The sequence below is a fragment of the Mya arenaria genome, chromosome 15, assembly GCF_026914265.1.
Source record: "Mya arenaria isolate MELC-2E11 chromosome 15, ASM2691426v1".
NCBI classification, from domain to species: domain Eukaryota; kingdom Metazoa; phylum Mollusca; class Bivalvia; order Myida; family Myidae; genus Mya; species Mya arenaria.
The window spans coordinates 34,298,082-34,370,170 of record NC_069136.1 but is presented as its reverse complement, the minus strand read 5'-3'; the positions used below and the strand labels follow the sequence as shown (position 1 = coordinate 34,370,170).

The 72,089-nt window shown below is 36.1% G+C and overlaps 5 protein-coding genes across 5 annotated transcripts; all 5 read left to right on the top strand.

The window, feature by feature from the left end:
• The first annotated feature begins 12,282 nt into the window (after positions 1–12,282).
• Positions 12,283–13,233, top strand: LOC128219999 (uncharacterized). The gene has a single exon (XM_052928226.1). It carries the CDS (start codon positions 12,472–12,474, stop codon positions 13,159–13,161), a length of 690 nt encoding a protein of 229 aa, XP_052784186.1. The 5' UTR covers positions 12,283–12,471; the 3' UTR covers positions 13,162–13,233.
• On the top strand, positions 13,165–14,907 carry LOC128219315 (uncharacterized; the record flags this gene model as incomplete). The annotated part of the gene is made up of 1 exon (XM_052927125.1): positions 13,165–14,907. A coding segment is annotated over one exon (912 nt), but the record flags the coding sequence as incomplete, so codon positions are not given.
• A 6,505-nt stretch (positions 14,908–21,412) lies between these two features.
• LOC128219314 (uncharacterized) lies at positions 21,413–39,872 on the top strand. Its single transcript, XM_052927124.1, has 2 exons — positions 21,413–23,134; positions 39,780–39,872. Exons 1-2 carry the CDS (start codon positions 21,413–21,415, stop codon positions 39,870–39,872), a joined length of 1,815 nt encoding a protein of 604 aa, XP_052783084.1.
• A 5,516-nt stretch (positions 39,873–45,388) lies between these two features.
• On the top strand, positions 45,389–58,369 carry LOC128219313 (uncharacterized). The gene is made up of 2 exons (XM_052927123.1): positions 45,389–47,134; positions 58,088–58,369. Exons 1-2 carry the CDS (start codon positions 45,389–45,391, stop codon positions 58,367–58,369), a joined length of 2,028 nt encoding a protein of 675 aa, XP_052783083.1.
• A 3,210-nt stretch (positions 58,370–61,579) lies between these two features.
• On the top strand, positions 61,580–63,054 carry LOC128219312 (uncharacterized). The gene is made up of 2 exons (XM_052927122.1): positions 61,580–61,838; positions 62,027–63,054. The coding sequence occupies exons 1-2, from the start codon at positions 61,580–61,582 to the stop codon at positions 63,052–63,054; spliced, it is 1,287 nt and encodes a 428-aa protein (XP_052783082.1).
• The last annotated feature ends 9,035 nt before the right edge of the window (positions 63,055–72,089 follow it).

Sequence of the window (72,089 nt, the reverse complement as noted above, 5' to 3'; positions counted from 1 at the left end):
GGGCGGTGATTTTAGCCGGGGTTGGCTGGACCAAAAGTCAAAGTCCCTGCTATTCCCTAGACCGGGGGGGGGGGCTGTTATTACAATTGAATGGTGCATTATATTAAGGTGGAAAGCAACGCTGAACATATTTTCGAGTTAATGTCTTAAAATTGGTATACAATCAAAACAGTATAGGTCTAATTAGAGACTGTTTTTACATTTTCAATATTCGAAAAACTGTTTTGAAGCTACGAGTCATCAAAATATACCATTGACGTCCATATTGAGACATCTTTAATTTTTTTGCGTTCCAACTAAAATAACTGATACTTGCATACTTGATAAAACCGCTATGAAATTTCATCCTCAAGAGTGTCCTGTGAAACTCTCGTTGTTTTTATGCCCCCGAAGGTGGGCATATTAAAATCGCACCGTCCGTCCGTCCGTCTGTCCGTCTGTCCGTCCGTCCTTCCGTCCGTCCGTCCGTCCGTCCGTCCGTGTGTCCGGCTCAATAACTCATGTCCGGGCTGTAACTTTCCCTTGTATGGACAGATTTTAAAATAACTTGCCACATGTGTTCGACATAACAAGACGACGTGTCGCGTGCAAGAACCGTGTCCCTACCTCTAAGGTCAAGGTCACACTTAGGTGTTTATTCACAATAAAATGCTGCATATAAGGACATAGAGTATAGGTTGTCGTGTCCGGGCTGTAACTTTCCCTTGTATGGACAGATTTTAAAATAACTTGCCACATGTGTTCGGCATACCAAAACGACGTGTCGCGTGCAAAACCCGTGTCCCTACCTCTTAGTTCAAGGTCACACTTAGTGTTTATTCACAATGGAATGCTGCATATCAGGATATAGAGTATAGATTGTCGTGTGCTGGCTGTAACTTTCTATTGTATGGACAGATTTTAAAATAACTTGCCACATGTGTTCGGGCATACCAAGACGACGTGTCGCGTGCAAGACCCGTGTCCCTATTTCTTAGGTCAAGGTCACACTTAGTATTTATTCACAATGGAATGCTGCATATAACGACATACAGTATAGGTTGTCGTGTCCGGGCTGTAATTTTCCCTTGTATGGACAGATAAAATAACTTGCCACATGTGTTTGACATACCAAGACGACGTGTCGGGTGCAAGACCCGTGTCCCTGCCTCTAAGGTCAAGGTCACACTTAGGTGTTTATCCACAATGGATTACTGCATAAAAGGATACAGAGTATTGGTTGTTATGTCCGGACTGTAACTTTTTCTTGTATGGACAGATTTTAAAATAACTTGCCACATGTGTTCGACATACCAAGACGAATTGTCACGTGCAAGACCCATGTCCTTACCTCTAAGGTGAAAGATACACTTAGTGTTTATTCACAATGGAATGCTGAATATAAGGACATAAGAATGTAGGTTGTCAAGTATGTGTGGTATTTTTTTATCTCCAGAGGCAATTTAAAATAACTTGCCATATGTATTTCTTTGATCTTTAAGTTTTCATGTACTGACCTTGTTCATAGGTCAATGTCACATTCGGGGGCATTTGTCACACACTGTGACAGCTCTTGTTCTTTTCTTGGTTTACGTATTTTAATTTAAATGTGTCTAAATTTTAATTCTTTAGTGAATTCAAACAACGTCCAATGACTCTGAAGTGGCTGTTTATATGTGGACCCTTTATATGGACAACATTATTTAGTGCATATTGTTTGACAACATTAAGATACTAAGTAGTAACAATACTTGACCATAGTGCTTAAAATATAGCTCACGCTTGTAATAAGGTGAACTTATACGTTCATTTGGCCAGTAGTAGATAATCGTTGTCTAAATCTGATTTCATACCAAGGCATCTGGCTCATTGTTTGTGTCTAAAATGTTGATTAATATCATTTTGGGTACATATAATGAGATAAACAACACATCTGAAGATAATTATTGTCTTTGATATACAAGAAAGAAACAAGGTATGTAACTTAAAATAATTTCATGGTAGATTCCGGTTTTATTTAAATTGCTTAATCAACATAGAAATAATCCATTTTTCAAAAAGTGACATGAAAAGAGGACCTTTTATAATGGTATGCAATATGTTGGTATAGCTATATTGGTTTTAGACAAACAAGCCAAATTTAATCATCCCATTCTGTAGTCGGAGACTGTATGTAGCAAATTCCAATTTTCAATGTGTCCCTGTGTAAACAACTACAAAAATATTGATGTGATTTTATGCTTCTGTAAATAGATAATACATTTTAATTTGGAAATATCAGAAAATGACAAATGGCACGATTTTAGGAACAACCTACATGTATTTTAGCAATCGAAACAACTCTGCCTTCTCTGGCAAGCTTCGAGATTGACCACGTAAATAGTATTAGGGATATACGAAATTACTGTACGGCGATTAACACCATTTTCAATCCGGCCCATTGTAACAACAAGGAAATGGATAGTGTTAAATTAAATGTGCTTGTTTAATAGAAGAGATTTATTGTAACATCAAAGAATGTTGAATATTTAGATGTTTTTTATACCTGAAGTACACTTTTCCCTCTAGAAAAATGGTGAACACACAGAAAATGTACTTGACAATAATCAAAATGGTCATATTGTTCATGGCATGCATTAACCAATATAGCAGATTAAATGCATGTATGGACTAAACGTCATAGATTGCGTGTGTGTTGTCAGCTCTCCTTGCCATTCAAAAAAACACATTACTATTCTGTTTAAAAAAACAACATTGATTGCATTGTCCAGACCTCTGTGGGTTGTAATAGAGTGGGTGTGAGCTCCCCCCCCCCCCAGTCAGCTTTATCAGTTGATACCCATGCATGCCTTTGATGCAGCATTATTGGGTTCGGGCTGCAAACTGAACATTTTTGTGTAATAAGTTATGTTGGGTTGGGATAGGGTGGTGACTTGCCGCTCAATGCTCATTGAATAATATACCATACAAGTGCGTGGGAGTTCGTCCAAATCTTTGTGTTGGCTAAGTTGGCAGAACTTGATTTGTCTTCAAATAGTATTTGATCACGGTGGATCATGCTTCAGATAGAGCTCACTTTTTCTTTTAGGCTTTGAATAAACACTCTCATTAAAAGTTTCCATACACAAAATATTTATCTAAATCAATAACTATTAGTCTTAATATATATGAGTAAATTGTCCTTTTTTATTAAAATATAACAACCAAAACAGTAACTGATAAGATACTCAAGTGAACATTTATTTCTGGTAAATAAAAGCCTAAAGCAAACTATATAGCTAGGTTACTAAGCTTTTCATCAATGTTCACCAGACCTTTTTTCAATAACACTTAACAACCTTTTTTTAATAATTAGCCTTTTTAATAGATCACTGTTCACATAATGACTTTTTAATGTCCAGCTCCATAAAATGCAAGCAAGTATACTGGTAGTTCCAGTAACTCTCAGATTTGATCAACATGCATATGTCCCTTAATTTTATTTCAAATATTAGACAAGCAATGATGGAGCCATCAGTATGCAATCCAATATAATATTGATTATGATTAAGGTTTTGCTCCTATTTTTAATTTCATTTCTGTGCAAAGCCCTTTTAAGTGCATTGGGTATTTTGGGAGACTACACAATCTTTCTGGGTTTTTTTACCCCTTATTCATGGATTTAAGTTGCCAATACCAAATTAAATCTTAAATTATAAAAAAATACTGAATGTCCCAGTCTTCACCATAAACTAACAAGAAGAGAACTAAAGCATAACTATGCAACTGAGTTATAGATTTTATTTGTCTAAATAAATTACCAGTCACATTTTCTTCAAACAAGAACAAGGAAATTCAGAATAACTTTTATTACATCATTTAATGATTTTAGAAAATACACCCATACAATCAATGAAATAACAAGAGGGCCATGATGGCCCTTAAATCGCTCACCTGAGTAAAAGAGTGTAACCGTTGTAATCAATAAAGCTTGATATTTGTTCTAATTTTCTTCTCTATATTGTTTCGAATATTGAAAAATATACTGATCTAACATGTTGCCTGGATAATCAATGACAGGACTTGTCACAGTTGCCTGCACACTGACAGGACTTGGTGGTTGACTTCACACTGACAGGATTTCATTCAGTTGCCTGCACACTGACAGGACTTGGTGATTGACTTCACACTGATAGGATTTCATTCAGTTGCCTACACACTAACATAATTTTATTCTCATATATGCATACTGACAGGATTTTGTTCAGTTGCATACACACTGACAGGACTTGATAATTGACTGCACACTGACAGCACTTGGTACAGATACCTGCACATTGACAGGACTTTTTTCAGTTGCCTGCACACTGACAGGACTTTGTTCAATTGCCTGCACACACACAGAACTTCTTTCAATTGCCTGCACACTAACAAAACTATGTTAAATTGCTTGCACACTGAAAGAGTTTTTAGTATAGATACACAAACAACAAACAATGCACCATCCAATAAAATCAATAAAGTGCCTTAAGCTTTAATAAACAAATATAAGAACACATTAAGCACCTTCCACTTATATCATTGCTTCTTCCATCTATGTCAACATCACCTTCCTTTACATGTTCAAAACCAATTTTCTTTCAATCCATAAAGGCTTATTCACTATCCACACATAAGATAAGATTGTAGCTTAGAATAATCTACATGAAGTTCAATGGTAAAGTCTGATTATTAAATCTATTATTTAGTAAAAATGAAATTCCTTCTAGAGAATAAAGTTTTAATAATTATTTGAATCTATGAACATAAAAAATGAGCAATAATTTTAACTGACTATGTTGAAGACTTAATAAAATTTAAAATCTACTCCTTTGTTATTAAAATAGAAAGAAGTGGAATCTCCATCAAAAAGGGAGACCATATAGCAAGACTTGCTGCCCTTGCTTCAAGAGTAAACTTTACATAACTATCAGTTTTAACATTTTGTCCATTTTGTTGTTGTTGGTCAATCATGATCTTTGGTGTATTTTTATAGAGGGTCACTTAAGGAAGCTTTCTGTAAAGTTTAATAGAATTTGAACTGGAAGGTTTAGAGGAGATATTTTTTCAAAGCAAAATAGGAAGTAAGCCATTTTGTTGTTGTTGCTGTAATTGTTGTTGTTGTTGATTAATCGTGAACCCTTGTTGTATTTTTGTAAAACTTCACACAAGGAAGCTGCCTGTAAATTTTCATTGAATTTAGAACTGAAGTTTAAGAGGAGATGATTTTTAAAGCTAAAAAAGTCAGCCATTTTGTTGTTGGTGCTGTCGTTGTTGTTGTTGAACAATCGTGACTCCTTGTTGTATTTTTATAGAGGGTCACCCAAGAAAGCTTCTTGTAAAGTTTCATTGAATTTAGAGCGGTAGTTTCAGAGGAGATGCTTTTTAAGCAAAACAGGAAGTCAGCCGTTTTGTTGTTGTTGATCAATCGTTATCCCATGTTGTGTTTTAGTAGAACCTTGCTTGAACCGTCAACCCACAACCTTGGATTTGAGGCTGACACCTAGGCTTATCCTCTGGACCACATTCACTTTCTCACATTTTAAAGAGCCCAATTTACAATATGGCATGTGCCCTATTAAGACCTAAGTATTTTAAATTGAACTAAACAAAATCGTTTTCTTTATTTGGTCTGCCAATTCCATCTGTTTCTGTTTCTGTTATCTTCTCTCCTTGTTATGAAAACTGTTTTAAGCGTAGATGAATCCTTTACCACACAGTTGCATGAATATATATAAATATGCACTTTCAATTGTTAAAATGATCCACAGTGAAGAAATATACTGTCCCGTTTAAATGTAAAGTTCACTCAAATACTCTGAAAATTATATTTAACTATTTAAAATTGACTGCAAGAGGGTTACCACTGAGTAGCACTACCAAGCATGATTAAGGAGTCTGGCTCTATCTAGGTTGTAAAGTAAATGTCCAGCGTCTGATTGTATTGCTTCAGGCATCGAGGGTTTAATGATACTTTTTATATTTACTAACTTTTTGTATTTACTAATCAGTGGCCAACAGTTGACTATTATCTGCAACTTCACATCAGTATGTAAGTCATCAAATATCAAGTTGTTCCACTGAACATGTTGTTCCACTTTGTTTCCATCTTGTACTTATTTTCCCTTCCAGGTTGGCTTTGCAGTTGGGTTACATGTTTTCCATGTATTGCAGGTCAATCCTCAGTACAATGGCATATTTGATTACATTCCAGTGCCTGAAATAAAAATCATAAAATATAACAGAACTAATAGGAATGAAATTTGGCATAAATTCATCAATTTAGTCATATAAGATCAAACATAATATCACAGATTTCAATTGTTTGGAAAACTGCTGAAAAAATCATTTTTCCATATTGCTTTAAGCCATCTATTTGTATACATTTAATTTAAATATTCACCTCCCTTACTACTTTGATATCAATTGAAAGGCTTTTGAGATACGACCAAGAAGAACTGTCAATCTGTGAGAGAGTAGCTTTAAGCTTTGGACCAAATTTAAGATTTGATATAAAAATGAAATTGTTATCATGTTGAAATTCCAATACAATGTTGATATAACCATCATACTTTGTTGATTAATTGTACAAACATGCAAGTACATTCTGGTTAAAACCAGTAGGGTACTTAATTGTTGAATAATTGTCCGAATTTTGAAAAAAACAGAACCATTACCCCTTCTGTCATTTTTCATCAGAACAAGCTAGGAATTCAGAGCCGGTCACACCACTGGTACCATACAGCCCTTTGAAAATAACGATAAAATTGAAATTTAAATGTCCGCAATATTCATTGACACAGTAAAAATGTCAGCATCTTGCAATGTTTCTGCATCACCACCAACAGTTGATATTATAGAATTTAACCTTGTGTGCTGGTTTTTGTGTTCAACCCCATTTTGCTAGACCACTAGCATGATGATCTTATTTATTTTGAGAGCTAAATTAGTGAACAGGCATCCAATTGTGCCATTACATTGAGCTCTCAGTTATCAAAACACTCTACAACTTTGATAAATAAATGTATTTAACTATGTCACTAACAGTCAAAGATTATATTTGGAGAAGAGGTATGCTTTTAGCACGGACATATAAACCAAACGTCTATGGTTAAACTTAAAGAAAAGTAAATTTTAATTATAAAAAATGAAGTTTGTAAAAACGCTGTGTTTTTGCACCAGTCAATTGTAACCAATATATATATAATATTTGTGTTCTTAATTTTACCACTGGTCACTGGAGCCCAAAACATATTATTTACTATCTCAGGATCTGTCAGTTGGAAGCAGACTTAACCCCAACCACTAAAAATAAAAGACATTTCCATTACGTTTCTCATATGGGCACTTTTTATATTTTACTAAAATATATATCAGATATATAAATAATATAACATTTACACACACATAGGTGGTAATAGTTCTCCCCTCCTTCTGTCTTTGGTCTAACATATCGCTTGGGTGTTTGAACATCTCCTTGGTAGGCCAAGATGGACCTTATTATTTCCGAGGCCAATTCCTGTTTGATACTGGCCGAGGTATTTTAGGAACTCAATGCTCCAGATGCCTGTGATTTCCACCATAGTACTAATGGCAATTTCAAACTAAGGGGAAGTAACTTTTCGGTGTTTAGTTGGAGCTAGCATTGATAAGCTCATCTTCAGTTTCGTAATCAAATTCTAGTAATATCGAATCGCGGTTCGAACTTAAGCATTAGACACATTCCGATTTGCAATTTAAGAAGACAATTTGAAATCAAACAAAGTAACATTTCAGTGATAAGTTGACATTTACATTTTTAGTTTCGTAATCGAAATCGAATTAGGCGTATTGCGGTTAGGCGTTTAGCGTTAGACATATAGCGGTTTGGCGATTAGCATAAGACACATAGCGGTTTGTAACATCATGAAATTTGCTAGCCAGTTACAGAAATGTAAATTACGATTTAACACTTTATTACAACGAATTAAACAATACATGAATGGAATGTATTGAAACAGATTATTAATAAAGCATATAAATGTTAACAAATTGCCAATTTCATTTTTGAACCGAATACCGCTCCATACGTATGAACCAACGATTTGCTACTTTATATTATACTTTGTGAATAAAATACCAGCGGAGGGTTAATCCTTGCACCTGAGGCGTTTATCAGTAGATATAGGAAGAAAATGGCTTGAACGACTTGCGGCTTATCCACGGCAGGAATGAGAGTAACAGCGACATATGAACGACTATCAATATATCTGGCCCCGTTCCATTCTACGACGAGAGTTCAAGTCCCTAAAATACACAATACGTCTAGTCAACGCCCATGTCCGTGGAGTAACAGAGCCATGCTAGGCGGATCAGAGGCGTAATAAACCGTATAGTATTCGTTAATATTTGTACTCTTTTCGTAAAAGGGGACATTATCGTCGACATTGCTATTCATACGGTCACGAGTCAAAATCTGTCCTCGGTTCAAAATATCTTGGTGAAATGTAGATTACTCACTCAATAAGTGAGTAAACTAATTATTCACTAATCTCAAAATACAACAACACAAACAGTTTAGGAATTGGTAATGTATTTGGTGAACATGTACACAGGAAAAGACAGTATTCCGATGCTGGAAGATTGGTAATAGCGTCTAAGCACATCTGAATCGTAACCTTGGTCAATCGTGGACACGTCGCCTTTAGAGTCAGCAACAACTGTAATGGAATCTTGGAAAACATCATGAAGCAACTGGAACGAAACTGAATATACGGTGAATCTCAAATCATAAGCGTTACAAATAAGATACTAACTTATGTAAGACACTCACAGTTGAACTCTGTAAATGAAATAAATATACATATTAATAGAACACATGATACAGCAAATTCAACCTGAAAATAGGGATGTGATGGGCGGGAAATATGATCAAATTTATATTTTCACTTTCAGACATCGTAAAATACCTTCTAATGTCACCAAATACAAAACATCGAGTGACGAAAACAGAATAGTTTTCCCCATATAACCAACAAAAACACGAGGAAATCATGTTGCTAGTGTCCCGCCAAACTAATCCACCTTAATACTGAAATACCTGAAATCAATAATGTATATATTTTTAAAAACGTGAATAACTGTATATATCGAGGACACATAGTTGACATTATTTGCATAAATCTTGACCACTTCTGTATTCGAGCTATTAAACATTAGGACGGGCCACAGAATTGTACAATGTTCAATTGTGACTGTGACAGGATCAGTTTTGCTCAAACTTAAATCACTTCTAAACGTAACATCGAAATGCTAATGACAACAATTCATTTAACCTATCATATATTAACAACATGTGAATTCAAGCTCTCGTTGCCTGCTGACACAATACAAACAATAACAAGATCAACGATTTTCAATTTACATCTAAGCAACGTTTCGCGATCCGAACATATCCAAAGATGTTGCGTTCGTCGAAAATATTCGTAATTGCCGAAAGTTCATTAAAGGAGTGGAAGTTGACGTGTAAATATTCTAATGTGAATCATGAAAGTGAGAGGGTAAGTATTGATCAACTAATCAATACCCATACAGGATTCCCTTTTCACTGATTGTTCCAAGGCGATGACCATCATTATGCTAATAAATATGTTCCGATTCATTTCTGAGATGGCAGTGTTGTTTTGTATGTGGTAAGGCTGGGTTGTTTTGTATGTGGTATGACTGTGTTGTTCTGTGTGTGGCATGACTGTGTTGTTCTATATGTGGTATGACTGTGTTGTTTTGTATGTTGTATGACTGTGTTGTTCTGTATGTGGTATGACTGTGTTGTTTTGTATGTGGTATGACTGTGTTGTTTTGTATGTGGTATGACTGTGTTGTTTTGTATGTGGTATGACTGTGTTGTTCTGTATGTGGTATGACTGTGTTGTTTTGTATGTGGTATGACTGTGTTGTTTGTATGTGGTATGACTGTGTTGTTTTGTATGTGGTATGACTGTGTTGTTTTGTATGTGGTATGACTGTGTTGTTTTGTATGTGGTATGACTGTGTTGTTTTGTATGTGGTATGACTGTGTTGTTTTGTATGTGGTATGACTGTGTTGTTTTGTATGTGGTATGACTGTGTTGTTTTGTATGTGGTATGACTGTGTTGTTTTGTATGTGGTATGACTGTGTTGTTTTGTATGTGGTATGACTGTGTTGTATTGTATGTGGTATGACTGTGTTGTTCTGTGTGTGGCATGACTGTGTTGTTTGGTTTGTGGTATGGCTGTGATGTTCTGTGTGTGGCATGATTGTGTTGTTTGGTTTGTGGTATGGCTGTGATGTTCTGTGTGTGGCATGACTGTGCTGTTCTGTATGTGGTATGACCGTGTTGTTTTGTATGTGGTATGACTGTGTTGTTCTGTGTGTGGCATGATTGTGTTGTTTGCTTTGTGGTATGACTGTGCTGTTCTGTATGTGGCATGATTGTGTTGTTTTGTATGTGGTATGACTGTGTTGTTCTGTGTGTGGCATGACTGTGTTGTTTTGTATGTGGCATAACTGTTTTGTTTAGTGAGTGGAAATAACTGTGTTGTTCTGTATATGGCATGACTGTATTGTTCTGTATTTTGTATGGCTGTGCTGTTTGTATGTGGTATGACCGTGTTGTTTGGTTTGTGGTATGACTGTGTTGTTCTGTATGTGGTATGGCTGTGTTGTTTTGTATGTGATATGACAGTGTTGTTTTGTATGTGGTATGCCTGTGTTGTTTTGTATGTTGTATGACAGTGTTGTTTTGTGTGTGTATCATGATTGTGTTGTTTTGTATGTGGTAAAGCTGTGTTGTTTTGTATGTGGTATGCCTGTGTCATTTTGTATGTCGTATAAATGTCCTGTTTTGCATGTGGTATGACTGTGTTGTTATGTATGTCGTATGACTGTGTTGTTTTGTTTGTGATATGACAGTGTTGTTCTGTATGTGGTATGCCTGTGTTGTTTTGTTTGCAATTTAACAGTGTTGTTTTGTATGTGACATGACTGTTGTTTTGTATGTGGTATAGCTGTGTTGTTATGTATGTGGTATGGCTATGTTGTTTTGTATGTCGTTTAGCTGTGCTGTTTTGTATCTGGCATGACTGTGTTGTTCTGGATGTGGTATGGCTATGTTTTCTTGTATGAGGCATAACTGTGTTGTTCTGTATGCGGCATAATTGTATTGGTCTGTATGTGGTATGGCTATCTTGTCTTGTAGTGATATTATTGTATGGTTTTGTACATGCCATGCTTGTGTTGTTTTATATGTGGAACAAATGAACTGTTTTGTACGTTGTATCTCAAGCTTGCGATCTCCCTTGGGCATTGAAGTTTGGCCTTTTAGGAGGTTCAATGTTATTGTTAGGCTACGGGGGTTCTCCCTTTAGATTACATTGTAATCATGATAATTCGTTTAGTTCAAATTGCATAAACATACACTTTTATATAGATTAATATGTTGTAAAACACAATGTACAGTCGTGATTTGAAAGTGATGATCTAGCTTTGAATGTTTTGAGTGTTCCTCGAGTGAGATACTAAGGCGTGACCTACTAATGTACAGTTAGCTTTAAAAGCTTTGAGTGTTCCAGGAGTGAGTTTCCAATTTGTGATTCGATAATAATGAGATATGTTTAAAAGATTTCAGTATTTCTGGAGTGAGATTCCAAGGCGTGATTCCATAGAAATTAAAGGTTTTTTTAATGTTGAGAGTACACCCGGAGCGCGATTACCGGCCGTGATTTGATAGTGATAATAAAGCTTTGCATGTTTTGAGTACCAGCCATGATTCGATAGTGACCCCCCCACACACACACAACCTTCAAACCTTGATCTACCCCTGCTTAAGAGTCTGATAAAACAATGTCATAGTTTTTACCCGTTTTTAAAATACTTGTCTAAAGTTTAGCTTCACATTTCCCTGAAAACATTTTCATAAACTATGCTTATAATTGTGTAGGTTTTTTGAAACTTATACAACACATAATACACGAGATTTACATGTTTAATTTGTCACAATTCTACGTCAGATTGATCCTTTTATTGATCATATCATTATATAAAGGTACATGATAGGTAACGCTAGCTGGCAACCGACCTTTATAAACACTGTAAATGTAAATGAAACGTCATTGCACAGAGGACATATCTGAATAGAAAGTAGATATATTTCGATTAATAATATTTTACCTGGAAGCGAATGCACAGTGAACTATACTAAAACGAAAGTAGATTGATATTTGTAGAGTCACAGCTGATAAACATGTTCGGAAGAATTTTTACAAGTTTTATACATAAGTGAATAACTAACAAGCATGAAAACATTCAGGAATGTGGTAGTGACGCCGTCGGTGGAAGAATCGGGAGCAAGTGTGAACCTTGTCGTCGTCGGGACAGGTCAGAGGTGGCTTCGTTGTTCTGTAATACATGCAAGGTATATCTATGCGATGACTGCTGTGATGTACACAAGGGACACATGACTAACGCAGATGAACATCATATTGTGGCTGCCCATGAAGCCTGTGTCAAGCCAGATGTCGATATGACGGGACTAGATCAGTGTTTAGAACATAAACGCGTGTTCATGTTTCACTGTGAAGACCACGATTTGTGCTGTGAAATCTGTGCCTTTTTTCGTCATCGAAGATGCAATAATATCCACGAAATAGCAAAGGTGGCTAAGAATGTGAAATGTAATGAAAGGGATAATATACGTGCATCCATTATCACTGCCTCAGAAGTTATAATGAAATGCGAGGAGGATCAATTGAACAACGTTTCGAGAGTCGAAGAAATCTTTAACGAAATTGATTTTTACAAAGAAGATTTATTAAAGAAAATTAAGAAAGCAAAGGCGCGAATTGTCATCGAAATGACTAACTATAATACACAGGAAGATGAGCGTCTAAATACGAGAAGAAATGCGGCTGAAAACCTAAAGAAAGAACTTGAAACGCACTTGGCAATGTCGGATAGCGTTCGCGAGAACGGAACGGAAACGGAAATGTTCATTCTTAACCACATTCTTAAAAGGATGCAAAACAAAGCATCACAAATTCTGAACACTTTGTTGAAGAATGATTACACCGTCAAAGTGGGACTAGAAATCAACGAAAACATTTTGAAAATAAAAACTACTGATGTGGAATTATTCTCATTAAATTAAATACAAGAGCAAAAACCACAATCATTAAATGGATACGATTTAATCAAGCCAGAAAATAGCTCTAAAAATGTGAACAAGATTCAACAACGGGCGGTGAGTCTGGAGCTGTTGAAAACTATGAACATCTTCAAGAGGGGAGACGACGAGATGCAGCCGTTGTTTACTGGGCTGGACTTCCTACGGGACGGGAGAATGGTCGCCGTGGATAACAAAAACTGTAAATGTTTTATTTTGAGAGACACACTGAAGAGGTTCGACACATTTTATAAATTTAAGACATATCCTCGTGACGTAACTTCTTACTGTGATAACAATATTGCAGTAAGCGTTAGTGACGGAGATATCCGAGCCATCTGCCTGCTGACAGTGGGCAGTGACAACACGATCACGCTGATGAATACGCTGACCACGTCCACCAAATGCTTCTCCATCTGTCCCCTGAACGACCGCACGTTCTTAGTGAGCACTTATGACGACCCGAGCCCTGCACGAATGATTGACGTAGACGGCAATGAAAGCGAATTTGATAACGTGAAGTTTCCTGGAAAGATGTATAAAAATTGGGAAAGTCTCTGTACCTACGTACCATCCAGGGTTACTCTTGTCCTTACAGACAGGTATGCTCACACAGTTTACATGTACGACACCGTGACCGGCAACAACACCGAGGTAAAAAATGACCAGATACGAGAACCCAGAGGCACCTGTGTATGTCCCGATGACTCCGTGTTTGTCTGCATTAAGAACACGAACTCCATCATCCAGATATCGTCCGACGGGGAGATATTGGCGTCATGTGACGTCGACATGGAATATCCGTTCGCCGTTTCCGTCTCCAGTGATGGCTCGAAAATGGCCGTGACCAACTGTTTGATAGGCGGTATGAAACTGAAACTGTTTAAAATAAAACAATAAAAGAAAATTTGTCAAGATTGGTAATAAATACAAGTGTAATGTATTATTTATTATGAAAGTAAATAAATATAACTTTCTGTTTTAAAATAATATGTGAATAGTTTGCAAATCAGAGGGGATGAGAGGGCTGACGGGTCAAATTCCAACTTCCTCCATGAGAACCCAAAACTGTTCGCCGATCTCGAGTATGTTGAAAGGCCACGATGACGTCATCATTCATCACTCCAGCATATCCTGTTCGAGATTTGCCAGTCTTGACGTGTCAACTGACATTCAATCTTTGGGATCAGGTGGCTTTATTTCATTTGACCGAAGTTAGAACGACGTAGTTAGTTAAATGTCCAAAGAAGGGAATGCATAGCACCCGTGGTAAAAAGTTGATTTGTATTTAGTCAATGTATGTTTGTATGTATACAAGCTGTTCATGGTTATTTTTATAGAAATGTTTAATGATACATTCATGTAGGTGATTGGCAGCCATATAAAATGAAGGAAACTTGCCATTTGCCAGAGGGTTTAAAATCCTTCCCCTCACATATCCCGTTGTGTACCAAATGTACTTCAGCTGCTATTCGAATCATGCGCAACAACTGCCATAAATTTATATCACGAGACTGCGTACTAAATATAGCGTGTATTTCTAGGTTCCGCGTACCACGTAGCACCCTCTAGGGCCCCGAATACTTACTACAAGCCCCTGAATATAACGTACTTAAAAGGGGGTTTCTGCCTCATAGCAGTCCCCATCAGTATTTAGGTACCATCGTAAACAACCTCATTAAAACCTAAAAACATGCATCGACAGCGGTTTCTCAGTATCACTTGTTTATAAAAGTAATCATTGAAACAGTATATACATATACATACATAGAATCCTTTGTTATGACATTTCCATATATTTGGCCTTTGTCATAACATTTCCATATTGAAACCTTTTCTATGACATTTCCATATTGAATCCTTTGTCATAACATTTCCATATTGAAACCTTTCCTATGAAATTTCCATATTGAAACTTTTGCTAAGACATTTCCATATTGAAACTTTTGTTATGACATTTCCATATTGAAACCTTTGCTATGACATTTCCATATTGAAACTTTTGTTATGACATTTCGATATTGAATCCTTTGTTATGACATTTCGATATTGAAATCTTTGTTATCACATTTCGATATTGAAACCTTTGTTATGACATTTCGATATTGAAACCTTTGCTATGATATTTCCATATTAAAACCTTTGTTATGACATTTCGATATTGAAACCTTTGCTATGATATTTCCATATTAAAACCTTTGTTTTGACATTCCCATATTGGATCCTTTGAAATGACATTTCCATATTGAATCCTTTAATATGACATTTCCATATTGAAACCTTTGTTATGACATTTCCATATTGAAACCTTTGTTATGACATTTCTTTATTGAATCCTTTGAAATGACATTTCCATATCGAATCCTTTAATATGACATTTCCATACTGAAACCTTTGTTATGACATTTCGATATTGAATGCTTTGCTATAACATTTCCATGTTGAAATCTTTGTTATGATATTTCCATTTTAAAATCATTGTTATGCATTTCCATATTAAAACATTTGATATGACATTTCGATATTGAAACCTTTGCAATGACATTTCCATATTGAAACATTTGTTATGACATTTCCATATTGAAAACTTTGTTATGACATTTCCGTATTGAATCCTTAGCTATGACATTTCCATATTGAATCCTTTGTTATGGCATTTCCATATTGAGATCTTTGCTATGACATTTTGACATTTGCACTCTAGCTATGACATTTCCATATTGAATTATTTGCTATAACATTTCCATATTGAATCCTTTGCTATGACATTTCCATATTGAATTCTTTGCTATGACATTTCCATATTGAAGAAGGTTATATTGCATTGGCCCTTTATATATTAAACAAAAAAGATGCTTACAAGCTGTAGCAAAAGGTCATATCGCAATGTTTAAACACAAATTATGTCAAAGATGCTTACAACCTGTAGCAAAAGATTAAATTGCATTGGCCCTTTATATTTTTTAACGCGCAATGGGCCAAACGTTACTCTAGAACCGTACAGTAGATTACACAACAATATTTTGTATCAGTATAATTCTGAAGTTTTTATTAGTTAGATTTCTCAGCGAAATTTGACATTCTTGATTTTTACCATTATAACATATTGTGCATGTTGGTAAGGTGATCACATTGGCTTGTTTAAGCCCCTTGCTTTACAACATGATATTATTCATTGTAATGCTGTAAATGAAGATTGTATTATCGCTTATTATAATACTTAAAGGGATGTAACTGTAGGGTTGATTTTACTTTGATTTGGCAAGAGTTACCTTTAGTAACTTGCATAGTAACTGGTGCCACTTATCATAAAAAGTGCAATATTGGTGTGTTTAGATTGTCTATTGTTGTTTTGTTTTTTTCATAGAAAAACCTCATGGTATTGTCATACCCTAAGTGTTGTTGTGGTCGTCAGCGTTCAAAATTAATATATTGCCTAGTTGGGTGTAACTTTAAAGCGGTTTGCAAGATATGAAAATGAAACTTCGTACACATCGCACTCAACTCTGGCTTTAATAACAATAAGTTATGTCCCTTTATGAAGACAAAATAACACACGGATATTGTTATAGCTCCGCAGTGTTCTTTTTTAAGGATCTTTTACAAGTCCGCATTTTGTGTTTCAAAGGGTAATTCTGAACATTGTTATAAATTGTGTGACTGTATTTACGGAAATAGAACATTTGAGGTTTCAAATAATTGTTATATTGTTTGATATCGAAGATAATCTTTACTTGTGCACTGATTTATTTAAAACTTCAATGTTCCTTGATTAGGCTGAGGAAAAATCTTAAGATTATGTCTTATACGAGATTAAATGTGTGTTACCCTTTGCATTTATAGCGTTTTTCACTGTTTGACCAGCTATGTTTGTTTGATGGTAGAAACACACTTAATTCCATTTTTATGTTAAATGTGTAGCTTGGCAGACTCAGTCGAATGGCTTGGCAGACATAAAGGAATCTTTACCAATCTTTGTAGCATTGTTTTTTCGCATAATATCTTGACTGAAGTTCATCAAAAGCACATTCACACAATTAAATCAACAGTTATTGCCCTTCATCTTTCAAAAAAAATGTCCGCTCTTTAACTCAAACATTATCCAATCATTACTAAACATGTTTACACTCTTTTATTGGAATCTTTCTCATCCAAATTCGATGGAAAGCCTGTTCTCAGCCTATGAATAATGGCCCTTAAATTTTCAAAATATGATTGATCCTCGTTTTATTCATTTCTTGTCCAATATTTAGCGAACTTGATAGATGTATGTTTAGGCATAATATACCATGTAAGTTTGATTCTCTGCAAACATGCCACCTCGCAACATATGCTTTTTGTAATAGTAATTAGTGATTTTTCAAATTTTAATCATTAAATAAATATACCAATATATGAAACACATATACATGTAGCATGCATGTTGGTAAGATGTTTTGATATGTGTAAGTGCATACCAACGCAAACTGAACTTATCTGAACTTAACATGTTGGTGCTTCTTCTTAGAAAAGATAATTATTGATGGATGTGGATACTTATCTCTGATTTGCCTAAGAATACAAACTGTAATTATACGATTCTGTTGATATTGTGTTGGTATAACCAGGGTTTATAAGGGATGCATAACTGAGAAATGTATGGCTTTTACTTTTTATACCTAGTCATTGTGTTGTAGTATTTATATTCCAGTTGCTTTTAGTGTTTTTTTTTCCCAAAGACATTTACATTTTTGTATGAAACTTTTTTAGTTACACTTTGTGTTTGTTTTAAGTTTGACTATTCGATAAATAAGGAGAACTATATTACTCGCCCAAGGCCCAAGCTTTGTCATCAGCATCACACGTTGGTCAAGCGTGTGTATGTAAGCAACAATATCTCAGCAGATACATCATGTATTGTATTGCAACTTTATGGTTCCCATCTATCCATCCTACTTAATAAATGAAGTAAACTAAATGTTTCTTGAATATAATGCAAATAATGAACCTTCATTACTCCATTTACAAAATCTGGTTGAGGTTTTGTATGTAAGCACACATAGGTTAATATCTCAGCAACAACTTGATGTATTACATTGAGATTTTTAACAATGCTACTCAACCATTCAACCTACTTAATTAACAAAGTAAGATAACTCAGACTAAGAAATTCTGTTAAAGGTTTGTATGTTCAAATGTCACCACATTAACTCAATTATAATAATGTCAGCAAATACATCATGTTTTGCATTGAAACTATATACAAAGGCCCCAACCATCCAACCTTCGATAACTCTATTTGAATATAACATAAATTTTGCCCATTTATTATTCGAAAAAGAATTTAAGGTTTTTGGGTATGATCTAATGTAAAATACAGTGATACGTGTATGTATCGCTTAAACTTTGCAATCCTAAAATATTAAAGCGGCGGAATAGTCGAGGGCGATTTCTCTGCGACAGCTCTTGGTTTTTTGCCATTTTACTTGCTATACATGTACTTGTAATAAAGATGGCTGTCTGTGAGGGATGATTTTAGTTCGTGAGTTTTTTAAATTAAATATGCTGATGTATTGTCATAGACTTAGCATCGTTATCATTGAGCACAGAAACATGAATGTTGGTCAAAACTTGTATCCATTAACTATTCGGCATTTGGGAGACTTGTATCAAGTCCCATAATTCTTACTTGCTTAAATGAGTAATGTCCCTTGATTGACTGAAAAGGAAGGTGCGCATTCATCTGCTTGTGCAACTCTTGTTTAAATACGCACTTCTAATGTAAGAATCTTCAAGGAAATTAATATATAGAGCCCTTGTGTATCATTCAAAAGGAACATGTCTTATATTCATCCATACCAAAAGTAGTAGATATCTCATTCCCTTTTTTATCGTCAAAAATGTTACTTAAATTAGTATTTTATTAATTTGGAAACAAGTGATACCCTCGTTTACAAGGTTATTTTTAAAGCAATTGTATTATGTGAATGTCCTTAATTGTGACACAAATGGTTTGAGTTTTTTTCACTAAACTTATCTTTGAACAAAAATGGCTATTTTAGACTGATACATGAATATTTGTCATTGGCGATTTTGCTACCACATTGTATTTTATATTTCATGTTTCAAAACTCTTATTTCAAAGAAGTCTAATTCGGAGCCAATTTAACTTAATTGCATTGTCAGAATTGTTTTAGCCATCATAATGCACACAAACTCTTGCATTCACTCTGCTGATATTATGCACATAGAAAACCCCATGTTAGAAGCTTCAATGATTCAAATAGGGCTGACCGATTTCGTAAATCTACAACGTGTAGAACAACAGAGTAAGTCGATCAGCCGTTCGTATTCCGATGATGGTTTTTTAAAAAGATGGTTGATAACCTGGTATCTTAAATGCAGCATGACTTATATTTGCTATAGCAGAATTACATATATTTTTATGAACCATGACCAATAACAATTTCCAAAGATATTTCAAATTCACCAATGGTCAACAGTTGCTCTTAGGAGGTTTACTTGTTTGTCATAGAATTATATAAGTAAACACATTTAAAATCTTCTTGTCCGAATTCCAGTCACTCGATTGTGGTATTTTCTATGTAGCATCGACAATACAACCTGGAAGCTATGTAGATGTGTGTAGTCACTGCCCCGTGGGTCACTTGTTTAAAGATGCACTCTTATTCCAAAATAAGATTTACCATAATTAATACATTTATTCTAATATACCAAAAAGAATGTATAAATGTCTAAAACAAAGGTTCTTATGAAGGATACCTAGTTTAATTTGAATGAAAAGTGCAGACTACTAGGTATTTCTACCTTATGAGACTATAGTAGATTAGTTAATCTCTTAGCATTCACCGTTCATTTAATATTTTGGCGTTTTCAGTTAGTAATTACAAGGTTACAATCTTGATTTCAATAATTAATATTTTCCATTAATGAATTATTTAGTGAGTAGTTTATCACTAAATATGTATGTTTGTTATACATGTTTATGTATTGATTCTGAATAAGAGTATCACTTAAACATAGACTTGCATAACCTAGACTTAAACACTACAAAATGTGCTCGTCCAATGCAAGGGATATTTGTTCTCAATAGTTATCCGCCCCGAGGGCCGGCAGTTTTATATGATCTTATCAACGGAAACATATAGATGTATTCAATCCAAAACAACAAGGCATACTGGTTTCATCGTTGGTACATAATATCGTCTAGTTGTTGTTTTGGCTTCCCTATCTTCAAATACTTTACACACAATTAAATAAGCACTTCTTTGACATATGATTTGATCAGAACTTGATTTAGGCCAAGAGGTTTGATATTTTGTATATGGAGTCGTCTTGTTGTCCTTTACATCATTATTTTAAAAGTATGCGACTGGGGATCAATACCAGCCCCAAACCATGGGTCATATGCTTTAATATGATTGGATAAGGAAACACTTAAAGCTGCACTCTTACAGAAGGATCGTTTGGACATATTTTTTGTCTTGCATTGATCCATTTTTGCGTAACTGTCAGAATATCAGTGAATTATTATGGCTGCCTTAAGATAAGATCTCAGTTTTCATATTCGTGGTCGATTAATTGATGTTTGATTGGCTTTAAACGTAACAAACGCTTTAACAAAATTGATATGTTCGGCCATTTTCCGAGCAATTGAGAAATTTTCTATTGTAGGTTAGCTTATATGACTGAATTGATGGCATTGATGCCAAAATCAGCTGATTCTGAGACAAAAATAAAACATGTCAAAGCCGTCAATCTGTGAGAGTGCGGCTTTAAGAATTTCATGTTCATGTCCCAAACCGCCAGATCAACAAATTTGATATTTGGTGCGTGGCATCGACTTGAGCTCGTCTACCTCTTTACATAGAGTTATGCCTCTGTGGTCATATTGGAAATAACTTAAAATATGATCTTTGCCAAATAGCTTACAACTCTCCATAAATTTTAAATGTATTAAAAAGTATCAATATTGAAGTTTAAACATTACACGCATATTTTAAAGTTTCGTTATCTGACCCAGTTAAACGTTGAATAAAACATGCGATATAGTTACGCTTATCAAACATTTGCCTTTAACATTGTAAATATTTCTTAGGCGGACGTAGGGGGATTTCGGTTTAAAATATTTACCTACGATGAGCATACCTAAATCGAAAGAAGACGGATTTTTCACCTGTCGAAAGGTTTAAGTTTGTTTTAAACATTAAAAGGCTATAAATTAATTAGAAAAAATATGGCTACCGGGGGATTCGATGCCACACTTCTAGAATGTGGTAGTGACGCCGTCGGTGGTAGAATCGGAAGCAAGTGTGAACCTTGTCGTCATCGGGAAAGGTCAGAGGTAGCGTCGTGGTTTTGTAAAACATGCAAAATATATATGTGCGATGACTGCGGTGATGTTCACAAGGTGCACATGAAAAACGTAGATGGACATCAAATTGTGGCTGCACATGAATCCTGTGTCAAGCCAGATGTCGATATGAAGGGACTTGATCAGTGTAACGAACATAAACGAGTGTTCATGTTTCACTGTGAAGACCACGAAGATTTGTGCTGTGAAATATGTGCCTTTTCTCGTCATCGTAGATGCGATAATATCCACGAAATAGCAAAGGTTGCTAAGAATGTGAGAGATGTTGAAAGGGAAAATATACGTGCATCCATTATTACTGCCTCAGAAGTTATAACGAAATGCAAGGAGGATCAATTGAATAACGTTGTGCGAGTTGAAGAAATTATTAAAGAAATTGATATTTACAAGGAAGACTTATTAAAGAAAATTGAGGAAGCCAAGGCGCGAATTGTCAGCGAAATGACTAGCCATAACACACAGGAAGACGAACGTCTAAATACGAGGAGAAATGCGGCTGAAAACCTGAAGAAAGAACTTGACACGCACTTGGCAATGTCAGATAGCGTTCGCAAGAATGGAACGGTAACGGAAATATTTATTCTAAACCACATTCTTAAAAGAACGCAGGACAAGGCATCGCAAACTCTGAACACTTTGTTGAAGAATGATAACACCGTCAAAGTGGGACTAAAAATCAACGAAAACATTTTAAACATAAAATTTACTGATGTCGTATTGTTCTCATTAAATAAAACACAAGTGGCCAAAACACAATCATTTCATGACGACGATTTGATATCTTCAAAGGTGGACACAGTCCAACAAAGGCCGTTGAGTCTGGAGCTGGTGAAGACCCTGGATCTCGTGAATACAGGAAACGACAAGAGGAAACCATTTTGTACTGGGCTGGACTTCCTGTCAGACGGGAGGATCGTCGCCGTGGATAACTACAACTGGAAATGTTTTATCTTGAGTGACACACTGAAGAGGTTCGACGCATTTTATAAATTCAAGACAAATCCTAGGGACGTAACGTCTTACTCTGATAACAATATTGCAGTAACTGTCAGTTACGGAGATATCCGAACCATCTGCCTGCTGACAGTGGACAGTGACAACACGATCACGCTGATGAAGACGCTGAACACGTCCAACTACTGCGACTCCATCTGTCTTCTAAATGACCGCACGTTCGTAGTGAGCACCTGGGACGACCCGCGGCCGGCAAGGATGATTGACGTTGACGGCAAGGAGAGCGACTTTGATAACGTGAAGTTTCCTGGAAAGACGTATAAGCGTGGTGAAAGTAAATGTGCCTACATACCATCCCGGGATACGCTTGTTCTTATTGACAGGCTTGTTCACATTGTTTACATGTATAACACCGTATCCGGTAAGAATAGAGAGGTAAAAGCTATACGAGAACCGAAAAGCGCCTGTGTTGGTCCAGCTAAATCCGTTTTTGTCTGCAGTAAGAATACAAACTCCGTCATCCAGGTATCGCCCGACGGGGACATACAGGCGTCATGTGGCGTCGACATGGAGTGTCCGTACGCCGTTGCCGTCTCCAGGGATGGCTCGAGAATGGCCGTGATCAATAGTGTGAGTGGCGTGAGAAAAATGAAACTGTTTAAAATAATATTATAAAAGTTTATTTGTCAAGGTTGAAAATAATTACAAGTGTTTTGTATAATATATTATGAAAGTAAATTTAACTTTATGTTTGAACATTATATGTAAACAGTTTGTGTATAAGAGTCTTGTTGTTACACAATGTATTTTGAAACAACGAAAATTATATGTCCTGTATTGATTTGTTTCTAAATATAATCGATTTAAAAAAAGAAACATACCTAGGACAAACTATTGTTCTTAGATACGAACTCAGTTCCTCATATTCTAAATGAAACGCCTTCCAGAATAATACCATTGCATTTACTTAAGTGTAAGAGAAACATCAACAAAAACATGTCCTAAATAGAAATAAATAGTATTAAGATTATTATAATAAACTGTGATTATTACTCTTTCATGCACTTTTATTATTTCTTGCTCAAGTTTAAAAAGGATGCTTTAGAAAATTATTTGCCTTATTTGTTGAAATTAAAGTATTGAAATAAAAAAGCAAATGCTTTATAAGATCATATACGATTTTAATTATAAAACATAATATAAGATTGTTCTCCTTGTATTCAGATTCAATCAGGTCGTTTCTCAATTTGGTGTCATTATACACAGTCTAATTCTACGAATTCGATAATGAAGCAATTATATCCCTAACGTCGAAATGTCATAGCCAAAGTGTTAATGTCAAAATGGCATAGCTGAAGTGTCAATGTCAAAATGTCATAGCCAAAGTCTCAAGGTCGAAATGTTAAAGCCAAAGTGCCAATGTCGAAATGTCATAGCCAAAGTGTCAATGTCGAGGGTCATAGCCAAAGTGTCAATGTAGAAATGTCATGGCTCAAGTGTCAATGTCAAAATGTCATAGCCACAGTATCAATGTCGGAATGTCAAAGCCAAAGTGTCACTGTCATAATGTCATAGCCAAAGTGATAATAATGTCAAAATGTCATAACCAACAATACAATGTCAACATGTCAAAGCCAAAGTGACAATGTCTAAAAGTCATAGCCAAATTGACAATGTGTAAAAGTCATAGCCAAAGTGACAATGTCGCCATGTCATAGCCAAAGTGTCAATATCAAAATATCATAGCCAAAGTGACAATGTCGAAATGTCATAGCCAAAGTGACAATGTCTAAAAGTCATAGCCAAAGTGACAATGTCTAAAAATCATAGCCACGGCTTCAATGTCGACATAACATAGCCAAAGTGACAATTTGTAAAAGTCATAGCTAAAGTGACAATATCTAAAAATCATAGCCAAAGTGGCAATGTCTAAAAGTCATAGCCAAAGTGACAATGTCTAAAAGTCATAGCCAAAGTGACAATGTCTAAAAGTCATAGCCACGGCTTCAATGCCGACATGTCATAGAAAAGGTTTCGAAGGATGTAAATAACTTATGTCCGATATAGATATATAGGATTGACAAGGTCAAAGCTGAAATGAAAATAAGAAAACCCCACCACACGGGTTACATCTTTCATGTCGACCATATAATATAAACCAGAGTCATAAACATGTCTATTCACGAATAAGTGGCAAGTGGGATGTTGCGTGTGTCCGCGTGTGGGTGCGTGCGTGCGTCCGTGTGTGTGTGTGTTTGTGGTTATAAACACTATAATTTGATCTGATTGGTGTCCTGCATTAAGTTAAAATTGTTCTCTTATGATGTGTTTAATTGTTTTGTTTTTTTGATAAGAATAATTTTACTTACGAACATATCTATCCTATAAATTTCATCAAGTCTTCAACGACTATGTATGTACAAGCTTAAGTTATACTGTTCAAATACATACAATATATTAATACTTCATAATTGATATATTTTGAAAATTATATTGAATTATTAAGACATAGTTGTTTACGTAGTAATATTAATAAACCTATTTATAAATATTGTCGCCATGCATGCATTTATAAGCCATCTTATTACATTATAATGTTATGAATTAGGTGATTTCATATTGGCCCAGTTATTTGTCCTCGGTCAGCTGTATTTGCCTTCGCCCTTTCGGGCTCAGGCAAATACAGCTAACCTCGGACAAATAACTAGGCCAATATGAAATCACCTAATTAATAAGTATTTTATTAATTAACTATTACCATTTCAGTTAAAAACATTCTTATAACTTACCTTTAGTTCACATTGAAGCCGTATTTATCCCTTATTTATTCATGGTGTCTGCTTTTCGAGACTTTACTATGTTGAGTTTGACATGCATCGTTAAATGGGCATTGCACATACTTATGAATAAAGCACTGTACATTGTAAGGAAGCATATCATTTCGTCTTAATTTCGTAAATCGTTTGCCAGAACGACTAATAGCAAGCTAGCAGCCAATAACATCAGCATATAAGTACAGCAACCAATAATGGACTTAGCAGCCAATAAGTACGTTTACCACGAAACACGAAATGTTAAAGGAATCTACTATTTTCTAGCAGCCAATAAGAACACAACAACAATGTTTCATTGAAACATATCATAAATGCAAATGGTTTATATAAATAAAACACGATAAAGCATAATAACAATTAACCTGGTAAATACAAACAGAAGTAAATCATAAAATTAATATTTATTACAGTACTCAGTAGAGGCTAAAGCTTAAATAGTATCCGGGATAACTAGCTAATATGTTGATAACACCTGGGAGAAGGATTTAAATTGGATTTATTTTTGGCCCAAGATAACATAAAAGTATGTTTAATATGACAGCGTTTTCGTAAAGTTTGATATTGAAATATTTTAGCAAACATTTGAGCAACGTTCTTCAATCGTTTTACTATAATTTGCGTTCTGATTGTGTATTCAGTATTTATATAAGAGCCATGCGATTGTTTACCCTCGCAATCGAGTGAAATTCAGTCCGCAAACACGGTTTAATCTACTTGTACAATATTCTATTTGTACCACATTTACCTGTAAAAATACCCTCACATCGCAGTTTAGCCGAATCACGGCGATATGCAGCGTGAAGTCGTACACAGTAGCAACAGATGATTGCGGTGATGACGCACACGCGTTGCCTTCCGCGGAATATATCGCTGTGATATTCCCGTTATGACGCAACCTCTCCCTGGCAACGCGTTCTTTTAAAAATAAACCCACAAAAAACACGCTTAGTTGATAGTGTAATTAATCTTGGATTCATGCGGATGAAATAAAGACTCCAGAAGAAATGGTACGCATACGCAGCAGACCCTTAAGACTAAACCCTGTACTCATTTAATTAGGGTAGTACTTGGGTCAGAAAGACCATATGTATCCTACAAGACGAACTCAGTGCATAGCAAAGAAATAAAGGAAATTTGGTTGTCGACAGCAAGATGCCGCACCTAAATCCTTGGGACCCCCTTTTTGTGTTAAGCAATCATCTTGACCTACTTTTGTGTGGCTGTTACGACCAGGAGAAGGCGATGTGATGCCCTTGGCAGTACCCTGTCTTAGGACATCACATCGCCTTTTATATGACCTGGCACCACAAAATAACTTCCATCTTGGGGTCAGCTTGACCAAAATTGACCCCAACCACTTTGGCCCTTATAATTGTGTTAAACAAACACATTACTCTGGGTTGATGGTACAACCAGAAGGAAGCAATGTGACGCCCTAGGCCAGGTAACTGGCATGTAGGGGACATCCAGGGCTATCACCTAGCACTGCCGAATTACTTCAACCTGGTACGACCGAAAGGAGGCGATGTGACACCCTAATGGATTTTAGTTGACAACAGGTAATTTGGGTAAGCTTGGCAAAAATGGACCCGCAACTTTTGTGGACCCAGTACTGGGTAAAACAAGAACATTGACCTACATTGGGTGGCGTGTACAACCAATGAATGCGATTTGACGCCCTTAGACCAGGTGCTTGCATGTAGAGGATATCTTCAGCTATCACCGAGCAACACCAAATAGCTTCCATCTTGGGGTCAGGTAAGTCTAAATTAACCCCGAACGTCTAGGAAAGACAAGCACATTGACTTACATTTGGTTCCTGGTACGACTAGATGGAGGCTATCAGACGCCCTAAAACCAAATATCAGCATGTAGGGGACACTCAAGGCAAGCACCTAGAACCGGTCAATAACTTCCATCTTGGGGTCAGCTTGACCAAATCAACCTCAACGTCTTGGGAACCTCTATTTGGGTAAATAAAGACAATTAAACTACTTTGGGTGTATAGTACGGTTTAAAGGAGGCACTGTGACGGCCTTATACCGGGTACTGACATGAAAGGGACATCCAGAGTTTTCAACTAGAAAAGCCTAATCACTTCCATCTTGGAGACAGCTTGACCAAAGTCGACATCAAACGTCTTTGGATCCCGAATTTGGGTAACACACGCTCATTGGACTAAAATTGGTTAGCAGTACGACCAGAAATTAGGCGAGGTGACGCACTAAGAACAGAAACTGACATGTAGGGGACATCGTTAGCTGTCATTTAACACCGCTCATTAACTTCCATCTTGAATGGACAACAATCAACCATAAAACGTCGACCAAAAACGCCACGGCCCGTTATTTGGGTAAAAGACAAGCACATTGACTTACGTTTGGCTTCTGGTACGACCAGATGGAGGCGATATGACGCATGGCATGCAGAGGACATCCATGGCTATCGCTCACACCGCCAAATAAATTCCATCTTGGGATCATCTTCACCAAAATTAACTCTAACGTCTTATAACCTCTTATTTGGATTAAGCAAGCACTTCAGATTGCTGTAATGACAAGAATGAAGCTCTAAGACGAGGTGCTGGAATGTAGTGGGCATCCAGGATTATCATATAGCACTGCCCAATAACTATAATCGTGGAACAGCTTGACCAAAATTTATCCCAAACGTCCGGGGCCCGTTATTTGGATAAAATATGCATATTGACCTATTATCGGTTTCAGGTACGACTAGTAGGAGACCCGGTACTGGTTTGTAGAGGATATACATAGCTATCACATTACACCCCAATAACTTCCGTCTTGGGATCAACTTGAACAAAATCGACCATAAACGTCTGGGGATCCGCTATTTGGGTAAAATAAGCACATTGAACTACTTTGGGTAACTGTTACGACCAGAAGAAGGTGATTTGACCCCCTAATACCGGGTAATAATATGTAGGGGACATCCAGGGATATCACCTAGCACCGCCCAATAACTTTCATCTTGGGGGGAGCTTGACCAAAATCGACCCCCAACGTCCAGGACCCCTTATTTGGGTAAAACATGCACATTGACCTACTTTGGGCGGCTGTGACGACCAAAAGGAGGCGATGTGACGCCCCAAGACCGGGCACTGGCATGTAGGGGACATTCAAGGCTACCACCTAACACCGCCAAATAACTTTCATCTTGGGGTGAGTTTGACCAAAATCGACCCCCAACGTCCAGGACCCCCTATTTGGGTAAACAAGCACATTGAACTACTTTGGGCGGCTGTTACGACCAGAAGGAGGCAATTTGACGCCCCAAGACCGTGTACTTGCAAGTAGAGGACATCCAGGGCTATCACCTAGCACCGCCCAATAACTTTCATCTTGGGGTGAGCTTAATAAAAATCGACCCAAACGTCCATGACCCCTTATTTGGGTAAAACAAGCACATTGACCTACTTTGGGCGGTTGTTACGACTAGAAGGAGGCGATGTGACGCCCCAAAACCGGGTACTGGCATGTAGGGGAAAACCAGGGATATCACCTAGCACCGCCCAATAACTTTCATCTTGGGTTGAGCTTGACAAAAATCGACCCCCAACGTCCAGGACCCCTTATTTGGGTAAAACATGCACATTGACCTACTTTGGGCGGTTGTAACGACCTGAAGCAGGCGATGTGACGCCCCAAGACCGGGCACTGGCATGTAGGGGACATCCAGGGCTATCACTTAGCACCGCCCAATAACTTTCATCTTGGGTTGAGTTTGACCAAAATCGACCCCCAACGTCCGGGACCTCCTATTTGGGTAAAACAAGCACATTTTCCTACTATGGGCGGCTGTTACGACCAGAAGGCGGCGATGTGACGCCCCAAGACCGGGTACTGGCATGTAGGGGACATCCAGGGCTATAAATTTGCACCGCCCAATAACTTCCATCTTGGGGTGAGCTTGACCAAAATCGACCCCAAAGTCGTTCTCATTTTGGTCATCTCCTCATAACAATGGTCATGTTTCACATATGGCTTCATATTAATAAATATGCTATCCTCCAGCCCATTGATTGCCTGGTCCACAGTTCTTATTTCATGGTAAGGTTCATTTTTAGAAAGCAATGAAATCATCGCTTTATGAATGTCTATTCTGCACTTTTGGTCATTTAAAAAGAAAACGCAACGTATTATTTTTAGAAAAGACGCACTGAGTATTTAATAATTGTGTAACCTTTTGTTTCCCTTTTATGCAATATTATTTCATTATACATTCTGAAAATCGTCTTGATGTTTATCCGCCGTAATTGCCAACAACTTAGAAATTCATCCAAATACAATAATCACATGCAGCAGCATTCAAACCTACAACTAATTCTAGAAAGTCAAATAATTCATCACGATTATTGTACAAATTCGCTCTGCAATCCACCTTAAGAATATTAGATTAAGTTTTACTTATTTGTAGTGGTTCCATTCCAGAGAGTTGTGTTTAATCTTTTAAACATAGCTCAGGATAACTTTGAATAATCATTGTTTGTAATAAATTTGTTTGTTAATAGATCAATCAAATCAGAATAAACTGTTTCATGTAATACAACACTACCGCTGTTTACTATTTGGGGAATGTAAATTGATTAACCGCCATATTGTTCACCATTTGTAGTTTTGTTTAAATTTGTTGAATAAGTAATTTGCCATTTTTTATTTTCTTCAGGCTGTCAACACCTATGGTGAAGATTGATCATTTTTTTTAATATTTTCATTTGTTTACATTATCACCTACTTTTATTGGTTTTACAATTGTAAATGTAATAGTTTCTGCTGTTTTTTTTCTAAACCAAGCAATATCCTGAGATAAACTTTTTAATTCTTTACCAACAAGTTTTTAACGTTTTGTCTTGTTTTTTCTCCATTTTTCTTTAAAGTAATTGGACAATAATGTAGACAATAATTTTCATCAGTTTCTTCTTCTGTTACTACTTCGGTTTCTTCTTCTATTTGTCCTTCATACTCATCTGATGTTTGTTAAGATTCACATTTTTATTCTGTTTCTTATATTTGTTTATTTTGGTTCATGCCAATATATTTGTTTATTCATTTCTTTTAAACCATTTGAATATGCGATTTACTATCACTGGGAAAGGCAACAGGTACAAGATCGGGTAACGATATATTGCTATTGGATTTTTTTTTTTTTCACCTATAAAAATGCTTGCACTAAAACACAAGTAAATGATATCAATAAGGAAAACTCTGAGAACTCAACAAGCCGAAAAAGAAATGACATACTCTGCGTCAACTGTCAGAACTGCGTTAGGGGTGTCCCATGGGTAGCGGCGTAACAAACACTCTTTTCAAAAGGGGTTATAGGAAAATAATTCAATATACCAATAAAACGCCAGGAATTAGTATAAAAGAAAAAAAAATCCATTTCAACTTCATGTCACTTTCTTGGTTTGCCTCAATAAATAAAATCGGTTTGTTCCCACTTTCCAAACCGTTATTTTTCTCACTTTATTTTTTCAGATATCTTGTTTCATCAGTTTTGAAAAAAATACTTATTGTATAATATAACATTATTTTTGTCATTTTTTTCAATGGATATCTTAACGTATAAAAACTATATAACACAATTCTGATGAGTCCCAGCTGGACACCAAGAATAGCAGGTCACTAACTAACTGTAAGTCGTTCTTACAAATAGTATATATAGATGGTCAGTCTCCTCAGCATCCGTAACCCACCTAAAATGGCAATTGCTAGTAAATATACGGTTCATAAAGAATAGCAGAGAAGGTCAAACTCTAGTTCTAAATGGTTACATGTACAGCCTGAAAAAGCTGCAAACTGGCGAAACAGACAGAATGCCATAATGTTGACGCTGCTTCCCATTCAGTAAAACTAAAGTGAATATAAATGAATGAGTAACAATAAAGTGTACGTTTAATTATGAGTTAATATATGTTTTAATTTTATATCAGTTAACACATTTATTGTAAATATTTTGATATGCGCTAGTCATTTATACCTTTAAAAAGTGTTATTAAAAAGGAATTATACCTATTATGATCAATATGTTAATAATATTATTCTATTTAAATTGTGCTATGTATTTATATATTCATAATTTATTATCATATTTTTGTAGTTTGTGTTCTTATTGAAAATAAAACACATTTATGTATTAATCTGGACATCATTTAATCCCAATGCTTATTCTTAAGTTTTCTACATATTAAAGTACATTCTTGTACTTTTAATTATATGCACTATTGTGAAATGCAAATACCAATCACCTCTATATTTGTGTTATTTGATGAAATATGAGAACCACTTTCTCAAAATTATAAAGACAGTCAGACATAGCTTTTTTATTGTCGTAAATATGGAAATAACAGTTTTTTGACAAAACATGACATGCTAAATTCCAAATATGGCCACAATGAAACATGACAATAAAAACAAAACTGATAATATTTTTAGTTTTACAAATGGTACATATCGAAATTGAAATGTAAATGCTACATATATGAAATTCCAGTATAATTTAGGGTTTTGGAGGCTCATTTCATATATCACTTAATAGACTAGATCTCGTTCTTTATCAAAGAATTTCTCAGAAGAAATGCTTGGTTTTTAAACTTTCTGAGATTCCTGGTGTTGACGATATTTTACGATTTCATTAATTCATTAATTAAAAAAACTTGTTTATACTTGGGTTTCTTATATAGAATGGTTTTATCAACTCCTTTCTGGTATTGTTATACACAGGGCATATTATGACAAAGTGGTTTTAATCTTGTATATCGTAAGAGTTACACAAAATACAATGACGATCAACCCCTTCAATTCTATTACGGCTATATCGGCCTATTTCAATATGTAGTTGATGTGACGAAAGTCTTAGACAAAGCCATTCTTATTTTTCGTGGTAAAAACTCTATAATTCGATTCCAAGTCCCTTAACGTACTTATACATACATACATACATACATACATACATACATACATACATACATACATACATACATACATACATACATACATACATACATACATACATACATACATACATACATACATACAAACATACATACATACATACATACATACATACATACATACATACATACATACATACATACATACATACATACATACATACATACATACATACATACATACATACATACATACATATATACATACATACATACATACATACATACATAGGGTATTACTGTTGTTAACATTTTCAAACCATGACTGTTTAAATACATCGAGCACTCTATTTTAAACACAATATGAAAACTTGTCAAATTAACAAAGTTTGGGTTTATCCTCAGAAAAGAAAAAAACACAAACCAATTTAACAAAGCCTTTTCATCATTAAACCAATTATTACGATTAGCAAGACTGCCTAACATATCATTGTATAGCTTATTTATAATAATGTTATCTAAAGAAATAATCTTAGACCAAGTGTTTATAATTCTAGCATAACTATGTACATATAATGGATATCTACCTATCTCACCAGAAACGGCCATATTACATGAGCTCGTTTAACTCCTTGTATATTTTTGCCAAACATTAAATGAACATGCTCAATTTCTTTCGATTTGGAAAACCCCCACAGTGCACTCCAAAACTCAAGGTAGCACTAACAAAAGCGTCAGACAATTGTCAAAGAACAATAGGTTTGAAAAATGATAATATTTACTATTTTTAATAAGTACATTTAGAGCTTTAAATTCGTTCTCTGTAATGGTTTCTGTGTTTGATACAAAAGATCCAGTAAAGTTAAAAACAGTACCAAGGTAATAAAAAGTATCAACCATTTCAAGGTACTTATTGTCATATAATCATTTTTCATTGTTACGGACTTTCCCTTTTTACGAAAAACCATGACCTTCGTTTTATCTATAATAATTTCTAGGCCCCATTTCACACATTATTCATGTAACGTAAGGTCATCAATAAAAAAGGCAGTTTGGGGACATTACTTCTCTTTGCTTTGCTCACATGCTTTGACATTTGCGTACGCATACTTAACATTTCTGAGCATATTTTCATCAACTCCTAATATATAAAACTTTAACCAGAGGCTATTTAAACTAGCACTATCAAGGCGCGTTTCACATGAAGGCAGAATACAATCTTTGTTTATCATTTAACATATTTTGCATAATTGCATTGAAAACAAAAATTGCATTGATATAGACCAACCCTTGCGAAATCCAAATTGAGAATCGCTCAGTACGTCATTATTTTCTGCCCTGATGTTTACTCGTTCATTTAATATAACGGATATGTTGTTAAGCAAGCTTAAGCAATACGAGACTATGCCAAAAGTAGCGTTACAGTTTTCGATGCGTTTGTTTCCCCAATTGTTTCATATGGTTGTGAAGTTTTGGGCTTAAGTAAGTCTAAACTTTTAGAAAATATATTCATCTTAAATTTTGTAAAACATTTCTTGGTGTTAGACAATCCACTAACAACGTTGCTGTATAAGGAGAGTTAGGACGTTTTCCACTGTATGTTTAGATATATTAAAATAATTAAGTTTTGGTTCAAATTGCATCAAACAGAAAACGTTATTTTAAAGGCTATATTATCAAATGACAATTTGAGTGTTGAAAATAATAAACCAAACTGGTCTGCTAACGTAAAGCATATGTTAGCAAAGTATGGAGTTTTAGAAGTCTTTGAAAATGTTGCCAATGTTGATGCTGAGGTTTTTATTCCTTTGTTGAAACAAAGAGTAATTGATGATTTTTTGCAAAACTGGCACGAATGAATAAATGACAATGGTGTACTCACCTTATGTGTCAAGTCAGAAGTTCACTTAATATTTAACCGTAATTAGAAAATATTATTTCAAGACACTTAAGAGTTGCCCTTACCAAACTACGCGTGTCTGCTCATAGTCTAAGAGTCCATACAGGAAGGTATGGCCAAAATAGAATAGAGAGACGTTTACGTGTATGTCAGATTTGTAACTTGATGAGTTCCATGTTATCCTTATTTGTCCTTTTTACCAACAAACTTAAATATTATTGAAGATGAATTCCATTTTATCCTTATTTGACCTTTTTACCAACAAATTAGAGAGAACTATATATTATAGACTACGGCCTTGTATGTTTAAACTTGTACAGTTACTGTCATCAGAAAATAAATCTATTTATGTTAAGTATATACTAATCTTCAAAGGCACGTTCAGTACATTTAATGCAATGAGATATTGTATCTAAGATTTATACCACTATTCTCATTATGTTACTATTCACTATGTTTTGAACTAAACACTATTTGCCAATTATATTTGTAAAGTGAACATGCTTTATATCCTTTACATTGTGAAACTTATATATTCCTTATAAGATCCATCCTATGTGCTATTATCTTATGGCTTATAGTTTGATTTGTTTAAATGTATTTATATATCACAAAAAACTATGTAGTTTACGTGAATAAAAATCTGTTCTGTTCAAAATTTGTTTTGTTCTGTTCTAACATAATAAGCCTGTTATATTCATACTTCCATTGTCATATTTTATACAACGATTTTGCCTCTATTGGTCATATAAGGATACTTACACTACGGGCAGTGTTGGCTGTTGGTCATATAAGGATACTTACACTACTGGCAATGTTGCCTATTGGTCATAAAAGGATACTTACACTACGGACAATGTTGCCTATTGGTCATATAAGGATACTTACACTACGGGCAGTGTTGCCTTATGGTCATATAAGGATACTTACACTACGGGAAGTGTTGCCTATTGGTCATATGAGGATACTTACACTACGGGCAATGTTGCCTATTGGTCAGGTAAGGATACTTACACAACGGGAAGTGTTGCCTGTTGGTCAGGTAAGGATACTTACACAACGGGCAATGTTGCCTATTGGTCAGGTAAGGATACTTACACTACGGGCAATGTTGCCTATTGGTCAGGTAAGGATACTTACACTACGGGCAGTGTTGCCTGTTGGTCAGGTAAGGATACTTACACTACGGGCAATGTTGCCTATTGGTCAGGTAAGGATACTTACACTACGGGCAATGTTGCCTGTTGATCATCTAAGGATACTTACACTACGGGCAGTGTTACCTGTTGGTCATATAAGGATACTAACACTACGGGCAGTGTTGCCTGTTGGTCATATAAGGATACTTACACAACGGAAAGTGTTACCTGTTGGTCAGATAAGGATACTTACACTACGGGCAGTGTTGCCTGTTGGTCAGGTAAAGTAACTTACATTACAATCAGTGTTGTATATTGGTCAAACAAAGATACTTAAACTATGGGAAGTGTTACCTGTTGGTGAGATAAGGATACTTACACTACGGGCAGTGTTACCTGTTGGTCATATAAGGATACTTACACTACGGGCAGTGTTACCTGTTGGTCATATAAGGATACTTACACTACGGGAAGTGTTGCCTGTTGGTCATATAAGGATACTTACACTACGGGTAGTGTTGCCTGTTGGTCATATAAGGATACTTACACTACGGGAAGTGTTGCCTGTTGGTCATATAAGGATACTTACACTACGGGAAGTATTACCTGTTGGTCAGGTAAGGATACTTACACTACGGGAAGTGTTACCTTTTGGTCAGATAAGGATACTTACACTACGGGCAGTGTTACCTGTTGGTCATATAAGGATACTTACACTACGGGAAATGTTGCCTATTGGTCAGGTAAGGATACTTACACTACGGGAAGTGTTACCTGTTGGTCAGGTAAGGATACTTACACTACGGGAAGTGTTGCCGGTTGGTCATATAAGGATACCTACACTACGGGAAGTGTTGCCTATTGGTCAGGTAAGGATACTTACACTACGGGAAGTGTTGCCTGTTGGTCAGGTAAAGATACTTACACTACGGACGGTGTTTGCCTGTTGGTCAGGTAAAGACACTTACACTACGGGAAGTGTTGCCTGTTGGTCAGGTAAAGATACTTACACTACGGACGGTGTTTGCCTATTGGTCAGGTAAGGATACTTACACTACGGGAAATGTTACCTGTTGGTCATATAAGGATACTTACACTACGGGAAGTGTTGCCTATTGGTCAGATTAGGATACTTACACTACGGGAAGTGTTGCCTGTTGGTCAAGTAAGGATACTTACACTACGGGCAATGTTGCCTATTGGTCAGGTAAGGACACTTACACTACGGGAAGTGTTGCCTGTTGGTCATATAAGGATACTTACACTACGGGCAGTGTTGCCTAATGGTCAGGTAAGGATACTTAAACTACGAGAAGTATTGCCTGTTGGTCAGGTAAAGATACTTACACTAAGGGAAGTGTTGCCTGTTGGTCAGGTAAAGTAACTTACATTACATGCAGTGTTGTATATTGGTCAAACAAAGATACTTACACTACGGGAAGTGTTGCCTGTCAGTCAGATAAGGATACTTACACTACGGGCAGTGTTGCCTGTTGGTCAGGTAAAGATACTTACTTTACATGCAGTGTTGTATGGTGGTCAGACAAAGATACTTATACTACGGGAAGTGTTACCTGTTGGTCAGGTAAAGACACTTACAACACGGGAAGTTTTGCCTGTTGGTCAGGTAAAGACAATTTCACTATGGCAATGTTCTTAATTATAATGCTTTAAGTATTAAATCTTTGATACTGTTTATAAACTCCTTGACAACAGTCTTAAGCTCTTTAGACCCCACAGTTTTGTTTAAATTTTGTATTCTTCTCTTATACCGGGGATTCGTTTATCTGTCGATGTCAAAATTCTTTGTAAGGATTTATTTTACTTGACTTCAAATTATAATTAAATAAATGAAGGGTTATCACACTGATGAATGCAAAGTCCCTTCATATAGAACTAAGTATAGTTCACTATTGCCAGATTAGCAACAGCAGCAGCAGCAGCAGTAATATAATAAATTCAACGCCAGTTTCTGCAGCAGTACCAGAGCACAAGTTTTAAAAGTCCAAACATGTCGACAGTATATACTATTCATTTCAACTAAAATATAACATACCCGATTCTGTTCGGTTGAATTCACTTATTTATAGACACGATCGTGGGGAGTCATTATTTTATAGAGGCAGTCATTATTTTACAGAAAGAAAGAATAAGTACCGGATGTCGTGAATATATGTGGTTCAAAATACTTTTTTACACCGGTTAAGGTATGATGAAAATGCATTATAAACAGAAAAGCTATGCAGTTTTCTTAATTAAAAAACTTTTAAAAAACAAATCGCAAACAGTTTTATGAAATGGCTTTAAAAATGCCTCGGAATGTGTTCATGATTAAGTAAATCAAATATCAGAAGATTCAGTTTCACCAGTATGATGTATTTTCAAGTTTCGTTTGAAGTTCACATTCTTGTATACGGATACATAAGAATTGAATGTATATTTTGTACAGTGATAAACAACGCTTTAAAAATGAATATCTCCACTCTGACAGATTGACGGTTTTGTGTTTTATTTTAATTTTGTCTCAGAATCAGCTGATTTTGGCATCAGAACAGATCTCGATTGTTTGGAAAACTGCAGTAAAGCTCATTTTTCTTAAAGCGAAAGTAACGTTTTTAGCCATAAAACATCAATTTTCGAACATAAATATATAAATTGCCTCATTCCAAAACTTGCCAAAACGGTCTATCTGTGAAATTGCAGCTTTAAAGTGGGTTTTTTAATAAAATGAAAATGCAATGATTCTGTCATATTACAATAAATAGTTTAGCATACCTCTAAACATAATTCGACTCATAAAACGGCCAGATTCATAATTAATTCAAGTTATCCCTTTAAGGAAAGCTTTCGTTATTGGTATCTTGGTAATACATCCAATTAATAGTGCTCTACAACCATATCGCTAGCAATCGCATGACGTAACTTAGTACACTGTTCTGATTGGCCGCAGTGCGCGCCCTCTACAAAGCACATGGTTATTCAGGCCTCTTTTGCTCTGACTATCGTAAGAGAAAGGTCAGTCTTTGGCAGTTCTTATATTAAATTCTGATTTATTTTTCCCACCCGCCTAAAACCCCAAGCTTCGTCCACATACATGCATATATGTAATGAATGATACTTGTTTCGATACATGTGTTCTGCTTGCTTGCTATATATATTTTCAGTAAATTCGGAAATTGACTCGGAAGTTACAAACGAAATCGTACTGCACATCGGGCTTACCACTCGGCTTTCTACCCCATACCGAATTCAAGCTGACTGATTCCAATTCAAGATGTGCTGCTCCTATTGTGTTTCCTTTGCAATTTTCCATTCCAGTATTTTGATGTTGCTTTGTTCGTTTGTGTTTTTTTTTTCTTCTTCTATGGTAAGGCTCTGACGATTTAAATTTCAATCATACCTAGCAGCTGAGTATTCAGAGGAAGTAGAATACCGCTTCCTCAGCATATTCTTTTGCTCGGCGATTGGCAACTCTCAAAGAACTGTTTATGGACAATTTGTGGTAATTAAATAGATTGGTCGGATCTGATCATAGATATACCATGACAGAACCTACTCTTCGTCCGAGCCCTGCCCATTTTTTTTCCAAACATAAGATAAAGACAATGAAAATGAAATAAATATTGAAAAGGCTATGTTTTCCTTGATTGAAATGATGGGTAATAGGATATCCACTACGGGTTTGCCCTAGTTGCTGCTCTACTTCCGAACATAAGTATACCAATAACGCAATAAAGTTACATGGTTATGTACATTCCAAATAAACGGACACACCACAAAATATCTTAAGAAATGATTCTATGATTAACCTCATGGTCACGAATTTGACGTCAGTTTCTTGGTTATTCAGGGGTATTTAATTTGATGGAATTTTAGGATGATTTTGTATCTTAAAATAAGTAATGTACAATTTTTGATATATGCTTTTTTATTTCTTATCTGGCAGTAAAATCCGCCAGAAAGACAATGTAAGACAATATTAAGCAATCACAACAATTTTATGAACTACAAAAGGAAATAAAACATCCAAAATATAAAAAGATGAAATTTAGTAGCATGCATGACAATATTATGCACACATAACAGTATTATGAACGACACAAGAAAATAAAACAACAACAATATAAAACGATGTAAAATGATATAAAGCAGTGCCGTAGCTAGACTTAAAAAACACCGAAACATGCATGCCCCCACCCCCGAAAAATATAATATTTTAACATTTTAATGCTATAACTTTTGATACAGTTAATAAAAGTTAATTATTCACGGTGTACATACATTTAGACAAAACAAATGTGCATTTAGAAGTAATTTACTGGCACAATCAAATGAGGCTTTGTTACCAATACCATAAACCTACTTCTCAACGTCTCACATATCGTCACTTTAATTTTTGAATGCCAGTGCTATGCGATGGTGTCCTGTGGCGTCACATAACCTAAGAATTTGTTTAGGGTTAACAGTTATGTTGTTCCTGTGGACGTAGGCTAGTTCCAAACCATTTAGTCATGAGGCACCAGTTGCTGTCCGACTCCAGGTCTCCCGCCTCAGTGCGCTTAAGAAGTGCAAGAACAAATAGGCAGACACATAAATAGTTTGAATGTTCTTGAAATGTTGAGGGAAAAGACTTCGTTACATGCAGCTGCACCTTCTTCCAGCGTCATGACTTTGGTTACATAATCAATAAGTCAACATTAAACGGTATGGTACCGTAGTTTGTAGAGGTTATTCTATTATATCTAAATATTCAGTTCTGTTTTCAAATATAGACATTCCGCCTCGATGGTTTGTGTACATTGAGGCAAATGAAGAAAGTCGAAAAGAGTTATTTTTAGAGCTATATAACTTGTTATATGCCCCAAAAAGCACCGAGGCAGCTGCCTCTGTGTGCCTTAGTGTAGCTACGGCACTGTAAAGTAGCATGTATGGTAATTTGAGATAGCCGTAAACTGACACCTGACTAGATAAAATTATATCAACTCTACTGGAAGTGTAAGTTAAGTTGCGGGGGAGGTATGAGAGGAGGTGGAAAAAAAAATGATACTCACGCAATGCGAACTCGCGGAAAATCAAAAACTTAATGGCTAGCGGTTTTTTCATTGGCTGGCTACCCCACGTGATGCTTAATTTAGAATTTTATCTATTGACGAAGAAACACTACAAGGAACCAATTAATTGAACCCACACCATTATAAACTACATAAATCGTTTATGTCCCATAAAATATTATTTCACCCCTCCTTCAATATCAATCTCTCTTTAAATAAGCTCCAGTTCAAGAAGAGACATTGGTTTTTGAGCGGCGCTTTGAAAACATCATATCGTTGATTAACTTGTGTGATTTTTTAGACTATCTGCGCATGCGCGCAGGTAGTCTTAAGACCGCAAATTCCAAAAAACTACTTCTATTCATGTCGTTTTAACCCATTTTTTGTCTCAATGCGCTCTATGTTTAGCAGAATGACGACACAATCATAAAAATAGATTAGTTGTATTGTGTTCCGAGTATGAGTTCTTGCTTGTTCGGCTATTTCCGCGCTGTATTTCTGTATCCCGGCGTTTTATTTTTAGCAGGACATAATTATTTTTAGATCGTTATATTTACAAGATTAATGGGTCAAAATAATGGAGGCTCTGGTAGGCAGTTAACATACTGATATCCACTCTGAGTTTAGCCAAAGATGTATTACCGACCGCAAGTGCCCCATCGCCTGCATGGTTTGTTATTATAACCTGGTGTGACCCTGAAGCACCCGTATTTGTAATGTTGTTTTTTATTATATTACCGTTTTATGAGATAAGAAACAAAAATGATTGTCTGAAAGTCAAACAAGTTGTATCTCAGGTTTCGTGTTGCTAATGCTTCAAATACTATGATTTGCCTGCTATACAATTACAAAATACTATTCATTCTATGATTTTTAGGCGTATATTTTTCTATTACGATGTTTTCATTTTTTTTGCTTAGTAGCTTCGTTCCGGTGTATTCTTGCCATTGTTTTGGACATAAGGCTTTCAATTTATTCTAACACACATGCCCTGATACGACATTGAGTCATTCATACGTTTGATGAAGCAAAGTAGTTCGGATTTAACCTGTAAAACATCTAAAGTGTGCAAAGCCTTCATAACAGCACTAGTATTATTTCTACACAGATATTTACGAAACACATAAATAACATTTATTTATCAATAAAACTTATCAAAGCATCGAAAAACCTTTAGAGGCGATTGAAAGGGGCATGCATTGTAACTTTAAATACATGGGGATACGTCGACTGAAGTGATACGCTGTGCATTTTGAATGGAATTATTGCTGAAGTTGTTTGTAAAAAAATGACTTTCCTTAAACAAAACATGTATGTTCATAAAAGCAAATGATATATATGATGAATTGTATTTTCCAATCATATGATATTTAATCAAAGCAACAAAAAACCTTTAGAAACGATTGAATGGGGCGAGCATTGTAACATTAAATACATGCGGAACGGGTATTACGACGATTGAAGTGACATTTAAATAAACAAAATGACACAAGACGCCATATAATAGATACAGATATGTTTGTTTCCTCGCCCAGTGTGGCCACAAGCTGTCTTGGCCATCGGCACATTTTCACTTTTATCTATGTGCCCTTCACCCATTCCCATAGTTCAAATAAAATTTGCAACTCTCACATATTTGCCCGCAGGTAGTCTTTCAGTGCTTCGCTTTTTGATTATACTTACCGTAAGGCAATTCATTTAGGGGATGGAAGTTGAGGTGATATTTTCTTTAATGAATCATAACAGTGAGAGGTTGAGTACTGATCAAAAACTTCAAAACACCTACAGGGTTCCGGTGACCGTTGGAAGGCGGTAACCGCAACATTTCCTAATATATACTTTCCGATTCAATTGTGAAATTGCTGTGTTGTTTTGTATGTGGCATGACTGTGTTGTTTTGTATGTGGTATGACTGTGTTGGTTTGTTTGTTGTATGACTGTATTGTGTTTTTTTTGTTGTATGACTGTGTTGGTTTGTATGTTGTATGACTGTGTGGTTTTGTATGTGGTATGATTGTGCTGTTTTGTATTTGGTATGACTGTGTTGTTTTGTATGTGGTATGACTGTGATGTTCTGTATGTGGTATGACTGTGTTGTTTTGTATGTGGTATGACTGTGTTGTTTTGTATGTGGTATGACTGTGTTGTTTTGTATGTGGTATGACTGTGTTGTTTTGTATGTGGTATGACTGTGTTGTTTTGTTTGTGATATGACTGACTTGTTTTGTATGAGGTATGATTGTGTTGCTTTGAATGTGGTATGACTGTGTTGTTTTGCATGTGGTATGACTGTGTTGCTTTGTATGTGGTACGACTGTGTTGTTTTGTATGTGGCATGACTGTGTTGTTTTGTTTGTGGTATGACTGTGTTGCTTTGTATGTGGTATGACTGTGTTGTTCTGTATGTGGTATGACTGTGTTGTTTTGTAAGTGGTATGACTGTGTTGTTTCGTATGTGGAATAAATGTACTTTTTTGTTTGTGATATGACTATGTTGTTTCGTATGTGGTGCGACTGTATTGTTTCGTATGTGGTATGGGAGTGTTGTTGCGTTTGTGTTATGACTGTGTTGTTTCGTATGTGGTTCGACTGTGTTGTTTAGTATGTGGTATGACAGTGATGCTTTGATGTGGTATGACTGTGATAATTTGAAAGTGGTATGACTGTCTTGTTCTGTATGTGGCATAACTGTCTTGTTCTGTATGTAGTATGGCTGTCTTGTTCTGTATGTGGTATGACTGTGTGGTTTCGTATGTGATATGATTGCGTTGTACTGTATGTGGCATGACAGTGTTGTTTTATATGTGGCATGACTTTGTTGTTTTTTATGTGGCATGACAGTTATGTTTTGTTTTAGGTATGACTGTGTTGTTTTGTATGTGGCATGACCGTTATGTTTTCTTTGTGACATGACTGTGTTGTTTTGTATGTGGCATGACTGTGTTGTTTTGTATGTGGCATGACCGTTATGTTTTCTTTGTGACATGACTGTGTTGTTTTGTATGTGGCATGGTCGTTATGATTTGTTTGTGGCATGATTGTACTGTTTTGTATGTGGCATGCAAGTGCTGTTTTATATGTGGTATGAATGTCTTGTTTTGTATGTGGCATGACTGTACTCATATGTATATGCTATGACTGTGTTGTTTTGTATGTGGCATGATTGTATTGTTTTGTATGTGGTATGACTGTGCTGTTATGTATGTTGTATGACTATGTTGTTTCGTATGTAGTATGACTATGTTGTTTTGTATGTGGTATGATTGTGTTGTGACTGAGTTTTTATGTCTGTGACATGACTGTGTTGTACTGTATGTGGCATGACTGTGTTTGTTTGTATGTAGCATGACTTTGTTGTACAGTATGTGGTATGACTGTGTTGTTTTGTCTGTGGCATGACTGTGTTGTACTTTTTGTGAAATGACTGTGTTGTTTTGTTTGTTACATGACTATGTTGTTTTGTATGTGGCATAACTGTGCTGTTTTGTATGTGACATGGCTGTGTTTTTTGTATGTTGCATGACTGTGTTGTACTGTTTATGGCCTGACTGTGTTGTACTGTATGTGACATGGCTGTGTTTTATGTATGTTGCATGACTGTGTTATACTGTTTATGGCCTGACTGTTTTGTACTTTATGTGGCATGACTGTTTTATACTGTATGTAGCATGACTGTTTGTACTGTATGTGGCAACACTGTGTTGTTTTGTGTGTGGCACGACTGTGTTGTTTTGTATGTGGCATGGCTGTGTTGTTTTGTATGTGGCATGTCTGATTTGTACTGTATGTGGCATGACTGTGTTTTTTTTGTTCGTGCCATGACTGCGTTTGTTTTGTACGTTGTCTCACAATCTTTTGATCGTCCGAGGGCTTTGACTTTAGACCTTATAGCAGGGTCATTGTTATTGATTGGCACTTCAGTATTCATTGTAAGCTTGTTACTTTCATTATATTTTTTCATTTTTTTACATGTATAAATATATTGTAAATCACGATTTACACGAGTGACGCGATATTTTTGAGATGGCTTTAACTGCTTTGAGTGTTCCTGGAGTGAGATTTAATGGCGTGTATTGATACTGTTAAGTTAGCTTTAAATGTTTGAGTTTTTCTGGAGTGGGATTCCAAGGCATGTTTCGAAAATAATTAGATAGTTTAGAATATTTTGAGTGCGATTTCCATTCGTGATTCGATAGTTGTGACAAAGCCTTTAATTGGCATGAGATTCCCAGTCTTGGTTCGATAGTGAATGGATAGGTTAAATCTTTTTTGTTCTTCTTGAGTGCTAATAAAATGCCATAAGCATTATAGGAATCGGCAGGGCACCCGATGCTTGACACCCCTGAAATAGTACAACAGAATATTTCATGTCAATAAGTAGAGAAATTATGTATCCATTACGCCAACCCCCGCCCCCTGCGTCAAATCTGGATCCGCCCCTGCTTAAGAGTCTGATAAAACAATGCCATGGTTTTTACCAGTTTTAAGTTGAGCTTTACCTTTCCAACCGAAAAGTATTCATATATATATATATTGTTGTTTATAGTTCTTGTTAGGAATGTGATACTGTTTATGGGGTCGTTAAAGATAGGTCATGTTCGCAAGATCATGCAGATTGTGTTGTTATGAAATTCACGATTAAAATTTTGAATTGCGATACTTAAATTTCTAAAGATTTACATTCCTGTCCCGACTACGCATTATTCATACCCTATAAATGTCCAATTTGACCAAATTATATGTTAGAATGAATCTTTTATTGATCATATACTAATTAACGTACATGGTAGTTAACGCTATCTTACAACCGACCTTTCTAAACACTGTACATGTACATAAAACGTCACTGCACAGTGAGCATATCTAAATCGAAAGTATAGATGTCTTTCGACTGATAATATTTTACCTGGAGGCGAATGCATAGTGAACTATACTAAAACGAAAGTAGATTGATATTTGTATTGTGATATAGTCCCAGCGGATAAACAGGTACGGAAGATTTATACATTTTTTAAACTTTAGAGGATATACACTTAACAAGAAAACCATGGCTACCGGAGGAATGGATGAATACATTGAGGAATGTGGTAGTGACATCGACGGCGGAAGAATCGGGAGCAAGTGTGAACCTTGTCGTCGTCGGGACAGGTCAGAGGTGGCTTCGTTGTTCTGTAATACATGCAAGGAATATCTATGCGATGACTGCTGTGATGGACACAAGCTATACATGAAAAACGTAGATGGACATCATATCATTGCTGCTCATGAAGCCTGTGTCAAGCCAGATGTCGATATGAATGGACTGGATCAGTGTATCGAACATAAACGCGTGTTCATGTTTCACTGTGCTGACCACGAAGATTTGTGTTGTGAAATATGTGCCTTTTCTCGTCATCGTAGATGCGATAATATTCACGAAATAGCGAAGGTGGCTAAGAATGTGAAAGATGATGAAAGGGAAAAGATACGTGCATCCATTATTACTGCCTCAGAAGTAATAATGAAATGCGAGGAAAATCAATTGAACAACGTTTCGCGAGTGGAAGAAATCATACAAGAAATTGATATTTACAATGAAGGTATTTTGACGAAAATTGAGGAAGCCAAGGCGCGAATTGTCAGCGAAATGACTAACCATAACACACAGGAATCAGAACGTCTAAATACGAGGAGAAATGCGGCTGAAAAACTGAAGAAAGAACTTGGCACACACTTGGCAATGTCCGATAGCGTTCGCGATAATGGAATGGAAACGGAAATATTCATTCTAAACCATATTCTCAAAAGGGCGCAAGACAAGGCAGCACAATCACTGAACACTTTGTTGAAGAATGATTACACCGTCAAAATGGGACTAACAATCAACGAAATTATTTTAAAAATAAAAAGTACTGATTTCGCATTATTCTCATTAAGCAAAACACAAGAGCCAAACAAACACTCATTAAATGGACACGGTGTTACCAATGCAGTAAAAAGCTCTACAGACGAGCAACAAACAAACCAACAAAGGCCGGTGAGTCTTGAGCTGTTGAAAACCATGGAGGTCGTGAAGACAGGAGACGACAATACGGCACCGTTTGTTACTGGGCTTGACTTCCTGCCGGACGGGAGGGTAGTCGCCGTGGATCACTACAACTGCAAATGTTTTATTTTGAGTGACACATTGAAGAGGCTCGTCACATTTGATAAATTTAAGACATATCCTAAGGACGTAATTTCTTACTCTGATGACAATATTGCAGTAACCTTTAATGACCAAACTATCTGCCTGCTGACAGTAGACAGGCATAACACGATCACGCTGATGAATACGCTGACAACGTCCGCCTACTGCGACTCCATCTGTCCCCTGAACGACCGCGCGTTCGTGGTAAGCACTTGGGACGACCCACGGCCGGCCAGGATGATTGACGTGGACGGCAAGGAGAGCGACTTTGACAACGTGAAGTTTCCTGGAAAGACGTATAAGCTTGGTGAAAGTAAATGTACCTACATACCATCCCGCGATACGCTTGTTCTTATTGACAGGTTTGCTCACACAGTTTACATGTATAACACCGTATCCGGCAAGGGCGAGGAGGTTAAAGATGACCGGATACGAGAACCGGCAGGCGCATGTGCTGGCCCAGATGCCTCCGTGTTTGTCTGCAGTATGAACACAAACTCCGTCATCCAGATACCACCCGACGCGGACATATTGGCGTCATGTGACGTGGACATGAAGTATCCGTACGCCGTTGCCGTCTCCAGAGATGGCTCGAGAATGGCCGTGAGCAACAGTGTGAATGGCGTGAGAAAAATGAATCTGTTTCAAATAATAATATAAAAGTTTATTTGTCAAGATTAAAAATAAATGCAAGTGTTTTGTATAATTTATTATGAAAGTAAAATAATATAAATTTCTGTTTAAACATTCTATGTAAACAGTTTGTGAATAAGAGTCTTGTAGTTATACAATGTATTTTTGAAACAACGACAATTATTTGTCTTGTATTGATATGTTTATAAGATAAATATGTTTCTAAATATAATTGATTGTTATATGATGAAACTTATAGCATTACTTATAGCTTAATTCAACGTTATCATTTAAATAATAAAATTATATGTCGGAGAACATCTTTTATATTGTTCATTTAGCAATTTTGCACAGTGAAATATCCTAAGCCTATATAAATTATAAATTTTTAAACTATTTGCTCCTGATTTCACTCTTGATATGCTCCTGATTTTAATCCTGATAAGCTCCTGATTTTACTCCTGTTAAGCTCCTGATTTTAATCCTGATAAGCTCCTGATTTTAATCCTGATAAGCTCCTGATTTCTCTCCTGTTTAGGTCCTGATTTCACTCCTGTTAAGCTCCTGATTTCAATCATGTTAAGCTCCTTATTTCACTCCTGTTAAGCTCCTGATTTCACTCCTGTTAAGCTCCTGATTTCACTCCTGTTAAGCTCCTGATTTCACTCCTGTTAACCTCCTGATTTTACCCCTGTTAACCTCCTGATTTCACTCCTGTTAAGCTCCTGATTTCACTCCTGTTCAGCTCCTGTTTTCACTCCTGTTAAGCTCCTGATTTTACCCCTGTTAAGCTCCTAATTTCACTCCTGTTAAGCTCCTGATTTTACTCCTGTTAAGCTCCTAATTTCACTCCTGTTAACCTCCTGATTTTATCCCTGTTAAGCTCCTGATTTCACTCCTGTTAACCTCCTGATTTCACTGCTGTTAACCTCCTGATTTTACCCCTGTTAAGCTCCTGATTTCACTCCTGTTAAGCTCCTGATTTTACCCCTGTTAAGCTCCTGATTTCACTCCTGTTAACCTCCTGATTTCACTGCTGTTAACCTCCTGATTTCACTCCTGTTAACCTCCTGATTTCACTTCTGTTAAGCTCCTGATTTCACTCCTGTTAACCTCCTGATTTCACTCCTGTTAACCTCCTGATTTTACCCCTGTTAAGCTCCTGATTTCACTCCTGTTAACCTCCTGATTTCACTGCTGTTAACCTCCTGATTTCACTCCTGAATTCCAATCCTGTCAAGTTCTCCGCCAGTAAGGTTTTTCATGCTTCAAGATTTTAACATTTCTTGCTCTAGTATAAAAAGGATGTTTGTTTGAAATATAGTCACTCTTTTTTACATTATTGCTTGTGAGATGAATGTTGATTGATTTAGTTTACCTATGAATATTGAGATGTATGTTTGCTTTGGTTGATACTGAAGTTATTGAAATAGAAATATGTAAATATTATTTGAGTTGTTTCCTTGTGTTGCGATTAAAGAAAGCTGCGTCTCAATTGGTGGTGGTGATGTTGGTGATAGTGGAGGTGGTGCTGCTACAGAAAATGATGATGGTTATGATGATAAACGATGAAGAAGCCGCTACTGCTGGTGATGATGATAAAACTGGTGTTGGAAGTAGTTGTGGTGGTGGTGGTGGTGTTGTTGTTGAAGATGATGATAATGAAGATGGTGGTGATGATGATGATGATGATGATAATGATGATGATGATGATGATGATGATCTTGTTTAATTATTTCAGGACGTTGAATGAAACTTTTTTAAATGACATCAGTGCCTGTTTATAAACCTTTTAATTTAATATATAACATTAGATGCCCTTTTTCGATATTCATTAATATATCGTGATCAAATTGTTTCAAAATATGCATGATATTAAAAATTTATTTGTGTCACATATTTAAGTATATTGAGATAGATTTGATGATTTATCATCATGCGTAAAAAGTAATGTTTGTTTCTTCTAACCCCACTGACGGTATATTTTCCTCCCGACCCAACACTTTTTTTTGGCCGAAGTGTAGTTTTTAGCGTAATTTCCTTTAAAAGTGAATATTTTCAATATAAAATATGAACATAACATACTCATGTTCTTTCTTTAAACGTGATATACCCTAATACAGATCGGTCTGGTACAGAATCCCGGTTCTCTAAAACAAAAATTGAATAAAAGTAATGCCTACCAGCTACCCTTATAATTTTGGAGATGTTAGCGGAAATGAAGAACTTTTTTGGCCTTATCTATATGTCAAGTATTATATGCATTTGATGCCGTTCACTTCATTATATAATTGTAATGTTAATATATTTGTAAAATTATCTATGATGTACGTGAAGTTAGCGGCCTGGCGGCATAGCGGCGTGAAGTTAGCGGCCTGGCGGCCTAGCGGCCTAGCGGCGTGAAGTTAGCGGCCTGGCGGCCTAGCGGCGCAAAGTTAGCGGCCTAACGGCGTGAAGTTAGCGGTCTAGCGGCCTTGCAGCCTATTTTTTTTATTTCAAAGCATTTATACGTGCGTTTTCTTCTAGAACAATGATAAATTTATGGTTTCTATTCACAAATCAATATTCTTTAACGAAAACCTGCATTTCCCCAAAACTCGACCAAGCTGCCTAAAAAATCCATTTCAGCGAATATCAGTATTTTTTTTTTTGTATTTAGCAAAATTGTTAAACCATAGATTTATCATTGTTTTAGAAAAAAGCGCATGTATACATGGCCGCTGAACTGGTTGATCGACTTTTTAGAAAATTGTTGACAATCGCTTCAGGATGTTAATTTTTGAATCAAAAACATTTATTTATCGTTTTTTTAAGAAAACGCATAAACAATTGCTTTGAAATGGATAATTTTAGGCAGCGAGTTTTGAGGAAACGCTTCAGAGTGAATTTGTGCATAAAAACAGTAAATATATATCATTGTTTTAGAAGAACAGGCATGTTTACATGATTTAAAATAGCTGACTGCTTGCATTGATCGACTTTTTTGAAAAAAAATGTTGATAATTGCTTCAGAGTGATAGTTTGTGCATAAAAACAGTAAATATATCATTGTTTAGGAAGAACAGACATGTATACATGCTTTGAAATAGGAAACCATTTTAGGCCGCTAGGCCGCTAGGCCGCCAGGCCGCTAACATCACGCCGCTAGGCCGCTGAAGTGCTTAATCGACTTTTTTGAAAAAATATGCATTAAAACAGTTAATTTATCAGTTTATTAAGAAAACGTATAAACAATGCTCTAAATAAAAAAAACAATAAGGCCGCTATGTTAATGTGTGAATACAAAACTTTGATTTATCATTGTTTTCCCAAAAAAAAACGCATTAGCAATTGCTTTGAAATAGAGAACAAAATAGGCGCTAAGCCGCCAACTTCACGCCGCTAGGCCGCTAACTTCACGCCGCTAACTTCACGCCGCTAGGCCGCTAGGCCGCTAACTTCACTAGTCCACCTAAATGGCCGTCAACGAGTCTTTTGACGATTTTGTTTTACAGGGGAACATAAGAAATGTCAAAATAATAAAAACAAGTATCCCTGATTACAGGGGTACATAAGAAATGTCAAAATATTAAAAAAAGTATCCCTGATCGCTCATTATTGTAGCTACTAACTTCACGTACATAACCAAATGGACGATTTTTACTTTTAAAATTGTAAAACATTCATAATTATCTGATTATCTACATAAATAAATAACATCAAAAGAATAATCGCAGTAAAATTATCTCACACATTATATTTGAGTAAGGATTCAATCGAACAATGTAGCCATGTTAATGATATAAGGTAATACAATTGTTGATTTTATTTTTCTTAAAGATTGTTTCCCGATATATCTCGTATACTAGAGTTGGGATGCAAAGTGAAAAGTTCAATATTACAAAAATCTGATTAGATTACATAGTAGCATATACAGTTTAATGTAAACCTTGATTAATAGTATAAGAAACAAATATCCAATGTAAATACAGTCAAAACTCGCAATGTCAAAGTCTTTGGGACCTTTGAAAATACTTCAAGAGAACAAACATTCGATTTATCCGAAATACAAAATTTGTCTTACTTACCCTATCACATTAAAAAAAAGTTTGAAACAACAAGAACATCGAGAAATAATACTTCGACATAGCCGGGTTCGACTGTATATGTCTCAATATTAAAGACGCACAATATAGATGAAAAAACGTTGTTGTTGTTGTTTTTATTATTTTTATGCATTATCGTATTTAACCAACTCGAATTTTATGATTAAAACAATAGGAAATGCATATGATTTAGGATCAGATAAAGAAATATCAGCGATATTTTGGCGTTACTTTTAACAATTGAATATGTGGCCACGTAGCTATCAATTAAAACAATTATTTAAATAGGCTTATACCTTTATATGAGTTAAACATGATATGCATTAAACACCTATATTATGCGCCTTTAAAGGAAACTACAATCCTGATATGTTCTGATATTCTAATAGAATATGAGTTCAATAAACTGAACTAAAAAGTGCTGTTTCATAAATTAATAGAAAACAATCAAATTGTGTATGTTTTAAGGTAACATAATAGTTTATTAATATAAATAAAAGGGCGTGGCTTTCCGATACATGATTTTTTATTATAACGTTTAACTTAACTTTGTTCGCGAGCTCAAACCAACACAGCTGTATTGTTTATGAAAAGAGAAAACAATTGTTAAGGAAAAACAGGCTAATATGGGGAAAAGGTTAATTTATGCGTATCAATTAGAAAGGTTATGACTCAAACGAGTGTAAATAACCGCCTCCCAGCATGAGATGTTAACTTTTTCATTACAGAGTTAAAATGTTATTTATAATTTATAATAAATCTAATACGACAGTTGCAATCTCCTTTAATAAAATGTTATAATCATATCTAGTGTTTAATCTCGATACAAAGTCTTAAAGGCACACTTGAAATATGTGAGCTACGTGCAATGTTTCGGCTAGACAGATAAAGATTATGATAACAGGTAAAAGCGCGTATGCAGGTTAACTTAAAGGACATGTTGATTTCGTCGCAAAATTATTTTCATTAAAATCATTGAGGCACCTTTACCGGACATGAAACAATTTTGGTATAGCACAGTAATTTACGATTGTCATGGTAAAGTTACCTATCAACTGCAGGTGTTATGAAGGAGTGTTCACGGCTCGGTATTGCAGTAAGTATTACATTCACCTTGACAGCGGGTGATCTCGGGATTGAGCCCCGGTCTGGCTATACGTTACCTGTCCAGATGTTATGAAGGTGTGTTCACGGCTCGGTAGCGCAGTCTGTATAACACTCACCTTGACAGCGGGTGATCCCGGGATTGAGCCCCGGTCTAGCTATACGTTACCTATCCAGGTGTTATGAAGTTGTGTACGCAGCTCGGTAGAGCAGCCTGTATTACACTGACATTGACAGCGGTTGGCCAAAGGATTGAGACCCGATCTAGCTAAAAGTTACCTATCCAGGTGTTATGAAGGTGTTTTCACGGCTCGGTAGCGAAGTCTGTATTACACTCACCTTGACAGCGTGTGGTCCCGTGATTGAGCCCCGGTCTGGCTATACGTTACCTGTCCAGGTTTTACGAAAGTGTGTTCACGGCTCGGTAATGCAGTCTGTACCAAACTCACCTTGACAGCGGGTGGTCCCGGGATTGAGCCCCGGTCTGGCTATACGTTACCTGTCCAGGTGTTACGAAGGTATGTTCACGGCTCGGTAGCGCAGTCTGTATAACACTCACCTTGACAGCGGGTGGTCCCGGGATTGAGCCCCGGTCTGGCTATACGTTACCTATACAGGTGTTATGAAGGAGTCTGTATTACATTCACCTTGACAGCGGGTGGTCCCGGGCTTGAGCCCCGGTCTGGCTATACGTTACCTATACAGGTGTTATGAAGGAGTCTGTATTACATTCACCTTGACAGCGGGTGGTCCCGGGATTGAGCCCCGGTCTGGCTATACGTTACCTATACAGGTGATATGAAGGAGTCTGTATTACACTCACCTTGACAGCGGGTGGTCCCGGGATTGAGCCCCGGTCTGGCTATACGTTTTCTATCCAGGTGTTATGAAGGTGTGTTCACGGCTCGGTAGTGCAGTCTGTATTACACTCACCTTGACAGCGGGTGGTCCCTGGATTGAGCCCAGGTCTGGCTATACGTTACCTATCCATGTGTTATTAAGGTGTGTTCAAGGTTCGGTAGCGCAGTCTATATTGCACCTACCTTGACAGCGGGTGATCCCGGGATTGAGCCCCGGTCTGGCTATACGTTACCTATCCAGGTGTTATGAAGGTGTGTTCATGGCTCGGTACTGCAGTCTGTAAAACACTCACCTTGACAGCGGGTGGTTTCACTGACTGTTCCAATGCGGTTACCCGAACGTTTTCGACAAGTGTGAGGTTGGGTACCAGTTAACTAGTTCTAACCCTAGTGGACTCCTGTTTTACTGACTGTTCCAAGGCGGTTTCCCCAATATGTATTGATATATTTAATTTTTACACCCGATAAGGCCCTTGTAAAATATTGATTTTAATGCATGTTTCGTCCGTCTTTGTTAAGTGACGTTCTGTGCATCTGTAAAACAAGTATGATTATATAATAATTTTTCGCATTATTATTATTATTGTCTTCGTTCAAGATGGTGACTTTGCCTGTCTCTGTATTTTTCATTATTTTATTACAAACGAAAAATACATCAGAGTACACGTTGTTTTAACCCTACATTTTCCCATGATTATATAACGCGTTATTCATGTAAAGCTTCTAAATATTAAACAATTTTTAAACGAATAACAATAGCACGCCATGTCTATTCCTTAACCAATCAATATCTAAATTACATTTGTGGTTATACAATAAAATTCAGAATTCCTGTCTACTAACATACATAACGTATCCGTCCGTCCATCCGTGTGAATTGATGCGTGTCAACTTATCCGTGCATCCGTCTGTCTGGTCCGTATGTCTGGCATGTTGTGTGTCTAACCCTCCATGCGTTCACATATCTGGCCTGCTGCGTGCCTATAGTTATGCGTCCGCCCATCTGTCTGGCTTTCTGCGTGTCTACATATTCGTCTGTCCATCTGACTGGTATTCTGCATTCCTACCTAGCCGACCACCCGGACACACATTTTCTCTGAAATGAAGTTTGCTTGAAAAGAGGTTTTGCAAATAAACTTCAATGACATGTAAAGACAAATATATACATGGACATGAATGCCCCTTACTGATAGGGGCCATTAGGTTGGTTAATATGAGTTCACATCTAGGCCATTATATGGACATTTTTCCCTTGCGTTAAAGAGGCACACTCTGCTCTGGCAAGTATATTTTTCATATCTATTAAGAAAAAGTTAAATAAGGTATATTGAAAATTCACTATTATTATTATTATACTATCTGATGGCAAAAAATCAAATAAAAGAACATTTTTGGTCTACTAAAGTTTGTTAAAACAAGTAGAAACAGTCATAACACAATCATATGATGACAACTTTCGTACTTATCAAAATAAAGATAAGATCATTTTTTACTATAAAAGGAAATATACTTCAAACATGGGTGTACCCCCTCCCACTATAAAGCCTCACCCCCCCCCCCCTACCGCGCCGCCTTCCCTCACCCAATACTACTCGTGCGCCCTCTTGGACATTTCAAAGACCCTGAACATCAACGTGTACCAAAACTTGTGTATTTGTATTATTTCAAAGCGCACACTATCTGTTCATGCCAAATTTGTTGTTTGTATATGCATGTTTAAAATGTGCATATAATGTGTGTAAAGATAAAAAATTTCGGCCTTTAAATATGTTGGATTTTTGCTATAAATGGCTACGTGGCTATGAATTCCCCAGTTAAAAGGCGTCATAATATCGCTTTGTTGTTTTTTCTCTGTTCACAAATCACATGCATATTTTTTCTTTTTTTAATTATCAAAAAGACTAATAAGGTTAACATAATAAGGTATTAAAATTTGAAACTTTGTAATGGCACTAACCTCAATTGTGCGCCTTAAACTAATTTGAGATTCTGACGGTATGTCCCTTTAAGGTATTCAACCCACAAACAAACTAGTCATTGTTTAATGTTATATTTTGATGCATAATGATTAGGGTGTACCCCCACCGCCTCCGCCTCCCAACTCCCCTTTACGTGCCTCCTCACAATCCTGCCTTCCTTGTATTATTTTACAAATGTGAGTTTCCGTCGGAAAAGTACTTAAGGTTTTCAACCCACAAATAAGCTCGTCATAGATAAACGTTAAAATTTGATGCATAGTGATTAGGATATACTCCCTCCCCCTACCCCTCATCCTACTCCTCCCTACTCCCACATGCGCGCCTTCTTGTAATCCTGCCTTCCTTGTGTTATGTAACAACTGTAAGTCTCTGTCGGAAAGGTTCCTTAAGGTTTTCAACCAACAAATAAGCTCGTCATTGATAAATGTTAATATTTGATGCCTGATAATCCCATCAAACATCTCAAACTAATATAAAACTAATTTACCGAAAATTCATAATGCACCAGTCAATTGTAACCACGCCCCCCCCCCGGGTCCGGGAAATAGTGGGGACTTTCTGTCCAGCCAAGCCCGGGCAAAATCCCCGCCATGCGGGGACCAACTGCTGGTAAAAAACCCGCCAAATGCCCCCGCACCTCAGGGACCCTAAGTAAGGCCCATTCCCTGCTATATTTGGCGCGAAGACAAAAACCGCATTCACCCGGCACTGCGGGGCCGTCTGGAAAGTAAAAACACGGCCCATTTACCCGGCTATCCCCGGTATACCCCCGGACCTGGGGGAGGCCGTGGTTACAATTGACTGGTGCATAACCGATACAGTATTTGGATATTGTATTTTAGTCTTTTATTTCAATTGAAATCCGGCACGAAATAGCCTAAAAAGCTCATTTGTTATATTAATCTCGTTTATCATTTAACTGTGTATCGGATTCCATGATGTAACACTTTTAAAATACTTAGCAAAACTTATATCTAAGCAGGTATATGAAATCTCGGTTAATATTGGGTTGATCTTGCTGCGATAGAAATAATAATTTTGAATGTTAAAATAGGCGATACACAAAATTCCATGCCGGAATATTGATTAATTAACAAGTTATTCGATATATTTATATTTTCTATAATTCATGTGAGCCTCTACATTGAGTCTATATCAGGTACCTAAATGTTCTTATGGTGTACATTAATTTGTAAGAATAAACGTGTTGAGTTGACATGGCCTGTTCTTAATAATTTAACTCATTTATGTCTTGGAATACGTAACTGAATTAATATATTATAAAAAATGTAATGAGTATTGATCAAAATGCGTTTTGAAGTTATAGACATATTGACGAAGCAAAACAACAATGTCCATAACTACCATAATCATCAACATCATCAATCTTTATGATAGTGGAGCTTTTATGTGCTTATAATTTTAACAGTTATCGCTTGAAAAAAAGTTACACATTTGCAAATTTGAGTCTTAAGTCTGAGTTTGGGCTTATATGATTACGGCATGTACAAGTCCAGACTCATTGGCTATTATGATTACGGACAGTCGCATGTACAAGTCTAGACTCATTGGCTTATATGATTACGGGCAGTCGCATGTACAAGTCTAGACTCATTGTCTAATATGATTACGGACAGTCGCATGTACAAGTCTAGACTCATTGGCTAATATGATTACGGACAGTCGCATGTACAAGTCTAGACTCATTGGCTAATATGATTACGGACAGTCGCATGTACAAGTCTAGACTCATTGGCTAATATGATTACGGGCAGTCGCATGTACAAGTCTAGACTCATTGGCTAATATGATTACGGACAGTCGCATGTACAAGTCTAGACTCATTGGCTAATATGATTACGGACAGTCGCATGTACAAGTCTAGACTCATTGGCTAATATGATTACGGGCAGTCGCATGTACAAGTCTAGACTCATTGGCTAATATGATTACGGACAGTCGCATGTACAAGTCTAGACTCAGACACAGAAAAACACTTTTATTAAATTTCAAAGAATCATCTTTTTCATTCGTTTTACAAAAATAAAAGCAAAGATTAATGAAATTTCGAATAGAAAAAAAAATCTCAAGCCATTTTCGTCATTAAAACTCAACTAGAAAGAAAGTAACAATGAAATGAAGATTTGAAATTTTGCCATTTGAGTCTAAACTCAGACTTGAGACTGTGCATAATCATGGCCAGACAAGGTCTTGGAAGCCAGGATTGATCGCAATGGTTTGTTTCTAAAATAACCCATAAAGCGATAATAACTTACCAACGAACCGTAGGATACGAGGCTTCCAAATTCAATTGAAGGAAGTTTTCAGTTCCAATCATTTTAAATTATACTTACTCATTTAAGCATTGAAGAGTTGAAACTAATTTGAGGCACATTAACGTGTCAAGTCTTAGTATAATTTGCTTCAATATATTCTAAGTTTATCCGAACAAGTGACATCTCGAAGCTGACTTTTAAAGGTAATCTAAATAGCATAAGTAAGTTTAACTAAGTTACATTGAATCATGTGTAAGTTTCATCAACACAAAGAAAGGAATGATAAAATGAAAGAAAATATTCATAAATTCTTTCAAGAACATTCAAAGTTTCTAAGAGAGAAGAAAATATATAAACTGCCACAAGCCTAAGCCGTCTAAATGTCTCATCTATTTTTTACATTTGATTATTTTTTTTTAAGATTTGCGAGCGAACCCCACACCCTAGTGGGGATGAACACTATTTCTTACATTGCATATACTATTGAAGTATATCTACATGTACTCCTCATTTAATATTGTATTTCTTATAGGCACGCAAGCCACTATTTGAACGTCAATGCCATAATAGGATGAACGCGAGTATTGATCACCAAAAGTATGAGTTTTTTTTTAAATTTACAAATTATATGCTATTTTAGGTGTCACCAATGACGCGTGTGGACAAGGCGGACAACATGGAGCTCACCGTGTTCCATATGAAGCGGCTCCAGCATCAGCAAAGGGCAGTCCATGTCGCCAACGAAGCCACAGAAGCCGCCTCATCCGCAACCTCTTACCAGACCGGTTTCCTGGATTGCTTACGGGAAGCTGTCGCATACAGAGTATCAGACGACGCTTGTGATCCGGTAGTGGCGACCATTGTGAGTGGACATTTGAGGAGCGTCTATGCGCAGAAGCAGAATAGCAGTCAGGCTGCTTAAGGACGGATTGAAGCAGAGGAGAATCGATTTCCGCTGATTGAGAATCAAGAGCCCTATACATAAAGTCATTATAGGCCATAACCAACATGCCGTGTTCATGTCAACACCGAGAAGATCGGACGAACGGTTGATTGGATTAACGAGTCAAATCACAATATCCTCTATGAGAATTCCAGAATATTCGCCGATCTCGCGGATGACAAAAGGCGACGATGACGTCATCATACATAATTCAAGCATTTCGGGTTTGAGTTTCGAGTGCAGTGATTCTGGATTTTCAAATTTCGACCTGTCCGCTGACAGGCAATTACAAACCCGATGTGAATCTTTGGGGTCAGATGGTTGTTTGTCATTTGACCGATGTAACGCAGATGCAGTCAATGAAGTGTCCAAAGACAATGTATGGCGCCCGTGGTAGAATGCTGATTTGTATACATATAATGTATATCAATCATGTTATTGAATTGTTTAATAATTGTTTAAGTAGTAAAAATTAAATATGGATTTAAGGACCATGGCCTCTGCATTTCAGACAAAGCTTGATACATCCATGTATATGATTGGCAAAAAAATAAATAATTAATGAGATCTGCCAACTTAATTTACTTCTTATTTTTAGTTCCCTTCTGTATGTAACAACAACAAAATGTATAAGCTAGCAGCTGTTCATAATAAATTTCATATAGGTAATACTCAAATTAAAATACCTAGAATAAAAATTAATCCCAATTTCCTAAATGTCACTCAATATTTTCACTGAACCACTGTATATCATCAATGTACACAGAATGGAAACTGTGGGCAATACTGAATGCACTATATGAGCAATGCTTATATCCAGCATAAACACCCTCAAAAGATTGATAGATTAACCTGACATATCTTAAAAAATGTTCTTTGTAAAAAATCTTTAATTTTCTTCATAGATAAGAGAAAATTTGCACTTATATCAAAAGGAATGGTCCTGAATATACTACAAAAATCCTTTAGATCTTTACCTCATATTCTTAATAAAAGTTTTAGCTATCTTTATGTACACAAACTATTGTATTATATGTGCTTACAATATGTGTGTTTTCACATATGAAAACCCATGTTAGAAGCTTCAATTGTAGATGATCTGTATGAACCAAGGTCTAATAACTACTAACAAACATATTTCAAATTTATCAGTCGTCAAAGGTTGTCCCTGGGAGGTTTACTTGTTAGACATATAATTGTGTAAGTGTACACGTTTAAAATAATCTCGTCCGAATCCAAGTAATTTGATTGTGGTATTTTCGTGTATCATCGTCTGTTAGATCCTTACCAAACAATCTGGAAGTTATGCAGATGTGAGTTGTCACCGCCCCTTCGGTAACTTTTAAACATATTTGCATTACTTAGATTTTAACACTACACAACGTCAAATCCAATGGAAAGGGATATTTGTTCACAATAGTTGCCCCGCCCCGTGGGCCGGGAGTCAAAATGGATTAAAAATGATCTTATCAACGAAGACACTTAAAAATATTAAATCCAAAACTACAAGGCCTAGAGGTTAGTTGGTACATACTAGTATCGTCTACGTGGACTTTTGGCTTCTATTTTCAAATAGTTTACATATTTATATAATAACATTTTTAGAATATATTTTAAGGCCAAGAGGTTTGATACTTGGTATGAGGAATCGTCTACCTTAGTATTTTATAAGTACTCGGCTGGGGTCAATATTAGCCCCAAACCAGATATCACTAGCTTGACTTAGATTAATATAAGGAAACACCTTGAAGCTGCATTCTCATAGATGGATCGTTTCGACATTTTGTGTGACTTGAAATGAGCCTATGAGTAAATGACAGTACAATAGTACTATAAGAAGACTGACTAAAGGTAAGATCGCAGTTCTACATATTTATGGTCGAAAATTGATGTTTTATAGCTAAGGGCGTAGCTAACACTTTAAGAAAATTGAAATTTTCGGCCATTTTACGAACAATTGAGAAATGTTCTATTGTGGAGTATCTTATTTGAATGATGATTGTTGATGCTTTATTCAGCTGATTTTGAGACAAATGAAATAAAACATGTCAAAACTGTCAATCTGTGAGAGTGCAGCTTTAAGAATTCCTTGCCCAAAACCGCCAGGCCAACATATTTGATATTTGGTGAATGGCATCGACTTAAGGTCCTCTACAACATTACATGAAGTTATGTGGTCCTATTGTGAAGAAAACGAAAGTGATGGCATTGGCCAAATAGGAAACAACTCTCCATATTTCTTTTTTTTCTTTATAATAATTCAGATCATAGAAACACAACTCTCATGAATAAACCAGGGGCGGCTCCAGGATTTGACGTAAGGGGGGGGGGCTAAACTGAGGAGGCGTGACGTTTCCTTGACTTGCACCCCTCCCTCAGAACCGGAATTTATTTGACTTATAGTGCTGGCATGAAGGTTTTGGGATACTTCCTTAAGCAAATTTGAACAATGTCCAGTCCGAAATAGTGCATTTTGGGTGTATTTTATTAATTTTTTCTCCTATGTCGAGAAAGAAGGTAAACTTGGAATATTTTGGAGGCGGGGCGGGGGACACCGAATGCGCTAGTGTAAACTCAAAACGATTTTAAAGAAATTCATTAAAAATATTATGCTGTAAACCAAGGATTTATTAACTGAAGTGTAAACGCAAAGTCATGCATATTCCTCCATATTTCAAATATTTTTTAAAAACGATCACATTCAATTAATATTGAAGTTTAAAGATTGTACGCAGAAGTTTCATTATCTGGCCTTGTTGAACGTTTAAAGGAGCATTTGATATAGATACGCTTATCAAAGATATGGACTTTTGAAACATTGTACATTTTTTACGATCGGAAGTGGGTGGATTTCGGTTTAAACTATTTTTAAATCGATAGCGCATGAGTGTTTCATCCCACGCCTGTTTTATACATTTAAAGGCACTAACTTAACATGAAACTATGGCTTCAGTGAGAAATGACGATAAACTTCTAGAATGTGCTAGTGACGCCGTCGGTGCGAGAATCGGGAGCAAGTGTGAACCTTGTCGTCGTCGGGACAGGTCAGAGGTGGCTTCGTTGTTCTGTAATACATGCAAGGTATATATATGCGACGACTGCTGTGTTGTACACAAGGTGCACATCACAAAGGTAGATGACCATGATATCGTGGCTGCCCATGAAGCCTGTGTCAAGCTAGATGTCGATATGAAGGGGCTGGATCAGTGCTTAGAACATAAACGCGTGTTCATGTTTCACTGTGAAGACCACGAAGATTTGTGTTGTGAAATATGTGCCTTCTCTTTTCATCGTAAATGCGAAAATATCCACGAAATAGCAAAGGTCGCTAAGAATGTGAAAGATACTGAAAGGAAAACGATACGCGCATCTATTATTACTGCCTCTGAAGTTATAATGAAATGCAAGGAAAATCAATTGAACAACGTTTCGCGAGTTGAAGAAATCGGTAAAGAAATTGATATTTACAAGGAAGAGTTATTAACGAAAATTGAGGAAGCCAAGGCGCGAATTGTCAGCGAAATGACAAACCATAACACACAGGAAGACGAACGTCTAAATACGAGGAGAAATGCGGCTGAAAACCTGAAGAAAGAACTCGACATGCACTTGGCAATGTTGGATAGCGTTCGTGAGAATGGAACGGAACCGGAAATATTCATTCTAAACCACATTCACAAAAGGACGCAAGACAAGGTAGCACACAAACTGACACTTTGTTGAAGAATGATTTTACCGTTAAAGTTGAGCTAAAAATCAACGGAAGCTTTTTTAAAACAAAAAATACTAATGTCTCATTATTCTCATTAAATAAAACACAAGTGCCAAAGACAACATCAGCCGTGCGTCTGGAGCTGTTGAAGACCATGGATCTCGTGAATACAGGAGACGACAAGAGAGAGCCGTTTGTTACTGGGCTGGACTTCCTGCCGGACGGGAGAATCGTCGCCGTGGATAGCTCTAACTGTAAATGTTTTATCTTGAATGACACATTGAAGAGGCTCGACACATTTTATAAATTTAAGACATATCCTAGGGACGTAACTTCTTACTCTGATAACAATATTGCAATAACCGTCAGTGCCGGAGATATCCGAACAGTCTGCCTGCTAACAGTGGGCAGTGACAACACGATCACGCTGATGAAGACACTTACCACGTCCACCTACTGCTACTCCATCTGTCCCCTGAATGACCGCACGTTCGTAGTGAGCACGATGGACGGCCCCCGGCCTGTCCGATTCATCGACGTGGACGGCAAGGAGAGCGACGTTGATAACGTGAAGTTTCCTGGAAAGACGTATACGCTTGATGAAAGTAGATGCACCAACCTACCATTCCGGAATAGTCTTGTCCTTACGGATAGGTTTGCTCACACAGTTTACATGTATAACACCGTATCCGGCAAGATCACCGAGGTGAAGGATGACCGGATACGGGAACCGACAGGCGCCTGTGTGGGCCCCGATGATTCCGTATTTGTCTGCAGTGAGAATACAAATTCCGTCATTCCGATATCGCCCGACGGGTACATACTGACGTCATGTGACGTCGACATGAAGTTTTTGTGCGCCGTTGCCGTCTCCAGGGATGGCTCGAGAATGGCCGTGACCAACAGTGCGAAAGGCTTTAAAAAGCTGAAACTGTTTAAAATGATTCAATGAAAGTGTATTTGGCAAGAAATAAGTGTTTAGTAATATACATTTTAAAAGTAAAAATAAGAATTCTTTGAACATTATTTGTGAATAGTTTGTAAATAAGATTCTTGTATTTATAGAATGTATTTTTAAAACAACGACTATTATTTCTATTGTATTGATATGTTTATAAGAAAAATATGTATAATTGATTGAAAAATGAAACATCCCTTAGGACAGAAAATCATACTTAGGTACGAACATAATTCCTAAGATTCTTCATGAAACACCATCCAGAATAGTATATTTACTGAAGCGTAAGAGAAACTTTAACAAACAAAATACATGTCCTCAATAGAAATAATTATTTTTCAACTGCGATGTATTATTGTATTGCATATGTACATATACTATCAGTTTTAAGGTGCGAGTCGTTCAGGATGCTGTTGTTGCTAATTAAATTATTTTAATCTCGCGCTTCGCGTTCATGTATTATTTCAATCACCATAGCAGTGTGTGCATTTCTTACAGCTGAATTTCAGATTATTATGTTAAAATTAAAAATGTCATGTCGAGGAACATCTTTTATATTATTATAAGACATTTGCTCAGTGCAGTATCCAATACATGTATATATTATAGACTTTAAAACTATAATCTCCTGATTTTACTCATGATATGTTCCTGATTTTACATCTGATAAGCTCATGATTTTACATCTGATAAGCTCCTGATTTTGCTCCTGTTAAGCTTCTAATTGTACTCCTGATAAGTTTCTGATTTCTCTCCTGATAAGCTCCTGATTTTACTTCTGTTAATCCCCTGAATTTACTCCTGCAGCCTATTGTATAAAAACTGGTAAATAATTACCTCGGTAAGTAAAACCACCGGTAAATTCCGTGGTAATATTACCATGGCGCTAAGTATGTTGTATAAAAGAAATTACCAAGGCGGTAAATTTACCAGGGTAAATTTTACCAAAATGTCCCATAATGCAATAGTGACGTCATTTTCCCGCACAGCTGTCAGATAGGAGGTATCTTTTTTATATAAATATGAACGTCCACATTCCATTTTTATAAAAAAAATCTAAAAGGCAGGTTTAATGACAAAATTCATTAAATCGGTTCTACAAGTTACATGGTCAATATTCAACAAAACAGTACAAAGTAACTTTAAAAATATTTATAAGCTACTCCTGTGGCTGATCAATAAAACACATGCAACACTTTAAGGGGTAGGTTTATTCTGAATTCAGGGGTGTTTCTCTTTACTTCATATAAAACGGTCAACGAATACCCAGAAAAATGTGAACATTATTGCAATGATATGCAAGTCATAATGACACAACATATCTGAATAATTTAAAAAAACAGATATTAACTGACAAGAAATTATACTTGCTTACACAAATTACAAAAAAAAAATATCTTTGAATAAAATTTAATGGCATCGTCCGTTTTTCTCACGCTGACACCTAAGGAATTTATAGTCAGTTTCAACTTGTCATAGAAATGATGCACTGACTTTCTTAGAATTGATTCTCATTAAAGTGTTCAATAATTCATAATTTAATCTAATATGTACCATTTTTTCAGTATTCCATGTATTTCTTAATTAAAGCTGTGAGTCCATTATTATATTTTAAACTGAATTATTGCTTAAATTAAGAATATATGTTAGCAAACACCTCTGATTCTTTTAGTGTCAATACAATCACATATTATAAGTGTATTAAGTCATGATCTTTTCTATATCTCCTATGTGAAATGTCATTTCTTGAAGAATTCCATTTATGCTGCATCCAACCACTTTGAAAATTCATAAGATTATTAAAATACATGCGACATTTGTATATCAGTTATGCTTATTATTAATGACCAAATGATCTTGAATCTTTTTCTTTGATCTTGTTTGTAGTATATATATATATATGTATGTATATGTTATATTATGTTCCTACCAATAGGCTTGCAGTAGTCTCAACTTGGCACTAAAAGTGCAATCATGTATAATTAACTTAATGAAATTATTTTTAGTGTCTGCTTATTTATGTCATCATTGTTTCTGTTTAAAATATAATAAAACATGATCTCTTCAGTTATTGTCAGCACTATTTAATAGTATTTTTTAACTATTTAAAAGCTAAGCAGTCCCATTGTGGATGTCAAATTTAAGTGTTAAAAGTACTTACTCATATAGTCACCATATTTCCATTTTACAGGAGCATAAAGTCAATATACAAGGAGTGTAACATTTATTTTCTATTTTCATTAAACTATAAATGGTCTTAAATTCAAAACCAAAGTCAATTCTTATGTAGATACCAATAACCAGAATCAGCAATGTTAAACAGCATATAATACACTAGCGGCTCCATGAAGTTCATTTTGTGATGATTTTTTTTGACGGCACATTTGTCATATAACCTTGGTCCTCCACTGGTAGCAATCTAAAAAAAAAGAAAAATTATTTTGTAATCATTAAAATTATATGTTGTCTGTGAAAATCAGCTTCATATCTTAAATGGCTGATTAATGAATATTTGGCGCAGATATGAAATTATGCACTCTTTTTTTTTGGGGGGGGGGGGGTGGGGGTGACGGCGTTCCCTAGAGGCCAATGTTTCTATAAATTTGAAAGGTAAATTAACAAGAGCGTCGGTAAGAGATGATGGCTTTCACAATAAACAAACAAGTTATTAATATTTTGCTTTCACTAAAATGACAGTATACTGATAATTTACAGAAGAAAAAATCATCTTATTATTACCTCACTGCTCTTGGTGTCTTTAATCATGTGCCTGTTAAATGTTCTAACATCACACTGGCTCTGCTGGCTTTCGCTGATGAAAAGCCTAAAATGATTATTTTTATTCATTATCACAATTATAAAATGGTTGTGTACAATTGAACATAAACATGTTTATCATAGAACTGTATATGTCACAGTACTGGTATAATTTATATACATTTTAACAAACTCAAAGTAACATACTTGGGTATGTTGTCATACCACAGCTGTTGTGTTTGTCAAATATACAGTAAACCTTTATATTATCAATGCACTTTACAGTATTTGGTTAGCAACCACCCAATTGTGTGCCCCTCTATATAAAAGAAAACTGTAGAAATTGACTATAGACTGAGGTATTTTTCATAGAAAATGACGTCATAGCTGTCATTTATTGTTGAATGTTTACAGGCGGTTCAATTTGATTGTAAATATTTATGTGCAAAATACTCAAAATATGTGCAAAGTGGGATACATTTCAACAAAGTAAGGTCGAGACCAGCAATCAAGTGTTGGTCTCGAACCATTTGCATTTAATTTTGAAAGATTTTTGAATTATTTAAACGCGAAACAAGGTAAATACATTCTTAAACTGAATATTTCTTGTGTCACCGTTTTTGCACATGAAACTTGTTCGTTGAAATATTTCCAAAGCATTTATTTGTTTACACAGTGGTTATTGGCGATTTCTTACCTCTGTATTCCTGTCTTCTATTGATATGGATGAAATGGAACAGTTTTCTATTCACGAAGTTTCAATTTGTCTTTAAAATCGACAAAATGAGTTGTGAATCGAGCGCTTGTTTATGTCTGGTCGGCCATCTTGATTCTGGTAACTGAGACGGTAAATCAATTTACCCACCTCTTGGAGGAGGGTAAATATTACCGCGGTTAATAGCTTGGTAAAATCTTAGTTTAGTTTTATACAATTGCTTACCGCCAATTTACCAGAAAAATTACCGCCGGTAAAATATTACCCTGGGTAAATCTGTTTATACAATTGGCTGCTGATGAACTCCTGATTGCACTCATGTTAAGCTCCTGATTTTATTCCTGGCAGGCTCCTGATTTTACTCATGGTAAGCTCCTGAAATTCGGAACAGGTAATTCACTTAAACAAAATAATACGCGTTGTCATCAGGATTTGAACCTGCGCGGGTTTAAGATGAAATTCTAGTTTATCGCCTTAACCACTTAGCCACGATAACTGCTTATCCATTACCGAATACAATTATCTTGATAATGATGAGATACACCTTTTATCGTATAATGCGTGTACAAGAGCATGGACTCTTTTGGTAATATGTCAGATCAGATAGCTGAGTTTTAAAATATCCAAACTGTTTTGACAGCATTAGTTTTACGTTTAAGTTCACAGTTTAATGGCCATATGTTTATACTAGTATTACGTAAGTCACTCGCTTAAACGATTTATCCATACTTCATAACAATCGATGTTCTACAAAGAACGTGCTGAAGGGTTTAACGAGTAGATGGTGGTGGTGTGTAAGCTTATTTATACTCGCACTCGGGCTCTGCACATTCGGCGAATGCTCCGATAAGATTGTTAGTCATTTTTTGTTTTAAGAGCATTGTGCACAGACTGATTGTTGCCCTGGTTAGAGCTACTCTGGTTCATTAACTTGCACCAGTGTATAGAACTATTACTTAACGTACCCACCGAAAGAAGATTAGTATTTGTTTAGCTGTGCGAGTGGTTGAGGCGATGGACTAGGTGCGTCGGTGAATCTAACCTGCGACCCCTGGATTGACAGTCAAGTGAGTTACCACTAGACCACGGATCGGCTACGAGTAGATAGGCTGAGAAGCACCATTTATACGCATAACAAGAAAAGTGATCTATACAAATATCAGCAAGTTTGAAGTTAAATTTCGCGAACGATTTTTAAATTCAACTTAATCTTTTACACATACGTTTAAATACACATAGAAATACTGTTGAATTTTCTCTGGTGAAATAATGAAATTCATTTACAAATAAATGGGAGCCTCAAGGTGTATGGCATAGTCATACACGCTCTCTCGGAACACGTCCATGGTAACAACGACTCCATCCGGGTTCTTGATGAGGCCCACCATCGAGTCAGGCTGTCTGCATTGCTGACATAAAATGAGGAGACATCTTTATTTCGTTATATGTTTTACCTTGAAAAGGGAAAGTAATTATGTGCAAAGGTCACTTTGCTTGCTTTGTAAATATGTTACAGTGTTCGACCTTTAATTTTATACGTGTTTTATTGACGAAATTTATCAATAAAGCCTCCATTGAATGATTGCTATCATCAAACGGATTTATTTTCACCTTACCGTGGGTAACATTTTTAATTTGACACGTAAAATTTCAAGCAATACAAGTTCGTTTGATAAAATCATGTGATTTCAATTTTGCAAAATGGAGATAAAGAAATATCAAATTTGCGCATACTTATATATGAAGTTTCATTCTAAAAGAAGCTAAATGTATGAATATGTGCACAGCATCTGGCTTATGAATATGATGATTGTTTACCTATGTGCATAGAAAAGTCTTGGAGCCACTCTCAGTGTAAGTACGTTCTGTTCAATGACATTGTGACAAACCATCGCCGTTGGTAAAGCAATCTTGACTACTCAATTTTGATTTCCTCTCTTATACTGCACCAGTCAATTGTTACCACGTCCCCCTCGTGGGTAAACCGGGCCAGGTGATTGCGGTGGTTGCATTGGTGATGCATTGTTGTTGATAGATCAATATAAATTTGTGAAATATTTGAGGGAAAGGTATTAGATTAAATAATTTACAAGTGTAACTTTTGAGTTTTATTTAACAATACAGTGCTGAGTATTGTGGAGATAGAATCGAATTTGTATAGATCAGTTGACTTGTGACTTTAGGGAACAAAATGAAAATCAAAATATTCAATAAAGTTCCCTTATCACGCAATGTTGTGAAATAGTGAAGTAATGAAGACTTAAACTCACAACAGTCTTTCTCAAATGCTGTCCAGGCTTTTTTATGCTTAAGAATAAGTATTCTGGCGATGTAAGACCAGAAATCGTCTTGGCATGAGATTGGATCACTATGGATCATTAAGCACCAGTCAATTGTAACCACGGCCCCCACATATGTGGGTATACCGGAGATAGCCAGCGAAATGGGCCGTGTTTTTACCTTTCAGGTGGCCCCGCAGTGCCGGGTCTTTGCGGAAAATACAGTGTGGATGGGGCTTAACCTTATGTCCATTGGGTGCGGGGGCATTTGGTGGGGACTTTACCATCAGATCATCTCCGCAAGACGGGGATTTTAGCTGGGGTTGGCTGGACCGAAAGTAAAAGTCCCCACTATTCCCTGGACCGGGCATGGTTACAATTGACTGATGCATTAGCTTGTGTATTCAGACTCAGGGTTTTGATACGAAGTTGACAAATTGTTACATCCTCAGCCTTTGAGACCTAAAAACAAACATGCCTACTGTTGTGAATCTGCTAAACTGTCTCAAGTTACTCATGTACATACTTTGGTGAGCGTACGTCTCTGTGTCAAGCTACTCATGTACATACTCTGGTGAACGTGCGTCTCTGTCTCAAGTTACTCATGTACATACTCTGGTGAACGTGCGACTCTGTGTCAATTTATTCTTGTACATACTCTGGTGAACGTGCGACTCTGTGTCAAGTTACTCTTGTACATACTCTGGTGAACGTGCGTCTCTGTGTCAAGCTACTCATGTACATACTCTGGTGAACGTGCGACTCTGTGTCAAGTTACTCATGTACATACTCTTGTGAACGTGCGACTCTGTATCATGTATCATACAATGGTGAACGTGATACACCTAAAAGACAACATAGACATTTTTACTCTTGAAATGGTCATGCGGTTAGCTTTTTACACACATATGTATACAATAGGAAACTGTTGATCGGTATATTATCATCCGGTCAATCCAACAAGTATAGCCTGGATCACTTGGATTTAAGTTTCAATACCATGAAAACGATGGAAAGCAGAAACCGGTGGTTGCAGCCAAGTAACACAATAGATGAGACAAAATGCGGGATAACTGTTTGACTAATCTACTACAGTATGTTGCAGCGATTTGTTACAAAGGATACTTCCAGATACACACAATTAGAATCTCTTTCAAAACTTTAAACGTTTTTGTTTGGAATGAACCTTGCTGTTTTACCAGAAAACCAAACTTATATTTCACCAAAATGTTTATATATATATATAAAGACATTATTTTTGTCAAGATGTTTATTTAATAGCACTGCTTTTATTTATGAATGTATTTTGCCTTCATTGTACATAGGTTGTGATATCAGCCAATCAGAATGCTTGTTTTGAAGCATTCTTTCCTCTTTTGCCAGTTGTAAATGTAAGAGTGATTTTAATTGGATAAGTGATTGGCATATTTTAGCATTTTTCAGCAAAATTCATATATATGTATTGTGTTGAAACATTTTATATGGAAGGCTATGTACTCAAAATATTTCATTCAATTTAGTCATCCTATGAACGATTCAGAGAATTTTGGACGGCTGGTAACCCCGCACAATTTTGGTATCATTTGAAATAGTTTAATGTTTAGAAAAAGAATATTTAAATTTGAGTACTTAATTTTGACTATGAACAAAAGTCACCAAATTATGTCCGATTTCAGTTGAACTTAAATACAAAAATACAAGCTGAAATTACTTTATCTATAATGTATTTTCTGTCATTTAAGTTACCTGTTTGTAATATTAGCAAATAGTACATTCTCAAACTGTACCAAAAATACACAGGGTCACCAGGTATAAAAATGAACTTGATTGCTAATGACATGATACAATCATTAGCTGAATTGTACATGATATACTTTGAATCATTCTAAAATGCCCAATTAGCCGAAAAAACTTGCATCTTCAAAGATGCTTTAAAGCTTTAGCAATAGGTCATATCGCATTTGCACTATATATTTTAAACACATAGATACTTACAAACTGTAGCAAAAGGTTAAATTGCATTTTTAACGCAATGGGCCAACTCTTGTATCGTACAGTTGTTTACGCAACAATATTTTGTATAAGTGAAGTATAATTCTGAAGTTATTAATAGTTGGATTTCTCAGCGAAATTTGACATTCTTGATTTTTGCCATTATAACATAGTGTACATGTTGGTAGGGTGATCACATTGGCTTGTTTAAGACCCTTGCTTTACAACATGATATTATTCATTGTAATGCTGTAAATGGAGTGTGTGTTATCACTTATTATAATACTTAAAGGGATGTAACTGTAGGGTTGATTTTACTTTAAATTGGCAAGAGTTACCCTTAGTACTTGCATAATAACTGGTGCCACTTATCATGAGAAGTGCAATATTGGTATATTTTAGGTTTTATTGTTTGATATCCGATATACTCTTTGCATTGATTTATATAAAACTTAAAAAGTTCCTTGATTAGACTGAGGAAAAATCTTAAGATTATGTCTTTACGAGATTAAATGTGTGTTACCCTTTGCATTAAGTAGCGTTTTTCACTGTTTGACCAGCTATGGTTGAGCAGCATCCTATCGTTAAATTTGTAGCATGGCAGACTCAGTCGAATGGCTTGGCAGACATATATAGGAATCTTTACCAAACTTTGTCGCATTGTTTGTTAGCATAATATCTTAACTGAATTTCATCAATAGCACAATCACACAATTAACTCCAGAGTTATTGCCCCTCATTTTTCAACATTGTCCGCTCTTTAACTCAAACATTATCTAATCATTACTAAACTTGTTTACACTATGGGAACATGAACATTTCTCATCCAATTTCGATAGAAAGCCTTTTCTCAGCCTATGAGTAATAATGACCCTTAAATTTTCAAAATATGATTGATCCTCGTTTTATTAATTTCTTGTCCAATATTTAACGAACTTGATAGATGTAAGTTTAGGCATAATATACCATGTAAGTTTGATTCTCTGCAAACATGCCACCTCGCAACATATGCTTTTTGTAATAGTAATAAGTGATTTTTCAATTTTTAATCGTTAAATAAATATACCAATATATGAAACACATATACATGTAGTATGCATGTTGGTAAGATGTTTTGATATGTGTAAGTGCATACCAACGCAAACTGAACTTATCTGAACTTAACATGTTGGTGCTTCTTCTTAGAAAAGATAGTTATTGATGGATGTGGATACTTATCTCTGATTTGCCTCAGAATATAAACTGTAATTATACGATTCTGTTGATATTGTGTTGGTATAACCAGG

Coding starts and splice junctions, on each gene's coding strand:
- LOC128219999 (XM_052928226.1), top strand. CDS start 12,472: ATGACTAACGCAGATGAACATCATATTGTGGCTGCCCATGAAGCCTGT.
- LOC128219314 (XM_052927124.1), top strand. CDS start 21,413: ATGGCTACCGGGGGATTCGATGCCACACTTCTAGAATGTGGTAGTGAC. Junction 23,135..39,779: donor GAATGGCCGTGATCAATAGT/GTGAGTGGCGTG, acceptor CTGTGGACGTAG/GCTAGTTCCAAACCATTTAG.
- LOC128219313 (XM_052927123.1), top strand. CDS start 45,389: ATGGCTACCGGAGGAATGGATGAATACATTGAGGAATGTGGTAGTGAC. Junction 47,135..58,087: donor TGAGCAACAGTGTGAATGGC/GTGAGAAAAATG, acceptor ATGCTATTTTAG/GTGTCACCAATGACGCGTGT.
- LOC128219312 (XM_052927122.1), top strand. CDS start 61,580: ATGAAGGGGCTGGATCAGTGCTTAGAACATAAACGCGTGTTCATGTTT. Junction 61,839..62,026: donor TTCGCGAGTTGAAGAAATCG/GTAAAGAAATTG, acceptor AGCGTTCGTGAG/AATGGAACGGAACCGGAAAT.